At 38.0% G+C, this 72089-nt stretch overlaps 2 protein-coding genes and 1 non-coding gene across 3 annotated transcripts; all 3 read right to left on the bottom strand.

Moving 5' to 3' along the window:
- Positions 1-39295: 39295 nt before the first annotated feature.
- Positions 39296-41509, bottom strand: LOC104106105 (blue copper protein-like). Its single transcript, XM_009614583.4, has 2 exons — positions 41109-41509; positions 39296-40081 (listed from the first exon to the last, which is right to left on the bottom strand). Exons 1-2 carry the CDS (start codon positions 41296-41298, stop codon positions 39483-39485), a joined length of 789 nt encoding a protein of 262 aa, XP_009612878.1. The 5' UTR covers positions 41299-41509; the 3' UTR covers positions 39296-39482.
- Positions 41510-47419: 5910 nt separating this feature from the next.
- On the bottom strand, positions 47420-54543 carry LOC104106104 (glucan endo-1,3-beta-glucosidase 11). The gene is made up of 3 exons (XM_009614582.4): positions 54096-54543; positions 51806-52845; positions 47420-47691 (listed from the first exon to the last, which is right to left on the bottom strand). Exons 1-3 carry the CDS (start codon positions 54160-54162, stop codon positions 47614-47616), a joined length of 1185 nt encoding a protein of 394 aa, XP_009612877.1. The 5' UTR covers positions 54163-54543; the 3' UTR covers positions 47420-47613.
- Positions 54544-71084: 16541 nt separating this feature from the next.
- On the bottom strand, positions 71085-71191 carry LOC117281885 (small nucleolar RNA R71). The gene has a single exon (XR_004512523.1). It is a non-coding gene; the product is annotated as a small nucleolar RNA R71 (small nucleolar RNA).
- Positions 71192-72089: the final 898 nt, after the last annotated feature.

Below are 72089 nucleotides of genomic sequence, written 5' to 3' on the forward strand. Positions count from 1 at the left end.
TCTCAAAGTTATTTTACTGCCTCATTACGCAACACCTAGATATCATGGCTATAGGTTTTGTAACATTTTATAAGTTGCGAATTCGTTAATCTAAAGCCGCAGTATTCCAATTACAAAATACTTGGAATCAGAATCATATAGAAGCCATGCCTATAGGATTCAACGACTCTAATGCGTCTTGACTATCTACTGCCTAAATCTGCCCGCGTGTATTTGTTGCTTATGTGTGGAGGCAAACTTGAGACATTAGTTGTCTTTATGTGAAGTCCTACATATTTTGAATGCACGCCTAGTTTTATCATTTTGAGCATCCTAAGTAAAGTCTAGAACCATCCAATAATAGGTCCAAAGCCTCCTGGACCATAGGCATGGAACGGGTAGCGCACACATAGGAGACAGTCTAGAATTGAATTAGAGCACTTTAAGTAAATAACGTTAACATAGTAATCGGGTAACATGAGGTGATAGTCTGTACCCGCTGAATAATATAAGCAATCCTTACCTTAAGGGAGCTGCGAAGTATTATTTATGCTGCACGGGATAATCCTTTAGGCTAAAAAACTTATAACCCCCCTCCGCTTTATATGTTTGTTGTTCACAAATATAGACCGACGCAGTTGTATCCTTGTAACCTCTAAGACTTGTACTGATTATTTATATAGTTTAATTCTTGTATTGTTTTCTTTACACTTGTTTATGTTACAATATAACCTTTAAATTTCATGTCTTTCTCCACTTACGTGATCACCTAGCTTAATTATAATCATCCACATAGCGTAAACTTCGACCGGGACCCACAGTTGTGGACCTCGAAGAGTACCTAAAACCTTCTCTTTGAGATAATTTGAGCCCTTACCCGATCTTTGGTGATGTAGACTAATCAAATAGAGTTATTTTCGAATAGGTTCCCTAATGCACCTTAAAAATTATTAGGTGGCAACTCTTCTCTTTTAACACCCACTAAAAAGAGTTGTCACACGTCGAAATCCACTTACGGGAGAAAATAGGGTGCGCCACCGTCAATAGATCATTTTCCCGCTCAGAGCGGAGAGTCATGTTCTCCAGCTTAAGAATGTCGAGCTTTCTCCGAGCATCCAATCAGGAAGAATCCACCTGCTCGAGTATCTACTGTTTCTCAACGATCTCTCCCCTTAGAGTATCAATCTCGAGCTGACACCCGTTGAACTGGCCGCACAGTTCAACCAGCTGAGCATGTAGGTCACTACACTGGGCCTTCACGCCTTTGCTTAGCTCAAGCTTTTTCAAAGCCTCCTCGAGGACGCTGAATCTCCCCATGGCTGCTATTAACTCCTCATCCTTCTTCCTCAGCTCATCTCCACCCCACTCATGAAGCTCCTTACGAAGGTCCCGGTACTTTCCACGGTACTTTTGGTACTTGCCCTTCAATTTTACAATAATGTCTTTTCGCCTCTTCTTCTTTCGGGAGCTCTCAATCTCCAAAATGACCATCTGCAAATCAGAAAAAAGACAAGAGTCAAAACCCGGGAACAAGTTAAGGCAAAGAAGAAAGAACGAACAACTATTATACTTACCCTTAGAGAAAGGTCGGCGATATTCTTTGACAGAGTACTATCACTTATCTCCCTGAGGGTCACACCCTCAGCATCAGAATAGAGAGAACTGAGAGAGGGGACCACCTCCTCGGTGTTTCTCAGCAAGTCATGATCCATTAGGATCGTAATGGTCCTGGTGCATCCCTCAATCCTCACCTCGATCCGGGTGAGCCCCTCGTCGATCATCCTGAGGTCATCAGGGTCCATGTCGAAACCTGACTTATCGCCCTCATCTGCAACGTCCTTTCCCCGTCGGCTGATGTCGGCCTGGAAGACGAAGCCTCTCCTCGCCCTGCGGGCATGGAGCCATCATCGAATGCCACCATCTCCCCCCAAAATGCAAGGGCATACCCTCTTTGACTTGTACATGTTGCGGGGGATCAAGGCTCAACCCAATATCATCGCCAACATATTTTGTCACTGTCTCACGCAACGTGAATCCTTCTTCCACTGCGTCGATGGCCAAAGGAACTCCGCCACCCATATCCACAGATTTCCTTTGCAAGGTCAAACATCCCCGTCACTGGGAGAGAGTTTGTCGTCCTCATCAACGAGCGAAAATAAGGGAAGAGCAGAGGTTGCAACAGCTGGAATAGGGGCGGGGGCAGAGGTTGCAACGGTTGGAATTGGGACGGAGACAGAAGTTGTAACAGTTGGAACAAGGGCGAGATTGAAGGCGTAGCAGCCCTTCTCCTCCGGAACGAGGAGACGGGGGCCCTAGCCCTCCTCACGGTCCCTCTAACAGAACCTAGAGAAAAACAAGAAGGAAGAGATCAGTATAAATGACGAATATACACATAATAAAAACAATATCGATGAGAAGGAAGAGATTACCTATCGAGGGGAGAGCCGATTTGAAATTCTAGAAGAAGCTCGGCCAATTATGTATCCCCACCGTATGGGGGAGGATCCGCCTGATCCTATGGGCAATATGTGTCACCAATTGGAGAGGTCGATTAGTAGCTGCAGAAAAATAAGAGTTATCTGGTCATCCCACAAAAAAAGAATTTTAGAGAAGAGAAGAAACACAAACAACAAGAGTACTTACGGGTGGAATTCCAGGCCTCGGGGAAGCCCGCGATATCAGACACTACGACCTCAGTCCTGACGAAGAAATAGTCGAGTCAGAAATGCCGACTACCCTTGTCATCCATCCTTACGACCAAGCACTTTCCCTGTGGTGGCTAAGGTTCAGTAACATTCCTTGGTAGAAATGGGAGGCGAAAAGGTGCACCAAGTGACGCACTGTGACCTCGACGCAACGCGTCAAAGGTCGCGCGAGAATCGACGCAACGCATAGGGAATCACAGTCATCATGACACATGACATCATGATGTCACTTCTTCTCTCGGACCAAGTGGTTCAAGTAGGACACTCGGGAAATCCAATGGTTTAAAATATGCGTCCCACAGAGAGCCAAGTCGCCTGCTCGCCACAACAAAGACGACCAATGTTATCTGTTTAGCGAGCTCGACTATAAAGACGACTATGAACAACATTATCCGCTCATTGAACTCACCCGCGAAGACGATCTCAATAAGCGGAGGGACTAACTGTATAGACCAAAAATTATCCTAGTTATATTTAGACCATGTCAGCATTAAGAGGGCCTTCGAGGGCTGCCACGTATCATCAATATAATTTCAACAAAAGACTGATTCAAGGTCAAAGTGATCTGACAAGAGATGAAGGGCTAGATCGAGGAGTCAACGAAGATCGAGGTCGAGGACGAGCACTCTCCTTAAACAGAGCAATAACGGTTAGTTTTAGGATAAGACTATTGGAATATTCTCGGAATCTGTACTATTAGGGTTTTGTGGCACATATTCTCTTATAAATAGAAAGAGACATAGTTATAGACGGGATTGGACATGCATTTATAAAAGAATAACACTTTGACATTCTTTGAGATTCGTGCTCTATAACATACATACAAAAGACACCTTTTTTTTTTTATTGAGATCCCTGTCTAGTTTTTCTCCCACGATCCAAGGAGAACCCGAATATTCAAAGGCTTATCAATTATTTATCATTGTCAGAAGGATTATTACACGACTTCATCCTTTTTTCGGTCATCTCTATTACATATATTTACATAAATACCATTATACATCATTTATTGTTATTTAATGCTATTCACTTCATATTTGTGTCACTAAATGTTGTTTATTGTTACATGTCCATTACTGCTACCACATACTTCGTGACGTTTTGCCACGGACACTAGTTAAATAATTTAGTGAATATTATTATTGGTTAAGATTAACCCTATTTTATTTAAAAAAATCTAATTGTTTAAACCTAAATTTAAATTTTGGATCAAACACCCACAGATGGTATATAATAACGCATTACTAATTTCAGGCATCTAAGCTATAAAACCATCCACTTATAATTTTTGAATTAACAAAATCATCCAGTTAATTGAGAAATGATATATAAATGTAAAATTAATTACTTAATTGCTATCAAGGAAAATTGAAGTCAGGTCCTAGGGATTTTGAGACGGTTTTCATTTAGTCATGTGGACAACTGCATGATCTCTAATTTTTTCAAAGCGTAACACGTATTTCACCATAGTTTTAAATATTGCGCAAATATCATTTTTATAAATTTTGTATGACATAGCTATGTTAAATTATAAAATTAGCAATTTCACCTCCCTTATGTATACACTTTATTTGTTCCGTTTTTGAGTAATTAACAAACTAACAGATGTATTACTTATTTTTTTATTAGTATTTGATGCATGCATTTAATATTTCATCGTCATTCAACTCTTTAACTGAATGCCTTTCAATAAAAGATTAAAAAAAGTGAGAAAGCTACAAATATAGAAAAGAATTAAAACTTCTCGATTTGTTTTAAGCTTCTCTTCCCTTGTATATTTTATCATTGTTTATTAGTTAATTTAACTTTTTATTGTGCTTTAACTTTGTTGATGTGGAAAAATTATCTGAAAAGTTTATGTTAAGATTAAACTCATTTGCAAGTGAAATAAAGTGCAAGTCTAAGGGGTAAATCTGTTACCTGTAGGTTAACATATTGGTTTGTTACAATAAAAAATAGAAAGTTGATCGGTGCCGGCTCAAGGTCTAAGCGACTGAAGCAAGGGCTTTAGACCCCCTAAGTTTCTAAGGTCCCTTTTTTTCAAAATTAATAGTGACAATAGGTTAAAATAGGGGTTTTTTTTTGTGTGAAAAATATTTAATATTCATGGTAAAAAAGAAAAATATAAATTACTTAGCCAATGTAAATGATGGTGTCTAATGAAAAATTTATATTCTAATATTAATATTTTTCTCCTCATATTAAAACTTGTATTTTAAATTCTCCTTCTTCATCCTACTATATTTTCTATTTTCTATTTTCTAAAACACACGAATGAAAGGTATTGAATAAATTAAAATTGCAGTTCTCGTTCTTCGCTGGTACTCAAGCATTACAACAACAAATTAAAAATATCGAAATTTCATACTGATATCAAGTTATCAACATCTAGAATCATGTTCGATTATTCTAACTTGTTACTATATTTTCTTTAAATTTTGAATTCATTTTTGTATCTTTACCTATATTAGTATATTGCTTTAAATACGTCAACTACAAAGATGAATCAGGTTACTCAATATGATATTTCCTTTTTAGTTTAAGGCCTCTTAATATTGGTAAAATTAATATGAATCAGGTTGCTTTATGACTTGCGAGGATGGTTAGTTCGGGTTTGGAAGGATTCGGGTTGAAATCGGAACACTCAGTTCCTTAATATTGGCTTTAAATGGTTAAGTTTGACTTGGGTCAATAAATTCTAGTAAACGATCTCGGAATCGAAATTTGACGGTCCAAATAGGTTCATATAATTTTGGACTTGGGCGTGTATCCGGATCGGGTTTTGGATGACCCGGGAGTGTTTCGGTGCCTAAAGTTGAAAGTTGGCCTATTGAAGGTTTAAAAGTTCTTTAAATTTGGGTTGGAGTAGGTTTTAGTGTTATCAAGATACGTTTGGGATTTCGAACCTGAGAATAGCTCTGTAAGGTGATTTAAGACTTGCACACAAAATTTGGTGTCATTCCGAGTAGTTTAAGTATGATTCGGCGTGTTCGGTGCAAATTGGAAGAACTTGAAGTTCACAGGTTGATTCAATTTGGTGTGAAGTGTGATTCTTAGTTTTGGTATTGTTTTTCGTATTTCGTGAGGTCGAACAGGTCCGTTTTATGATTTCGAACTTGTTGGTATGTTTGGGCGGGGCCACGGGGGCCCCAGATGCCATTCGGACGAGGCACGAAACTCATTTAGACTTGGAAAGAATAGCTGGAGCATCAGAGTTTCTGGTGCAATCGCACCTGCAGAGGACCAGCCGTAGGTGCAAGTTTGCAGAAGCGAGCCAACGGCCGCAGAATTAGCCTAGTGTGGGTTGCTCGGTGATCGCAGAAGCGAGGAGAGGACCGTATCTGCGAAGGCACAGATGCGAGGAAGAGACTGTAGAAGCGGGCTGGTGCGCAGGTGCGGTGCTCGTGCCACAGAAGCGGGCTTGCAGATGCGATACTTTGCCCGCAGAAGCGGGAAGGATAGACCTGGGCATGGTCCGCATCTTCGAGTCTATGTCTGCAGAAGCGGAGCCGCAGATGCGGCCATTGCTCCCGAGAAGCGGAAGTCGCTAGGCACTGAGGTTCATTTATTGCGGGACTTAGGCCATTTTTGGTTCATTTATTTCACTTCTTGGGGCGATTTTGGAGCTTCCTAGAGAGATATTTCCACCTAGCTATTGAAGGTAAGTAATTCCTACCCAATGTATGTTAAATACATAGATTATGGATAGATTTTAACATGTAAAATTTTGAGAATTTTGGGTTGAGATGAAAAACCTTGATTTTGATAAAAATAGAATTTAACCACGAAAAAGATTATGGAATGGGATGAAAAATTATATATTTGAGTTCGTAAGGTTATGTGTAACAATTATCATCAAAAACTTCCGGAATTCGGGCACGTGGGCCCGAGGATGAATTTTAGGAATCTTTCAATTGGGACTGGGTAATCACTCTAATAGTTAGATTATGAACTTTTAAACATGTATTGATTAATGTATATAACATTTGACTAGTTTCGGGTTGTTTGGCACCGAGTCGAGGATTTAAAGCATAATTATGGATCGGAAACGAGCTTTGAGACAAGGTAAGTCCCTTGCCTAATCTTGTAAGTGGAAATTTACCCCATAGGTAATTTAAATTACTATTTGCTTCTAATTGTGGGGGCTACGTACGCAAGAGGTGACGAGATTCCATGCGTAGTTACTAATTACGCTTATGTCCGGGTAGTTTAGGACCCAAATCATGAAATACTTGTAATGTTTGTACCCTATTTGTTAATTAAAAGTGCCAGGAACTTGATAGAGGAATTGTAAATGACTGATTTCCACTTACTTGAGTTTTGGCGAGATACTTGACCGTTAATAAAAATTGTGCTTCTTTGCGTATTAGCCTTGTAATAGCTTTTAAATCGAATGTTTATAAAGTATCCTCTCTTCTTGTGGAGCGGGTCGAATGCCTCGGCAGTAGAATAGATACATCTATGGTTCGTGTCGCTCGACCTTCGACAGTATACATATTATTCTGGATTGGGACGTACGACCTCGGTATAATCGTACGTGATAATACTCGGAGCTTAATTATATTTGATGTTATTTTATGGCTTGAGAGGTTAAAATTATATATGACAAAAACTGACTTGGGATTTATCATTAGTGAAAAAATTATTCATTTCCTGCTTGTTATTGAGTTGTTATTATTATTTACATAACTCATGCTTATTTAGAATTTCTGTATTTTTATTGTTAGCCCATAGTAAGTGTCAATGTCAACCCTCGTCACTATTTTTTCAAGGTTAGACTAGATACTTAATGGGTACATATTGTTTATGTACTCACGCTACACTTCTGCACTAGCCATGCAGGATCTGAGGCAGGTGCATCTGATAGTCATACCAATGCGGCACCCCTGTTACCCTAAGGCCTAGTGGTTAGTTGCCTCCTGAGCCGTTCCGAAGCACCTAGAGTCTCTCTTTTGCACTTATTTTCTGTCTACTTTTATATCACACAATAGTTAGAGTTTTGTATATTCTACTAGTTGCTCATACACTTGTAACACCAGGTCTTGGCACATATACTAGTAGACTTTATGGTTTTGGAGTATTTATATCACTATGATTTCCACTCAGTTGCCTTCGTTTTATTTATTAAATTTTCTACTCCTTAATTTCGTAATCAATGGAATTTAATTACTTGGAACCTTATTAAAAAGAGAAATCTCATGGTTTGTTCACCGTTGGCTTGCCTAGCGGCGAAGTTGGGCGCCATCACGGCCTATATGAGAAATAGGGTCGTGAAAACATGGTATCAGAGCACTAATTTCACGTAGGTCTCACAAGTTATGAGCAGGCCTAATAGAGTCTTGCTGATCGGTGTGGAGACATATGTACCTATCTTCGAGATGCTATAGGGTGTTAGGAAACTACTCTTTCTTTATCTCCTATCGTACAATTGATCTTGTGCTAAGTATCTTTCTCTTATTCTCTCACATATGGTGAGAATGCGTGCGACAGATGTACCCGATCATGGAGGAGCTTCTCCCCTATTGCTAGAGGCAGAGGCCGAGGGAGGGCTCCAGCTCATAGTAGAGGACGAAGGTGACCTAGAGTTATTCCAGTCATGCCACCAGTGGATCTAGAAGAGGATCTTATTATTGGGGAACAGGGTGAGGTGCCTGCAGCAAAGCCAGCCCTGGTGGATTTCATGTCTGTACCGGGATTCCATGACTTAGGCTGGTTCATTTCCAGCAGATCCAGCCACATCTCAGGCGATAGGGAGAGCTCAGACCCCTACCGCTCAGGCTCCTGAGCATGCAGCTGTCGTATATCAGACCCCGGGCACACTACCCGTGGGTGGAGCCCAGCCAGTTGCAGCAGCTATACCTGAGCCCAGACCAACTGCGGTCGGCGAGTCGCAAAAGCTATTGGATAGATGGACCAGACTACACCCCCTATCTTCGGGGGTGAGTGACATGAGGACCACCAGGACTTTATTGATCGGTGCAGGGACAGATTGCACAATATGAGGATATTGAAGTCCCACGGGGTGGACTTTACCACCTTTTAGGTTGATGGCAGGGCCCGTAGATGGTGGCAGTCCTATCTTCTCGTCAGACCAGCAGGTTCTCATCCCATGACTTGGGATCAGTTCATACGCCTCTTCTTGGACAGAAATATTCCCACCTCTCAGAGGGAAGAGTTGCGGTTTCAGTTCGAGCAGCTCCAGTAGGGTCAGATGTCGGTGATCGACTATGAGGCGAGATTCTCTGAGTTGTCTTGCCATGCACTTATGATACTTTCTACTGATGCAGAGAGAGTGCGGAGGTCTGTTGCAGGTTTGCACTCTGGTATTCAGGCCATTATAGCCCAAGAGGTTGAGATGGGGACTTCTTACAAACTAGTAGTGGGGATATCTCGGATGATCAAGGGTGTACGTCAGCGTAGCCAAGATCAAGCGACAAGGCATAAGCGGTTTTTATATTCTAGAGAGTTCAGAGATGCCCCGCCTTGGGGCAGAGGTTAGTCTGGGAGGGGTCATTCTACCAGGACCACATATCCAACACCGCCACCTCTTCGGGGTGCTTCAATGCGACTTTATTTCAGTACCATGCCACAGAGTTCCTACCGCCCACTAGTTATTCAGGGTTCCTCCAGTGGGTATTCAGGCCATCAGGGTTTGTCTCCTGGTCAGAAGTCCACCATACCGAGAGGTTATTTCGAGTGTGGGGATCTTAGTCATGTACAGAGGTTCTACCCCAGGCTTCGGGGCAAGGCACTGCAGCAGGGTCAATAGCCTATGATTACAGCACCGGCTACCACACTAGCCGTCCGGCCGCCCAGAGGCGCAGGGCAGGTAGGTAGGGGTCGTCCTAGAGGTGGAGGCCAGTCAGGTGGAGACAGTCAGGTGGCGCTCCATCTAGGTTCTATGCTTTTCTGGCCAGACCAGATGCAGTAGCCTCAGATGCCGTGATTACAGGTATTATTTTTGTCTACGATAGGGATGCTCTAGTCCTTGGGTACTCCTATTTATGTGTCCACACCAGTAGGTGATTCTATTGTTGTGGATCGGGTCTACCGGTCCTGTATCGTGACTTTATATGGTTATGAGACTAGATCAGATCTTATGTTGCTTGATATGATCGACTTTGAGGTCATCGTGGGCACAAACTAGTTGTCTCCATATCATGCCATCCTTGATTGTCATGCCAAGACTGTTACCTTGGCGATGCCAAAGTTGCCTAGATTGGAGTGGAAGGATTCCTCTGTCAGTACATTTAGTCAAGTTATCTCTTTTCTAAAGGCTCGACACATGATCGAGAAGGGTTAATTAGCTTATCTAGCTTATATTCGTGATACTACTACAGAGACTCCGGCGATTGATTCAGTTCCCGTAGTCCGGGAGTTCTCCGATGTGTTTCCTTCTGATTTTCCAAGCATGCCACCACATCGTGATATTGATTTCTGCATTGATTTGGCCCCAAGTACCCAGCCTATCTCTATTCCACTGTACCGCATGGCTCCGAAAGAGTTGAAGGAATTGAAGGAACACCTTGAGGAGTTGCTAGCAAAGGGATTTGTTAGATCGAGCATGTCGCCTTGGGGTACACCGGTGTTATTTGTAAAGAAGAAAGATGGGACTATGCGGATGTTCATTGATTACCTCCAATTGAACAAAGTTACCATTAAGAACAAGTACATGTTGCCGCGTATTGATGATTTGTTTGACCAGTTGTAGGGTGCCAGGGTGTTCTCTAAGATCGACTTGAGATCGGGGTACCATGAGTTGAAGATTCGGGATTTGGATGTTTCGAAGGCGTCTTTCCGGACTAGATATGACCATTATAAGTTTCTAGTGATGTCCTTCGGTTTGACTAATGCCACGGTGGCATTTATGGATTTTATGAATCGGGTGTTTAGGCTATATATTGATTCATTTGTCATTGTCTTCATTGATGACATTTTTATCTACTCGCATACTATGGAGGAGCACGAAAAGCATTTGAGAGTGGTGCTTTAGACCTTGAGGGAACACAAGTTATATGCTAAGTTCTCCAAGTGTGAGTTCTAGTTGGATTCTGTGGCATTCTTAGGGCATGTTGTATCAGGCGAGGGTATTAAGTTAGATCCTAAGAAGATCGAGGCAGTTCAAAGTTGGCCTCGTCCTACCACGCCGAATGATATCAAGAGCTTCTTGGGGTTAGCAGGTTATTATCGCCGGTTTGTGCAGGGCTTCTCATCTATTGCAGCACCTTTGACTAGATATAAGGGTGCTTCGTTCCGATGGTCCGATGATTGTGAAGTGAGACTTAAGAAGCTCAAGACCGCATTGTCTTCAGCACTGGTGTTAGTGTTGCCTTCCGGTTCAGGGATGTATAATGTGTATTGCGATGCTTCACGCGTTGGCCTAGGTTGCGTATTGATACAGGAGGGGAGAGTTATTGCATATCCTTCATGACAACTGAAGCCCCACGAGAAGAATTACCCTGTGCACGATTTGGAGTTGGCCGCGATTGTTCATGCTCTTAAGATCTTTAGGCATTATCTTTATGGGGTGTCCTGTTAGGTTTACAATGATCATCGCAGCTTGCAGCATTTGTGCAAGTAGAGGGACCTCAATTTTAGGCAGCGCAGGTGGCTTGAGTTAATAAAAGATTATGATATTACCATCCTGTATTATCCGGGCAAGCCGAATATAGTTGCGGATGCCTTGAGCAGAAAGGCGGAGAGTATGGGTAGTTTGGTATTCATTTCAGTAGAGGAGAGGCCATTAGCTTTGGACATTCAGTCCTTGGCTAACAGACTTGTGAGGTTAGATATTTCAGAGCCTAGTTGAGTTCTTGCATGCATCGCCGCTCAGTCTTCATTATTAGAGCAGATTAAGGCTCGTAAGTTTGATGATCCACACATGTTGGTTCTTAAGGAGACGATACTATAGGGTGGTGCCAAGGAGGTCTTTATCGGTGAGGATGGTGTTCTACGACTCCAGGGTTGCCTATGAGTTCCTAATGTTGATGGCTTGAGGGAGAAGATCCTAGAGGAGGCACACAGTTCTCGGTATTCTATTCATCCAGGTGCTACGAAGATGTATCGTGACCTGAGGTAGCATTATTGGTGGCAACGGATAAAGAGGAGTATGTGGCAAGATGTATAAATTGCCACCAGGTTAAATATGAGCACTAAAGACCAGGTGGACTACTCCAACAGATGACTATACTTGAGTGAAAATGGGAGCGCATTACTATGGACTTCGTAGTTGGGTTTCCGTGGACCTTGCGGAAGTTTGATGCAGTTTGGGTCATTGTCTACAGGTTGACCAAGTCGGCACACTTCATTCCGGTTGTGACCACGTATTCTTTAGAGAGGTTGGCCCAGATTTACATTCAGGAGATTTTTCGGATGCATGGTGTGCCTGTTTCCATCATATCAGATAGAGGCCCTCAGTTTACTTCGCATTTCTGTAGGGCAGTACAGAGTGAGTTGGGGACCCGAGCAGAGCTCAGCACAGCCTTTCATCCGCAGATCGATGGTTAGTCGGAGCGGACAGTTCAGATCTTGGAGGATATGCTCAGAGCATGTGTGATTGACTTTGGAGGGCAGTGGGATCGATTCTTGCCTTTGGATGAGTTTGCTTATAACAACAGTTATCAGTCCAGCATCGAGATGGCTCCATTTGAGGCTTTATATGGTCGACGATGTAGTTCGCCCATCGGATGATTTGAACCAAGCGAGGCTAAGTTATATGGTACTGATTTAGTGAAGGATGCCTTGGAAAAGGTAAAGTTGATTCAAGAGCGACTCCGCACAGCACAATCCAGATAGAAGAGTTACGCGGATCAGAAGGCGTGTGACTTATCATTTATGGTGGGCAAGAAGGTTCTCTTGAAAGTTTCGCTGATGAAGGGAATCATGAGATTCAGGAAGAAGGGCAAGTAGAGCCCAAGGTTTATAGGTCCATTTGAGGTGTTGAGACGGGTTGGGGAGGTTGCTTCTGAGCTTGCTTTGCCTCCCAGTCTAACGGGAATTCATCCGGTCTTCCATGTGTCTATACTTCGGAGGTATCATGCCGATATGTTGCATCTGTTAGACTTCATCACGGTTCAGCTAGATGAGAGCCTGGGTTATGAGGAGGATCCAGTTTCCATTGTTGACAGGCTGGTTCGCCAGCTTAGGTCCAAGAAAATTTCTGCGGAAAATGTTTAGTGTAGGGGTTAACCAGTCGAGGAGGCAACTTTGGAGGCCGAGGAGGACATGCGGAGCAGATATCCACACTTATTTAGTACTCCAGGTATGATTCTAGACCCGTTCGAGGATGAACGTTTGTTTAAGAAGTGAATAATGTAATGACCCGACCGATCATTTTGCTTTCTACATCTATGTTCCCATAAATAAGACTCCCCATATGTGCTTTTACTATTTTATGACTTGCGGGGATGGTTAGTTCGGGTTTGGAAGGATTCAGGTTGAAATCGGAGCACTTAGTTCCTTAATATTATCTTTAAAGGGTTAAGTTTGACTTGGGTTAACAATTCTAGTAAACGATCTCAAAATCGGGATTTGACGGTTCCAATAGGTTCATATGATGATTTTGGACTTGGACATGTGTCCGGATCGAGTTTTAGAAGACCCGGAAGCGTTTCGGTGCCTAAAGTTGAAAGTTGGCTTATTGAAGGTTTAAAAGTTCTTTAAATTTGGTTTGGAGTAGGTTTTGGTGTTATCGAAGTCTGTTTGGGATTCTGATCCTGGGAGTAGATCCGTAAGGTAATTTAAGACTTGCACGCAAAATTTGATATCATTCCGAGTAGTTTAAGTATGATTCGGCGCATTAGGAGCAAATTGGAAGAACTTGAAGTTCATAGTTTGATTCGATTTGGTGTGGAGTGTGATTCTTAGTTTTGGTATTGTTTTTTGTGTTTCGTGAGGTCGAGCAGGTCCGTTGTATAATTTTGAACTTTTTGGTACGTTTGGGCAGGGCCACGTGGGCCTCGGATGCCATTCGGACGAGGCACGGAACTCATTTGGACTTGGAAAGAATAGCTGGAGCATTAGAGTTTTTGGTGCAATCGGACATGCGGAGGACCAGTTGTTGGTGCGAACTCGCAAAAGTGAGCCAGCGGCCGCAGAAGCGTCCTAGAATGGGCTACTCAGTGATCGCAGAAGCAAGGAGATGAGTCACATTTGCGAAGGCATAGATGCGAGGAAGAGATCGCTCAAGCGGGCTGGTGCTCAGGTGTGGCGCTGATGCCGCAGAAGCGGGCTGGTGCGCAGGTATGGCGCTGATGCCGCAGAAGCGGGCTTGTGCGCAGGTGTGGCACTCATGCCGAAGAAGCGGGCTCGCAGATGCGATACTTTGCCCGCATAAGCGAGAAGGGCAGACCCGGGCATGGTCCGCATCTACGAGGCTATGTCCGAAGAAGTGGAAGTCGCTGGGTAGTGAGGTCCATTTATTGCGGGACTTAGGCTATTTTGTTTCATTTATTTCACTTCTTGGGGTAATTTTGGAGCTTTTTAGAGAGAGATTTCCACCTAGCTATTGAAGGTAAGTAATTCCTACCCAATGTAAGTTAAATACATAGATTACGGATAGATTTTAACATGTAAAATGTGAAAATTTTGGGTTTAGATGAAAAACCTAGGTTTTGATAAAAATGGAATTTAACCACGAAAATAATTGTGGAATGGGATGAAAAATTATATATTTGAGTTCGTAAGGTTATGGGTAACAATTATCATCAAAAATTTCTGGAATTTGGGCACGTGAGTTCCGGGATGAATTTTAGGAATCTTCCAATTGGGACTGGGTAATCACTCTAATATTTAGATTATAAACTTTTGAACATTTATTGATTAATTTATATAATATTTGTCTAGTTTCGGGTTGTTTGGAACCGAGTTGAGGATTTAAAGCATAATTGTGGAACGGCAGCGAGCTTTGAGACAAGGTAAGTCTCTTGCCTAACTTTGTAAGAGGAAATTTACCCTATAGGTGATTTAAATTACTATTTACTTCTAATTGTGGGGGCTACGTACGCACGAGGTGACGAGAGTCCGTGCATAGTTACTAATTATGCTTATTTCCGGGTAGTTTAGGACCCAAATCATAAAATACTTATAATGTTTGCACCCTATTTATTAATTAAAAGTGCCAGGAACTTGATAGAGGAATGGTAAAAGACCGACTTTCACTTACTTGAGTTTTGGCGAGATACTTTACCGTTAATAGAAATTGTGCTTCTTTGCATATTAGCCTTGTAATAGTTTTTAAACCGAATATTTATAAAGTATCCTCTCTTCTTGTAGAGCGGGGCGAACGCCTCGGTCGTAGAATAGATGCATCTATGGTTCGTGTCGCTTGACCCTCGGTAGTGTACACATTATTCAGGATCGGGTCATACGACCTCGGCATAATCGTGTGTGATAATACTCGGAGCTTAATTATATTTGATATTATTTTATTGCTTGAGATGTTAAAATTATATATGACAAAAAGTAACTTGGGATTTACCATTAGTTAAAGAATTATTTAATCATTGTTGTTATTGTGTTAGTACTATTATTCACATACTCTATGTTCATTTAGCATTTCTGTATTTTATTGTTAGCCCATAGTAAGTGTCGATGTCGACCCCTCGTCACTACTTGTTCGAGGTTAGACTAGATACTTACTGGATACATGTTGTTTATGTACTCACGCTACACTTCTGTACTAACCGTGCAGGATCTGAGGCAGTGCATCTGACAGTCATACCGACGCGCACCCCCGTTACACTGAGGCCTAGTGGTGAGCTGCTTCCTGAGCCATTCCGCTACACCTAAAGTCTCTCTTTCGACACTTATTTTCTGTCTACTTTTATTTTAGACAGTAGTTAGAGTTTTGTATATTCTACTTGTTGCTCATACACTTGTGACACCAGGTCTTGGCACACATACTAGTAGACCTTATGGTTTTGGAGTATTTATATCACTATGATTGCCACTCAGTTGCCTTCTTTTTATTTATTTAATTTTTTACTCCTTAATTTCATAATCAATGAAATTTAATTACTTGGCTCTACTGACTCGATCTTTTTTCAACCGGTTTTGCCAATTACCAACTGATATCGTTCAGTCTTGATCGAATTTCTAATAGCATTTTTAATATAAATACAAAGTTTTAATCAAAACTATTGGATTTTGTCGAACCCGTAGCTATAAGGTTGACTCCTCCCTGATAATCAATGTTATTAAAGCTAATGTTGACACGTAAAACTTTTTATTAATAAACATTCTTAGTGCCGTTTATGACATTCATGGATGAAAAGATTTTGAAGTACGGCTGTTTTCATATAATAAAAGGTGGATATTGCATCAGTGCATACGCTTACACAAATGTGGCAGCTACACAATTAACAATCACCTTAGTTCTTTTTTAGTTTGGTAAATGCCTTTATTAAGTGAAAGACGACAAATTTTAGAATGGAAAGTTATCTTAATTATTAATTGGTTAAAATAATAGTCCATCCGGTCCTTTTTATTTGTCAATTTAGCAAAAGAAGAAAAAGATCTTGGTCCAAAATGTTTGTCACTATTGAAAACCAAGAAGAGATAAAGATAACTTAGTCAAATATTAATTAATGTTATTAAATGTTTTTAAGCACCAAAACCTTAAACGACAAATGGAAAGCCCTTTAGTTTAAAGTCGCACTTGCGGTGGTATTTATGTAGAAAATGTTGGTATGCTTATTTTAATCTAAACTAAGAAGGCAGTCGTAACCAGGGGCTTATCCAGTGTAGAGGCGATGTGTTACGCCCCACCCATAAAGTTAAAGATTGGCAAGTTTGACTTCTAACGCGGCCAATTGGCTGGCGACGCGTATGAGGACAGGAAGAGGCTACGCGTTTCATTAGACTTGTGCCAGCTGTTCCACCGAGTGCAGTGACCGGAGTGGGGCAACCCATTTTGCATGTGGAGGCGGCAAAACTTTCTAGACTTGGTATAATATAAAAAGACGGTGTACCTCTTTATCTTTCATTCTAGGAAGTGTCATCCACTTTAACTCATCCAAAATGCTCTCAAACTCTCTTTAGAAACCCTAAAACGGTCCACAACTAAAATCATAGGTGAGCCTTGTAGGATCTAGCGTAAGGAAGCTTGGAATCGTCACTATAATCCATCATCTTGTTATATTGATTCTAGAGATTCATTGGAGGCAGGGTTAACCACCATAGAAGCATAGTCAGTTCGTCAATAAGGTATGTAGGACAACCTTTTTTTTCTGGCATGTCTTGGTGTACGCGTCTTTCTCTTTGAAAGATTTCTATGTTGTATGATTGGTTTGTCCTACGTCCTTCCCGATAACGTTGCTTCTATTCGTATACACTCTCACGGGTAACATTTCTCTCAAGTTGAAGTGTTCCCAAATAGTATTTCGAAGTTAGAAAATATAATCCAGGTTGAGTTGGATCTTAGCATCTCTTGAAATTGACTTTGCAATGCACTTATATATATATATATATATATATATATATATATATATATATATATATATATATATATATATATATATATATATATATATATTACTTTACTGAGCCGCGTTATAGTCCACCGGGTACGACACCTATTGTGCAGCCACTGATCAGTTGGGTATTATGAGGCATAATATGAGATATTACCGAGACCTTATGTGGTCGAGTACGATGATGTTTGATGTGAAGTTATCGATCCCTCTTGAGCCTGACTACGCCGAATCCTAATGAGGTCGGGTACAGTCGAGACATTCGTTGGCCGGGTACGATTGAGTCCTCTATGAGGCCGGGTATGGAGTGATATGAAATAAGACTTTACCGATTCCTCTCAAGGCCGGTTATGCCGAATTCTGCTGATATCGGGTATAGACGAGACCTCCTGAGGTAGGGTACGACCGAGTCCTGTATAGGCCGGGTACGATATGAGATGATATACCCCAAATAGTGGATGAGTATACACACACACACACACACACACACACACGCACACACACGCGCACACATATATATATATATATATATATATATAATTAATTAATTAATGCATGGCCCCAGTGAGTGGATCGATTTACAAAAGCTTGCATACATTCATGATTCATGGTTGTAGTAGTATACGCCCCCAGTGGCTTGTCTACGGTAATCAGGTTAAAATTTGTGCATTTTTATCTATTATGATATGCCTCTGGTTTACCTACGTTATCCGTTTTACATACTCAGTATATCTTTTGTACATATGCCTTTTTTCTTTGGACGTTATGTTCATGCCCACAGGTACAGACAAACCCGGTGACGTTCTTCCCCAATAGGGTATTTATTCCAGCTGTTAGTCATTGCATTGTACGTTTTCGGAGTAGCTGTCCACAAGTCAATAGGTACTGAAGTACATGTTTCGGTTGTTTTGAGGTAATGTGGGGCCATGCCCCGACCAAGTTGTACATATATATATATATATATATATATATATATATATATATATATATATATATATATATATATATATATTGTTATTAGCACTCTTAGAGGCTTTCAGACTAGTGCTCAGATGTATGTGTATGACTCTGTTGTCAACAATGGCGTATTTATAAAAAGAGTTAATGTTTCATCCACAGCCAATTATGAGCATTTATTAATTTTGGCATTATATATATGGAGACTCATGAGTCCAAATTTTACATTAAAAGGTTTTACATAAGGATGTCAGTTCGCACGCGCCTTCGGGTGACATATGCCGGTTGCAACTCCCGAGGTTGGGGTGTAACAAACTTAATATCAGAGCAGGTTTGTCTAAGGAATTCTGCAAGTCGTATCTAGCAGAGACTTGTTTATGGACAATTCGTGCACCATACTTATAAACAGGAGGCTACAGAATATTTATGGGGGATACCTTTCTTTCTTATCTAGATCATATGATAGAGCTGAGTAGTAAGTATTCACTTCTAATTCTCATCTTGTTTATGATTATAGCGATGCCTACCACGAGGGGTCAGGCAATTATTCAGGGATAGAATGAAGAAGCAAGATAAGGTACTAGTCAGGTGCTACTAACCCCTATGGATCAAGCTGGGCCTCACAATGAGGCTGATACTCAGGTTTCGGTGACAGCACCACTACCCCCAGAACAACATAGATAAATTAGCGTACCTCATATTTGTTTCCTGGTGTCTTCTAAACATGATTTGAATATGAGAAGTGTAGTACAGTTGTTGACGCACTTAGTAGCCTCACAAGCCCAACGACAGGCCCTACCCCTTGAGATAGGGCGGTGAGCGTTAGAGTTCGGGATTTCATTAATTTGGACCCTCCGATATTCACCAGAACAGATCCAAATGAAGATCCCCAGAATTTTCTAGATCAGATGCAGCGGACTTTACGAGTTATGCATGCCACTAATACAGAGTCTGTTGAACATGCTTTATACATATTGCGGGATATTGTTGTGACCTTGTATGAAGCTTGAAAACAATCTAGGAGACCTCTTGCCCCACCAGCGGGATGGAGGGAGTTTTTTTAGGCATTTCTATAGCAGTATTTTCCTATTAAGATCTGCCAATCTAAACAAGACAGATTCTTACTTTTGGAAGAGGGTAAAATGAGTGTTTGTGAGTATAACATGCAATTTAAGTCCTTAACCAAGTATGGTCTTTCAGTTGTGGAAGAAATGAGTGATAAAGTACATCGATTTATGGGTGATTTAGGATCACACCTGATCAATGAATGTACCACTGCTTATCTGAATTCGAATATGGATATTGCTCATATTCAAGCTTATACATAGAACTTAGAGGATCGTATGAGGCAATAGCGAGCCGCTTTAGAGCATGACTGGGGCCAACATAAGAGAACCCGGTCTACATGAGATGCGGGGGAGTCACAAGGTCTTCAGACCTCAGTTTCCTCGGCATCCACCTTATCTGGTGGCCAATGTGACATCACAGACTCGGGGTCAGTGTCGTGATCGGATCACGCATTCCGGTCAAGGTTAGAATTTCTGGGGACAGATCTCATAATACAATGCATACCCTAGCAAGATGAAGCCCTCGGTGCCGCATTGTGGCAGATGTGGTAAGAATCTTCATGGGCATTTTTGTCAGGGTTCAGATTTGTGCTATTCTTGTAGGAAGCCCTATCACATTATGTGTTTTTGCTCAGCAAGAAATATGGGTAACATGATGCTGTCAATGGGATCTGTAGCAGCTTCCTCATTATCAGCACGACCTCATGATCAAGGTATGCAACTATCATAGGGAGAGGTAAAGATAGAGGTGGTATGTCTAATTCGGGTAGACAACAACAAAATCGTATCTATGCATTGTCAAGTCGGCAGAACCTAGAGTCATCACCAGATATGGTTATAGGTAAACTATATGTATTCTCTATTAATATGTATGCTTTGATATATCTAGGTTTGACCTTATCGTACATCTTCCCATTTGTTGTTAGTAAATGTGGTAAAGAACCTGAATTATTGCGTCAACCATTCTAAGTGTCTACGCCTGTGGTAGTCAGGCAAGTATATCGAGGTTGCGATTTGATGCTTTATGATCATCATACTTTAGCTGATTTGAATGAATTAGAAATTGTACAATTTGATGTTATTATGGACATGGATTGGCTTATGCTACGATGGATTGTTGGAAGAAAGTTGTTCGTTTTAACCTATTCGGGAGAGCTTGTTATCGAATGGAAGGGTGATGTTGCAGCACCAAAAAGGAATTTTATTTCTTACCTTAAGACTCAAAAGATGATCATGAAGGATGTTTCTATCATTTGGTGTGAGTGCTGGATGCGGAGAAAAGACCTCCAACCCTTCAATCGGTTCCGGTTGTTAATGAATTCCCCGATGTGTTCCCTCATGAGCTCCCGGTTATCCCACCTGAGAGGGCGATCGAGTTTGCCATTGATGTGCCACCTGATACGTAACTGATATCTATTCCTCCGTACAGGATGGACCCTGCCGAGTTGAAGAAACTGAAAGATCAGCTAAAGGACCTCATAGATAAGGGCTTTATTCGACCTAGCACTTCCCGCGGTGTGCCCCAATGTTATTTGTTCGAAAGAAAGATAGTTCACTGAGGGTGCGTATTGATTATAGACAAATGAATAAAGTAACCATTAAGAACAAGTATCCGCTTCCAAGGATCGATGATTTGTTTGATCAATTGCAAGGTGCTAAGTATTTTTCAAAGATCGATCTCAGATCCGGCTATCACCAGTTAAGGATCAAGGAAGAAAATATTTCGAAGACAGCCTTTCGGATCAGGTATGACCATTATGAGTTCCTTGTCACGTATTTTAGCCTAACCAATGCACCAACAATTTTTATGTATCTGATGAATCGGGTGTTCAAGCCATTCATGGATATCTTTGTGATCGTATTTATAGATGATTTTTTGGTGTATTCACGATTAGAAGCATAGCACGCTGAGCATTTGTGACTGGTCTTACGCATGCTCGGGGATCACCAGTTATGCGCTAAATTTTTCAAATGCGAGTTTTGGCTGAACTCAGTGGCTTTTCTTGGGCATACTGTATCGGGCGAAGGTATCAAGGTCGACAGTCAAAAGATAGAAGCATTCAAGAATTGTCCAAGGCCTACAACTCCTACGGAAGTACGCAGTTTCTTAGGATTAGCCAGTTACTACCAAAGGTTTGTGGATAATATCTCATCCATAGCTACTCCACTAACAAAGTTGACGCATAAAGCAGCTAAATTCTGGTGTATCGATACTTGTGAAAAAAACTTCTAAGAGTTAAAGGATAGGCTAAACTCAGCACCAGTTCTTACTCTTCTTGAAGGGCACGAGGGATATGTTATATATTGTAATGCCTTGAGAGTGGGTTTGGGCAGTGTTCTGATGCAACACGGAAGAGTTATTGTGTATGCTTTGAGGTAACTGAGGAAATATGAGCAGAATTACCCGACCCATGATCTGGAGTTAGCAGCTATCATCTTCGCTTTGAAAATGTTGCATCATTATTTTTATGGGGTTCATGTTGACATATTTACGGATCATAAGATCTTGTGATACATATTCAAGTAGAAAGAGTTAAATTTGAGGCAGCGAAAATGGCTCGAATTGTTGAAGAACTATGATGTGGATATGTTGTATCATCCCGGCAAGGCGAACGTTGTACCCGATGCATTAAGTCAAAAATCCATGGGTAGCCTACGACATGTGGAAGACTATGAGTTGGAAATGACAAAAGACTTCTACTGGTTGGCTAATCTAAGTGTACAATTTCTTGACACCGGCGACGGATGAGACATAGTTCAGAATGCCACCGAATCCTCGTCAATGGAGGAAGTAAAGGCACGACAATTTGATGATCCAGCCTTGGTGAAAATAAAGGAAAGCATCCCCTTTCAAAAGAAGCAAGTGTTCGAGTTATTTGATGATGGGGTCCTTAGATACAAGGACCAGTTGTGTGTGCCCGATATTGGGGGACTTTGATAACAGATCTTTGCAGGATTCACCTATCCTGGTATTCTGTTCATCCGAGGTTAACCAAGATGTATTATGATCTTCGACAAATATACCGGTAGAACGGCATGAAGAGGAACATTGTTGAATACGTTGCTCAGTGTCTAAATTGCCAAAAAGTTAAGGCTGAACACCAGAAACTAGGAGGATTGCTTCAGAATATGGAAATCCCAACTTGGAAATGGGAGATGATCAACATAGATTTTGTTACCGGATTACCGCGATCACGCTGAAGATTTGACTCTGTATGGGTCATTGTGGATCGACTCACCAACAGCGAATTTCATATTAGTTAAGACTACCTTCTTAGTTGAAGATTATGCTAAGTTAAATATTAAACAAATAGTTCAACTTCATGGGGTTCCGATCTCTATCATATCGGACAAGAGGTGTCCAGTTTACGACTAACTTCTGGAGATCATTCCACAAAGGATTGGGTACGAGGATCAACCTTAGCACAACTTTCCATCCATAAACAGGCGGTCATGCCGAATGCACTATTCAAATGCTCGAGGACATACTACAAGCCTGTGTTTTATACTTCAAAGGAAATTGGGAGGATCATCTACCACTCAACGAATTTTCTTACAAAAACAGCTATCATACTAGCATTCAGATGGCACTGTATGAAACCTTATACAGACGAACGTGCAGATCTCCTATCGGCTGATTCGAAGTTGGTGAAATAAAGTTATTGAGTCCTGAGTTAGTGCAACAGGCTGTAGAAAAGGTGAAAATGATTCGAGGTCATTTATTGATCGCTCAGAGCAGGCAAAAATCATATTCGTATAACCGATGATGAGATTTGGAGTTCGTTGTAGGAGACTGGTTATTCTTAAGGGTGTCACCTATGAAGGGTGCCCCTGTATATGGGACCATATCGAATTATTCGGAAAGTCGGTCAAGCGACTTATAAGCTTGAACTGCCCCTGGAATTGGAAGTAGTGCATCCGGTATTTCATGTGTCTGTGCTTTGAAAATTCTTGAGTGATCCATCACGTATTACCCTATTAAAGATATTCAAGTTACGGAGGACATATCTTACGAAGAAGTTCCGGGGGCTATCCTAGATTGTCAAGTACGCAAGTTGCGAACCAAAGAGGTAGCTTCAGTTAAAGTTCTTTGGAGGAACAATAATATAGAAGAAAAGACCTGGGAAGTTGAAGAAGACATGAGAGTGTGGTACCCCCATTTGTTCCATGCAATGGGAGTAAACAATGAGACTACCATAGCGGACACAACCCAATATGACTAAGGAAATTTGCAAGAAGTAACTACGATTCAACATTCGAGGATGAATATTTTGAAGGGGGGAATGATGTTTCGCCCCACACATAAAGTGAAAGATTGGAAAGTTTGGCTTCTAGCGTGGCCAATCGGCTGGCGACGCGTATAAGGAAAAGAGGTGGCTATACGTTTCATTAGACTTGTGCTATCTATCCTACCGGGTTCAACAACCAGAGCGGGGCGACCCGAGACTTGGTATAGTATAAAAAGGCGGTATAGCTATTTATCTTTCATTCTAGGAAGTGTCAGCCACTTTAACTCACCTAAAATGCTTTCAAACCCTCTTTGGAATCCCCAAAATGGCCCACAACTAAAATCAGAGGTGAACTCTGTAGGATCTAGCGTAAGGAATCTTGGAATCATCACTATAATATCCATTATCTTGTTATACTGATTCTAGATATTCATTGGAGGCAGGGTTAACCACCATAGAAGCGTAGTCAGTTCGTCAATAGGGTGTGTAGGACAACCTTCTTTTCTGGCATGACTTGGTGTAAGCGTCTTTCTCTCTGAAAGATTTCTATATTTCAAGATTGGTTTGTTCTAAACCCTTCTGATCCACGTCTAATCCTCACTCAACAGTGAGTCGAACAGTCATTGGAAGAATAGTACCCAACAAGAGTCGAGGTCGATTTTCACATGGAGTTTAATATGGGTGTTAGGGGTTTATACTTGACGAAAGTAAATGGAACAACTAGATTTCACTTACAAACAAAAGGTTTTGATTTCTACTTGTAATTTTACTCTAACAATTATAAGCTAAGAGAAGAAAATATAAAGAGAATAATTGTTTTTATTGTTTTTCCAATTGGTTAAAAAGCCTAGGGATGTGACCATAACCTAGGTGTTCGCCTAATGGATTAAATACGTTAACACTTGTTTTATTGATCGGGGTATATTATAGCTCTCAACTCTAAGTTACCCACTCAATACATGTCGGTCATAGAGTGATTTTGCCCAATTTGGCTTTCTCAAGCCCAAATGGGTATCAAGCTAAATAGTTGATATGAGCTCAAGTTGGGTTCTCATTATCTCTAGTTCAAACCCTTTAATTAGGCTAATCAAACCCTTAATTAGCCCAATTTCTTGTTAGCCAAGCTTTCCTAGCCTAGGTCTCTCTTTCTCAAGCAAAGACCAAGTCAAAAAGGCATGAATCAATATTTGCAACCATTAATTCTAAAATTAAAGCATAAACTAAGCTAAATAATCAATATCCAATCATAAACAAGCATTATATTAAATACCCATATGGTTTACACACTAGAGTTGGGTCACAACCCTAGTAAGAGTCTAGCTACTCATAGTAAAAAATGAAGAAAACAAAGAAGAAATAATAATTAAACTCATAATATAAGATTAAAATGATAAAATATGATGTTTAAGTCCCAAAATAGTCACAAACTTCTTAAAATAGAAAAATAAAATGGCTACAACAGCTCAAATTTCAAAACTTAACCCAAAAATGTAATTCTCGTCTATTTATAGTGGCACAAAATTTGCAGACAAAAATGCCCCTCGGGAGGTTCTGCGGCCGCACAATTCCATGTGCGGTCCGCAGATTGCTCCAGCTTGCAAGGACTTGGATTCTGCAGCCGCACAATTTGGTTTGCGGCTGCAATGCATCTTTTGCGGCCGAACAATTCTTATGCGGTCTACACTTCAGGCAAGGCTTCAAGTCTTGGTCATTTGCACACTCTCTGAACTTTGAATTCCTTATCAGTGCGGCCTTTGTTCTGCGGCCGCACAATTCATGTGCGATCCGCACATCTCCTTAAAGTTTGATGGGCTACTTAACTTGTTCTGCGGCCACAGAGCTAATTTTGCGGTCCGCACTTTCTTCTGCAGCCGCAAAAATACCTATGCGGACCGCACATCTTATGTTATACGCCCCTTCTTGCCTTGTGAGTCGGAACACTCCTTTTTTAGTCGGATTTCTTCATGGGAGCCCAAATTTCCAACATTCCTATAATTTGCACACTTTTATTAGTGTTTGGAACATAAATCAATACTTTTGGACTAAAACAAAAGTAAAAATGTGCTAATAAGTGGTCAAAATCCACACTTATCAACTCCCCAAACTTAAGTCTTTGCTTGTCCTCAAGCAAATAAATTAGTTCCCACCTCCTCAAAGTTAAAGGTCATTTCAGCGAGTCAATGGTGAGACATTCATACATCAATTGGGACCAACAATTACCCACACTACTCATGCATTATCAACAAGGTGATAAGTCAAATATTCATGCACATATAGTTCTAATGTGACATTTGAGCTTCAAGAATTGACTTTACTCATCAAAGACTCTTGTTCTATCATGTAGGTCATGGTGGACTCCAAACTCTCCCTCCTCTACTTTCCATTTGCCAAGCTCACTTAAACAATTAGCACTCAATCTTAATATTCCTGAAAGGTTCACTCTTCTCTCATAAGAGAATGTCATAAGTACGGCTTCAAGTACCATAGGCTTGCCCCTCATATAGATCACCACTAATGTAAGATCACTCTGTTCAAAATCAAGTAGGACTTATTTCAGGTTGTGAAGGCTTTTGGATTAGGGTAGGATACCATATGAGTAAGTGGTTACACCTTTCCTTAAGCACTCCAGTTTTTAATTTCTCGACTCACAATTACCAATTTTTAGAGGCATTTTCTTTTCATCGAGGTCTAGAGAGACTTGACATCACTCTTTCTTGTTCATTTCATTCTTTTTCTCCCTTTTTATGCTCTTGTTATGGATCATTACCTCTTTTTGAATCTATCAACCCTTCCACTTATTCTCTTTTTTTGCATTTTTCTTTTTGTTCTTATCTTTTCTTGCCTTCTCTTTTCATAAAGATCATTTCTTTTCTCTTTTTGTGTCTTGATACCTTTTTAAAATTCCTCATCACTCTCTTAAACTTATGCTTTAAGCCACTTATTTCAAAAAAGTGTTAAGGAAACTCCGGGTGCCAAGAGAGGGTCACGCCAAAATGGATAAAGGCTTATAGCATGGTTATCAAATGAGAAAGGCTAGAGGCTCAAAGGGGGCTGACTAGGGATAACGACATTGGTTGGCAAGAGAAAGCTCAAACGGGCCAAGGAAAGCCTACAATCACTTCTCAAACCAAGCAAAACTTAGGATTTCGCCTTGAAACACATTCCGGGTAATTCTAGACCATTCGCACGGATACTTAGACTAGCAACAATTCATCTCACCCTTCACGCAACTAGATTGTAAAAGAGGATAGAGTCGAGAGCCTACAACGACCCCATTCAAGTTTTAAGATCACTGTGGTCCAATAAACCACTTGATGATCACCAACGTCAACTCAAGAGTCACAAATCTACTAACTAGAGCTATTTCTTTCAAAAACCTTATCTCTAACCATAAGTACATAGTTAAGTGTATTGGTACCAAATTAAGTATGATTAACTCTTTTTCGAGAATGACTTGATTAGGCCTTTTTTATTCATTACTACTACTATTACTATCACCTAAACACAAAAAATGAACTCATTCCCTTAAGAAGATTGTCACACCATTCATCATTGGGACGAGTCATCCGGTTCACACAAACTATAGCGTTAAGAAAACCAAAGGCTTATTATCTACTAAAGCATAAAAAGAATCTACTTAACAAAACAAGAACGAAAGTGGAAAAATAAAGAAGCTAATGAAAAATAACTACTAAATATAGATAAATACAAATAAGAAAAGAAATAACATCATCAAACTATTATAGACCAAATGTATCCAAAGTGTACCAATGTATCAAATAAACTCCACCCCACCCTCACCCCCACCCTCACCCCCCTGAATAAAAGTTAACATTGTCCCCAATGCATAGCAAAATAAGAGTAAAAGAAGAGAGGGTGAAGAAAATTCCCTAAGGATCCTTGGACATCTCAGTGTCCCCAGCAATATCATCTCCCTCAGGATCAACCAATTGTATCTCATTATCATAAAATCTAGGCGTGGCTAGGTTGAACATCGCACGCACTGCCTCAGCAGTGTCGGCAGTAAGTTTTTGCTCCTCGGACTGATCAGCTGGTGCTACCGGTGTAGATGGTGCTGAAGGATCTGGAGCGGACTGATGCAGGTCAAGCAGCATATCAAAAGGAAGGTCTCCGGATGTGGCAAGTCTAGTCACCTCCTTTCGGAGCTTGTCCACTGATTTCTTACTTGCTTGGGACTTTCTCATCTTCTTCACTTCCTTTACAAGCTCCTCAATAACTGACTCGTATTGTACCAAGGTGTCCATGATCATATTCTAGTTCTCTATAATATTCTTCAGTGTATCATCAATGTCAAAAGGAGCATGTGGTTCCTGGGTAGTGGACTGTACTGCAACAGTACTAGACAAGTCAGACAGCTTAGAAGTAGCTATCTGCATCTAGTTGTTAGGACTCGCCATTGTCTGGGAGACTCACAGAGCAGATAGTGGAACTGTGGGCATGGGCACTGGCTTCAAAGTTGCTTTAGGGTCTGTGGTAGGAGTTGAGGATGATGGTAGAGGCATAGTAGTGGCACTGTTAGAAGGCTCAGCAGAGGTGGATGGAAGATCAGTTGTCTTAGAAGTTACCACTGTTGGCTCATCAGACTAGCCTATGGTGGTAAAAGGCCGGACTTGTTTCTTTGGGTTGCTCGCATCCATTAGTGAATACCAGTCGAATGTCTTCTTTGACTTCACCTTGGTGTCAAAATCTCTCGGCTCTACCTCTGCATTAGTGAGGTACTCTGTGATAGTGTTGGGATAAGGGTAGGCCGAGCTATCCTTCCGTGCAATCACTGAAATATTGGCCAACATCACAGCACCCACATTGCTTGGGTACCCAACCATGATGGAAGCCATAAGAACTGCCCGAGGAATAGGAAGGTGATTCTCGTTCTACATCATGGATCCAATCTGCTACAAACAAAGGTCTGCCACCCCTTTGCTTCAACACTCAAAGTGCTCAGCTGAATGGTAAACCCAAAGGTAATCCATGGTGGTGGTGGCCCTGGTGGTGCTAAGATCTCAACCAGCCAAGGTCAGACTTCTTCCTTCATTGCACATTTTTCTAGATACTTCTTTGGATCTACATCCTCGGAGCCCAAGTATGCGTTTAGCGTATGCTGATCAAACCTCACCTTGAGGTTGCGTACTTTGGTCACCTTCGTCCCTTTCTTTATATGAGCAATATTGGCATAGAATTCTCAGACATGGTATTCTTTGGCATCCTCCACTCTCTCGGTGAACCACATCCAACCCTTTCGTGCTCTGAATTGCCTTAATATTGTCGGGTTGTATGTCTCCAAATCCTTTAGTAATAACTATTGCTCAAGAGTCAATGACCTCACTAGCCACCACATATGAAAACTAGTGAAAGCGGCCAAGCTGACAAATCTATCCTCCCAGACCTCCTCCTTCTTTGATCTCTCCAGACCTGTAGTTTTTGTGCCTCTGGGACTAGTGTAGCTGATGGCTCAGAAGCTTGGCTAGCACTCTCTGACCCCTCAGAGGTGCTATGAGATGAAGAAGGCTCATCCCTAAGCTGGTATCTTTCATATGGCCTCGACTGTTTGGCCGTCTGCTCCTCCTGAACAAAGGATGAGTTGCCCTCTAATACCTCCCTAGACGGGACATAGGAGCTAGACTCGGAGAGGTCTGCACCTCTCCCTCTGTCGGGTGTGGTTTTCTTCTTGATTGTCTTAGGATGGCCAAGGGTCAAGGTACCTCTACCTCGACCCCGAGAGGATTCACCTCTCCCTTTGAAGTGTCACCTCGGCCTCTTGATCGAACCATTGTTCGTATCAAAACAAAGAAGATTGTTAGTTGCAATTTATTGTTCAACATATTCAGGACTATTATAGGTAAGGGAGATACAATTGTACACAGTAGGGATATGCATGCAATACATTCCTGCAGGTAAAGGGATCTGCGGTCCTCAGAATTCTATTGTGCGGCCGCAGAAGGGAAGTAAGGTCCGCACATTTTAACTTTCGGCCGCACTTCTGAGTCTCAAAAATGTTAACTCTCTCATGACAGAAAATAGGCTGATCTGCAACTGCGGTCCCCGCAGATTCCTTCTTTACTGAGTTGCCCAAATTCAACATCTGCGGACCACACAAATTCAAGTGCGGCCACAGATTTCAAAAAGTTATGAGCAGACTATTTTTTCTACTTAGGTTTTTCAATTTCTTACACAATTTCACAAATAGGCATGGAAACATGGTAAAAACATGAAATTAAACTAACCCAAAACCATTAGAGCATGTAATATGGTTACCCAGTCCAGATCTACCCCGCATGGACACATAATTAAACTCTAATAACATATGACCTAAAAAGAACTAAAAATTAAACTAACACAAAAAATTTTAACATGAGATTGAAGCATACCAAATAGAGTGAGTGTAATGACTGAATAATAAAGGTGGTTGTGTGTGAGTACAGTTAAAAATCTCCAAGAAAATTCAACAGAGCAACAGTGTTTTGTTTAGAGAGGGAAAAGTATTCAAAGAGCTCTATTGTTCTATTTATACCAACTATTTTGAGAAGGGAAAAGAGGCGAGTGCAGATGCACATATTCATGTGTGGTCCACACTCTTTCACTTGGGGGCCTCATCTCAGAACTCCATCTACGGATCGTACATTTTCAGGTGCAACCGCATATTACACGTGCAGTCGCAGATCGACCTCCGCACTGACAAGCTCAAACTTGAGAGAGTTGGTATTTTTGGCATTTCAAATGTGTGTGTCCGCAAGAGAATTGTGCGGCCGCAATGCTCTTCTGCTATGGCACATAGAAATGTACGGTCCGCACAAATAAAGTGCGGTCCGCACAATTTTAAACACTTAGCTATATTTTTGTCCACCTTTCTTGTAAGTCGAACTCATCCCTGTAGCACACTTCAAATCAAGTTAGAACACAAATAACACCTAACTATAAAAGAAAAAGGAAAAGAACATAGGTTGCCTCCCAAGAAGCACATGATTTAGCGTCGCGACACGATGCAAAATACCCTCAAGTAAAATGAATGACCGCCACCAAGTGGCTATCTCCAACCTTGCCCAAGTAATGCTTCACCCGGTGACCATTGACTCGGGATACTTCATTATTTTTGTTCTTCAAGTCTAATGCACCAAAAGGTGTCACACCAACAATTTCAAAAGGACCACTCCACTTGGATTTTAGCTTCCCGGGAAACATCCTCAACCTTGAGTTGAACAACAATACAAGATCGTCCACCTTGAACTCTTTGTTCCAAATGTATTTATCATGAAGATATTTCATCTTTTCTTTGTACAAGAACGAATTCGCAAAAGCATGGTACCGGAACTCATCCAATTCATTCAAATGTTCAACCCTCAAGTTAGCGGCTACATCCCAATCAGCATTCAACTTCTTTAAAGCCCATATAGCCTTGTGCTCTAGTTCCACCGGGAGATAACAAGCCTTTCCGAAGTAGTTGTCAACTTGAGCTTCAACAATTCAAAAGCTCTCATGCAATTATCATTGAAATTAAACTTGGCATCTTTCTCAAGAAGCTTGCACAACGGGTTCACCACCTTAGAGAAATCTTTGATGAAGCGCCGGTAAAAACCCGCATGGCCGAAGAAACTCTGCACACCCTTCACCGAAGTTGGGGGTGGAAGCTTAAAAATCACCTAAATCTTTGCTTTTTCAACTTCAATTCCATTCCTTGAGATTTTATGGCCAAGGAAAATATCTTCCTCGACCATGAAATGGCATTTTGTCTTAATTGAGCACCAAATTGATTTCTTCACATCTAGCCAACACTTTGTCTAAATTTGCAAGACAGTCATCAACAGAATCTCCAACCATCGAGAAGTCATCCATGAAAACTTCAAGTTAGTCCTCCACCATGTCCGTAAAAATAGCCATCATACACCTTTGAAAAGTCGTCGGTGCATTGCACAAACCAAATGGCATCCGCTTGAAAGCAAAAGTATCATAGAGACATGTAAAGTTTGTTTTCTCTTGATATTCTGGAGAAATGAGAATTTGGTTGTAGCCTGAGTACCCATCAAGAAAGCAATAGAAAGCATGGCCGGCCAATCTATCGAGCATTTGATCTAAGAAAGGAAGTGAAAAGTGATCCTTCCTTGTGACTTTAAGCTTGCGATAGTCCATACACACACTCCAACCGGTCAACGTTCTTGTAGGAATCAACTCATTCTTGTCATAGGTGACCACCGTCATGCCCCCCTTCTTTGGGACACATTGAACTAGAGAAGTCCATGAACTATCGGAGATGGGGTAGATAACCCTGGCATCCAACCACTTGATAATCTCTTTCTTGACAACTTCTTGCATAGCCTCATTGAGTCTCCTTTGATATTCAATACATGGTTTGGCGCCATCCTCCAACTTGATCTTATGCATGCAAAAGGCGGGGCTTATCCCCCGAATATCCGTCAATGTCCACCCAATAGCCTTCTTCCTCTTTTGTAGCACTGCCAATGTCGAATCTACATGCACATTAGTCAAACAAGAGGAAAGAATATCCGGTAAAGTAGAACAAGGGCCAAGGAATTCATACCGAAGATGTGGAGGGAATAGCTTCAGCTCCAAGGTAGGTGGCTATTCAATAGAAGGCTTTAGGGTGAATCTTCTTATTTTCAAGATCCAAAACAATTTTTGAGGTACATAGTTGTACGACCCTATTTCTTGCAAAGAGTTCACACATTCCATGAAGCCATTCATCTCGTCATCATCAAAGTTGAGCAAGACGGCCTTCAACATATCACCAACATTAATTGTAGCACTTGTTTCATCAACAATAACATCGGTCACCAAATCAACAAAAGAACACACATCATTGCTATTTGGTTGCTGCATGGATTTACACACATGGAATACTACTTTTTCATCACCAACCCGAAAAGTGAGTTCTCCGGATTCAGCATTACAAAGATCCTTACCCGTATCAAGGAAAGGTCTCCTAAGAATAATTGGCAATTCATAATCAACCTCACAATCTAGAATGACAAAATCCGACGAAAGAATAAATTTATCAACACGAACCAAAACATCTTCAATCACACCCAACGGCCTTTTTATTGTACGGTCGGCCATTTGCAATCTCATAGAGGTGGGTCTTGGTTGCCCAATTCCCAATGTCTTGAAAACCGAATAGGGCATCAAATTGATATTTGCCCCAAGATCTCAAAGAACTTTACCAAACTCGGCACTTCCAATTGTACAAGGAATCGTGAAGGAGCTGGGATCCTTCAACTTAGGAGCCATTGAATTCACATTTGCACTCACTTGATGAGTGACTTTGATTGTCTCAAAATTCATTGACCACTTTTTTGTCACAAGATTCTTCATAAACTTTGCATAACCGAGCATTTTTTCCAAAGCTTCGACCAATGGCACATTGATTGAAAGACTCTTCATCATTTGAATGAATTTCTTGAATTTATTCTCACCATTTTGCTTGGCAAGTCTTTGAGGGTATGGAGGTGGAGGCTTAGGCAATGGTGCCTTAGCCTTTTGCACTACCGGCTCCGGTATGTCAATAACGTGTTCCCTAGACGGGTTCACATTCTCTTGAGTCTCTTCCACACTATCATCAATATCAATCCGAACTTCCTCATTGGGTTGAACAACATTGTTCATGATCTCTTCTTTTGCATCACTTGATCATCATCAACAAGTCACCTTCCACTTAAGGTGGGTGCATTCTCGCCTCTTCCACTTCTTGTGATAACCACCATAGCATGCTCCGTATTGTTACCACCCTTTGGGTTTAAAACTGTGTCACTTGGTAGTGCCCCCTTAGGACGAGAATTTACAGCTTGAGAGATTTGCCGCATTTGAACTTCTAGGTTGCGGATTGATGTGTTGTGTGAGGCAAGTTGGTCATCCGAATTTGCTTTCTTTTCCATTATTTGCTTGAACATACTTTCAATACGTCCTATCTCATTGTTTGAAGAACTTGAACCATGGGAAGGATAAGGAGGTGGATTGCTCGATTGTTGGTACATCGGGGGCCTTTGAAAACTCGACCCCTGGTTGCCTTGATTGTTACTCCATTCACCTTGATTGTTGCTTCCCAATTTCCTTAGTTGTTTCCGCTCCAATTTCCTTGATTGTTGTTGCTATGCCAATTTCCTTAATTGTTAGAATTCCAATTGCCATGATTGTTTTATAGTAGCCATTGTTGTTGGTTTAGGCCTTGGGAGTTGTTTCTTTACCCTTGAAAATTGTTCACACATTGCACTTCCTCCTCTTGTTCATTATAAGAATCATCTTTCTCAAAACCACCATCATCTTGCACAGAGGTCTCCACTCGAGTTTGCACTTGTGGACCCTTGGTCCTCCTCTTGTTCACCATCATGTTCACTCCCTCCGTACCATTAACTTGTTTAGGAGCTTGCACTTGATTTATTTGGGCCTTTGCTAGTTGAGTCATGGTAGTGGTCAATTCAGCAATGGTTTGCCCATGGTCTTGCAACTCTTTGTAAAGGTGGATCATATTTGGATCACCCTGTGGAACATTGGCTCGAGATTTCCAAGCCGACGACGTTTTCGCCATCTCATCCAAGATTTCACATGCCTCTGCATAAGGCGTAGTCATAAAGTTCCCATCGGCTAGTTGATTCACTAAACATTGGTTGGTTATGTTAATCCCACGATAGAAGGTTTGTTGAATTATGTTTTCCGTCATATCGTTGTTGGGACATTCCTTAACTATTGTCCTATAGCACTCCCATATTTCGTGTAATGGTTCATTAGGCTCTTTCTTGAATGCCAATATCTCATCTCGAAGTGTAGCCATGTGTCCAGAAGAGAAAAACTTAGCAATGAACTTTTCTGCCAACTCATCCCAAGTGTGAATTGAATGGTTCGATATTCGTTCCAATCAATCTAAAGCTTTTCCCCGTAGAGAGAAGGGAAAAAGCCTTAGCCTGAATGCATCTTCAAAAATATTAGTTTGCTTGCTCCCCCAACATATATCCACAAAGCCCTTCAAATTTTTATAAGCATTTTGAGTTGGAGCACCGGTGAAGAAACTTTGTTGATCAAGCAAAGTGAGCATCACATTGGTGATTTGGAAGTTGTCCGTCCTAATATGGGGAGGGAATATTGCACTAGCATAACCTTCGTTTGGCAATATCTGGTGTGGAGCCGCTCATGGTGGAGGTGGGTGGAACGGGCACGTTGTCATAAGGTACTCAGCCTCTCCGGTTGGCTTGAGGCTCAAGAGGTACCTCTTCTACTTGCTCCTCCTCGCCGTCCAATTCCCCAAGGGCAAATTATCGAGATCATTATTCGCCATGTTTGTACCTATAATTCTCACACAAGTTAGGAACACGTAAGGGAAAGAAGATATTAATATATAGCTAACACCATTTTAACTCCCCGCAACGGCGCCAAAAATTGATCAACGTCAAATCCCCACTTAATAGTTAGTGAAAATGGTCGTTGGAAGAATAGTACCCAACAAGAGTCGGGGTCGATTTCCACAGGGAGTTTAATATAGGCGTTAGGGGTTTACACTTGACGAAAGTAAATGGAATAACTAGATTGCACTTCCAAACAAAGGGTTTTGATTTCTACTTCTAATTTTACTCTAACAATTATAAGCCAAGAGAAGAAATTAGAAAGCGAATGATTATTTTTGTTATTTTTCCAATTGGTTAAAAAGCCTAGGGATGTGACCTTAACCTAGGTGTTCGCCTAATGGGTTAAATACGTTAACACTTATTTTATTGATCGAGTTGTATTATATCTCTCAACTCTAAGTTACCAACTCAATACCTCTCGGTCATAGAGTTATTTTGCCCAATTTGGCTTTCTCAAGCCCAAATGGGGATCAAGTTAAATAGTTTGTATGAGCTCAAGTCGGGTTCTCACTATCTCTAGTTCAAACCCTTTAATTAGGCTAATCAAACCCTTAATTAGCTCAATTTTTTGTTAGCCAAGTTTTCCTAGACTAGGTCTCTCTTTCTCGAGCAAAGACCAAGTCAAAAAGGCATAAATCACTATTTGCAACCATCAATTCTAAAATAAAAGCATAAACTAGGCTAAATAATCAACACTCAATCATAAACAAACATTAAATTAAATACCCATAAGGTTTACGCACTAGGGTTAGGTCACAACCCTAGTAAGAGTCTAGCTACTCATAGTAAAAAATGAAGAAAACAAAAAATAAATACTAATTAAACTCATAATTTAAGATTAAAATGATAAAATATGATGTTTAAATCCCAAAATAGTCACAAACTTCCTAAAATAGCAAAATACAATGGCTACAGTAGCTTAAACTTCAAAACTTAACCTAAAAATGTGATTCTCGTCTATTTATAGTGGCCCAAAATTAGCTGATAAAAATGCCCCTTGAGGTTCTGCGACCGCACAATTTCATGTGTGGTCCGTAGATTGCTTTAGCTTGCAAGGACTTGGATTCTGCAACCACACAATTTGGTCTACGGCTGCAATGCATCTCCTGCGGCCGCACAATTCTTGTGTGGTTCGCACTTCAGGCAAGGCTTCAACTCTTGGTCATCTGCACACTCTCTGAACTTTAAATTCTTTATTAGTGCGGACCATGTTCTACGGCCGCACAATCCATGTGCGGTCTGCACATCTACTAAAAGTCTGATGGGCTTCTTAACTTGTTTTGCGGTCGCTGAGGAATTTTTGCGGTCCGCACTTTCTTCTGCGGCAGCAGAAATACCTCTGCAAACCGCACATCTTATGTTATGTGCCCCTTCTTGCCTTGTGAGTTGGAACACTCCTTTTTTAGTCGGATTTCTTTATGGGAGCCCAAATTTTTAACATTCCTGCAATTTGCACACTTTCATTAGTATTGAAAATATAAATCAATACTTTTGGACTAAAATAGAAGCAAAAAGGTGCTAATAAGTGATCAAAATTCACACTTATCACCTTCCCGATAACGTTGCTTCTGTTCTTATACATTCTCATCGGTAACATTTTTCTCAAGTTGTAGTTTTCCCAAGTATCCTAAAGTTGGAAAATATAACCGGGTCTCGGTTGGATCTTAGTACCTCTTGAAATTGACTTTGCATTGCACTTATATATATGTATCTATTTTACTTTACCGAACCACGCTATAGTCGGTCGGGTACGTCACATATTGTGCAACCACTGATCAGTTAGGTATGATGAGATATGATATGAGATATTACCGGGCCCTTGTGTGGCCGGGTACGATGATGTGTGATGTGAGGTTACTGAGCCCTCTTGAGGCTGACTACGCTGAATCCTATTGAGGCCGGGTAAAGTCAACATCATGAGGTCGCGTACGACTGAGTCCTCTATGAGGCCGGGTATGGAGATGACGTGAAATAATACTTTACCGAGTCCTCTCGAGGTCGGTTACGCCGAGTTCTGCTAAGACCGGGTAACGCCGAGACCTCCTAAGACCAGATACAACCGCGTCCTCTCTGAGGCCATGTACGATATGAGATGATATGCCCCAAAGAGTGGATGATATATATATATATATATATATATATATATATATATATATATATATATATATATATATATATTAATGCATGGCCCCAATGAGTAACTCGATTTACAAAGGGATAATACATAAGATGCAACCTGTACTTCGGCAGAAAAATCAGTTTCACGCTTAACCTTTACGGGCGTCGCATTACCTCCCTATACTTGTCCAAAGTGAATTTAATACCTCCCAAAAGCTGATGTGGCAGTGAAAATAATTCTTCATTCCTAAATGCACGTGGATCATAAAAAAAATATATCAAACGTGGATTAAACTATACACATATTTTTTTCTATTGGATGTTATGGAACTAATTATCATAATTAATTTTTGGTGGGCCTCCTGTCTTTTTACTTTTTCTTTTTATTATTTTTTATTTTCTTCTTTCCCGCCTTCTCACTACTCACCAAATGGCTCCATCATTACCTGACTTCCGCTAACTTTACCTGTTCTATGAAAATAAGGTCTTCATCCCATTTAAAAATTTTAGCGAGGCTTTGTTGGAAGAGAAAAGATATATGAGAGATGAGGTTACTGTGTTAAGAACCTTAAAATCCTCTCCGACCGGAAATATTTGCCAATGAAGTCCTCCATCTTCTTTTTAGTTTTAATGTTTAGGTTTTGGCAAGGGTTTTTTTAGGTAAAAAGATTGGACTAATTGACGAAGAAATTGGAGATAAGAAAAGGTTGCCGGAAAACTTTTTTTGGCCAAAAGCTTACCGGTGCTTCTTTGTTTGCAATCGAACTTTACAATTTTATCCAATTATTTATGTAGATCTGTATCTCTCTTTTTCAGAGAAAGACCTTTTCTTTTAGGAGAAGGTAAAGCATGTGGGTGAGTTTGTTTTGGGGGAGGGGTGTAAAGAAGATAAGTAAGGAACTTTTGTGAAAAAAAAATTAAAAATTTTATGACGTGGAAGGTATGTGACGCGAGTGTATTTCACTGCTCAATTCAGGAGAGATTTTGGGTCCGGCAAGGAGGTATTAAATTCACCTCGGACAAGTATAAGGAGGTAATGGGACACCCGTAAAGTTTAAGTGTGAAACTGATTTTTTCGCGCAAATACAAGGTACATCTTATGTACTATCTCATTTACAAAAGCTTGCATACATTCATGATTCATGGTTGTAGCAGTATACTACCCTAGTGGCTTGTCTATGATAATCAGTTTAAAACTTGTGCATTATTATCTCTTATGTTATGCCTTTGGTTTACCAATATTATCTGTTTTACATACTCAGTACATCTTTCGTACTGACGCCCTTTTTCTTGGGGCACGTTGTTCATGCCTACAGGTACAAATAGACCTGGTAACGTCCCTCCCCAGTAGGGTGTTTATTCCAACTATTGGTCACTGCACTCCACTTCTTCGAAGTAGCTGTCCAGAAGTCAATAGGTACTGGAGTACATATTTCGGTTGTTTTCGGGTACGGTGGGCCCTGTTCCGACCAAGTTATACATATATGTATATGTTATCGGCACTTTTAGAGGCTTGTAGACTAGTGTTAAGATGTATGTGTATGACTCTGTTGTCAACAGTGGCATGTATATAAAAAAAATGTTAATGTTTCATCCACAGCCAATTATGAGCATTTATTAATTCTGGCATTATATATATGGAGACTCAGTAGTCCAGATTTTACGTTTAAGGTTTTACGTGAGGATGTCGGTTCGCACGCACCTTCGGGTGGTGTGAGCCGGTCACACCTCCCGAGGTTGGGGTGTGACACTATAGGTTCATCTAAACCCATAGGTTTTGCTCATGCCCTATATATTTGCTCAAAAAATTATTAATTATATACAAATAATAAATTTTGAACCCATTAAATTAGATAGGATGTGGTAGAATTACGAACTGAACCTATAAAATTTAAATCCTGAAACCTCCCCCGGTCGTAAACATGGTAAATTGGTAACAGATATGAGAAATGTAGCTTTTGTAGATTTGATGGATCAGATAAATGGGTATAGGAGTAGAGAAAGTATGATAGTTAGTCTTCATTTAAGTGTGAATTTATTATAGGTATACATTTTCAAATTTTCTCTTAGAATATATAGTTCGAGCAGAAAACAATTGATTCAGTCGAACTCTGCAAAATCTGCCTCCGAGTCGGAATGCCAACTTTTGATCCTCAGCACAATGGTCACTCTTGGTGCAACTGAATTTGAACTTGAAGCCATTCTCTAGCTCTAGTTTCTGTGTTTTCACTTTTCAGTATGAAGATCTATTTTTTAGGATTTTGTTTGTCTAAAATAATTAGGGGGAAATGAAAAGTCAATATAGATACCTTATTGTACTATCAAACCACCATTTCTCTGTCTTAATTGCCAAAATTTGATATCAGAAGTTATGGAACTCTAAATTGGTACAGAAATTCGAGAATATTACTCACAACTGAAACGAGACTGTTCTATAAAAACTCACACAATCACTAGTTACTCAATAAATAAATATTACAAGTAAACAATGATCATTATGTCCTATAATGATATAAACTCATATGGAAAATAAATAACTCAAATCACTAGAAGCTCCTTCATGATAGAAAAGTCCGATTATATATACAAGAATCTACCACATTATACTAATGGCAATAGACATGAACATGATCAAGGCAGGAGCAAAGACGTTTCTCGGGGCAGAGCTAGGAGCCGGTGGAGGAATTAGTCCTTCGGGAGGTGTCTCGGGTGAAGGAGTAGTCCCCGGTGTGATCGGGCTAGTGGGAGGTGAGGACGATGGCGAAGCACCTGAACCGCCACTAGGACTAGGAGTTGGTGCAGATGGTCCCATTGATGGCGATGGACTTGGCGTTGGCGTTGGCATTGGCATTGGGGTCGGGGAAGGCGTAGGCGTAGGGGTAGGCGTAGAGGAAGGAGTCGGTGCAGTGGTAGGCGTAGGGGTCGGGACGGGTGATGGAACGGGGGTGGTTGTAGGGGAGGGTGCAGGACTAGGAGTAGGAGTGGAAGATGCTGTAACATTGATGGCTAGTTTTTGGCCAGCAGAACAATGTTGGCCAAAAGTGCAAATGAAATATTCTGTTCCTGTGGAATTCAGAGTAATATTGGCTGGTCCAACAGTTATAAGAGTAACAGGACCTGTGGAGCTGCAAGAATCATATGCACTCTTTGTGACTTTGGCTACATCATGTGCTCCAGTTGCAAAGTTGAACACTGCAGTAATGAAATTGAGAATTTGAAATATTGAGTTTCAGTCTAGGAATATTGCAAAATGTTACAATTCTGATACCAACAGCTACAACAACAAGTACGGCTCAGTCCCAAGCAAGTTGGGATCGATTATATGGATCTTCACTGTTTATATCGCTTCATTTAAGCTCAATCCTCACAGTCCAATATTATTTAAAAAATAAAAAACTAAAAAGCACCACAAGTTTTCTATATTTCTACTGGCATACAAATCTTTGACAGGACTAAAAGACTCCTAGTAGATAATTCAAACGTCGATGATGGAGTTATTGATCATATAGGTGGTGAATGCACATACAATTAGTTAGCCTTGATGGTTTGTCTCAGAGAAATTACAAGAGCATATATTAAAGATTGCTTTGGAAATCCTTTTTTATTTTTTTTGTCTATGTTGGTCTTTCTTTTTACAAAATTCAAGATTTGAGAAATTTTCATAGCACCTAAGCCTAACTGGGATGTATGATCTTGACCCCATAATAGAAATTTGGAGCAATTTTTATCTCTCAGACTTTGACATGTCAGTGGCTCTAGCATTCAAAAGTACTTTTAACTACTCCTCACCAACATAGATGAGTAAGCTCTTTTGACATGAACTCAATGAACTTGCACCTCCTCTTCAATAGTAAAGATTGAATCAAAAGCCAAATTAGTCATCTCTATACTATATCTTAACTTTGAACAAGAAAGGAAAATTATAGAGTGGCTGGAACTCCTTCAAATCAATCATATTGGAAGTCCTAACGAGTGACAATGATCAAAATTCGACTGCGGGTTCAAGCAACCTTTTAAACGAACGAGATTTTGTATCTACTCATCTCGGAATAAGGACATGTTACCCTTACAACTGCTAATTAGTAAGTGTAATATACCTACTAGCAACAACGTTTAACGAATTATTATTGATTCAAAAATTTTTATCATTATATTTTTTTTCAACTATCTCAAATAACGCACTAACAATAAGAGAAAGAGGTGTTGTAACAATACATACCTAAAGTATCACCAACTCCGAAGGTACGTTGTGAAGCCCAATTGGCATAAGTTGAAGGGCCACCTGAAGGAATTCCCCAACCACTACTATCGCCAACCACATGATCAACTGCTGTTATTTTCCCCGGCAACGACGCCAAAACAACAACTAATACTAGTGCAATTCTTGCAATATTCATCCTTGTAACCATATTTTTTTGTGTTTTCAGGTAGCCCCAATTGGATCTTTGTTGCTATAATATAATTAAGTATCCTCTTTTGTAGCTGATGTATATAACAAAAATAACTGCTAAGTTTCAGAGTTTCTGTTTGAACATTTGTTCAATACTAGGTTGTATTTATAGAGCTAATTAGTCTATGGAAGTATCTAGGATGTTTCAGTTGAATATGTTGATAAAGTTTGACTTAGGCAAAATATATATATATATATATATATATATATATATATATATATATATATATATATATATATATATATATATATCATGAGCTGAATGAAAGGACGTAGTGGAATTAGAAAGATTTTGGTCCAGACATGTGGCATTTTTGGGAGTTGAACTGCTCCTCATTGGATGTTGGAACAGTTTCAATAATTCTGCCAAATTCCTAACTTCCTAAAACGAATATAGTACTTCTCAGGATTAAGTCTATCTGCACCAATAAATCAAAATAAAAAAATAAATATCAGTGTTTATAATAACTACAATAAATATACAACACGTTTCTTTTTTTTTTAGGTATAATCATCTGTATGCAAAATTTAGTAGCCCAACTAATCCAAATTTTCATTGTTTAGGACCCATTTAACGAAAAACGCTTCTTATCTCTAAAGAAGTCTATATGCACGAATTAATCAAAATGGAATTGTCAAGAGACAAGACACTTGTTACGATGCAAGTTGGTTGACGCGTAACCAACGACTTTGAAATGTCCAAGTCCAAGTCCAAGTCGTCTTTGATCTTTTCTTTTTAATTAAATATTAAAGAATAAAAAGATATCCTTTCATCCTGTGTGAAACTTCGTTAAGAAATGGACAAAGTTAATTAGTAGAGAAAATAGAGACGTTTAACTTGAAATTTATAATTAATAAATTTAATACTTTTAATTCATGAAAATTGTATTGTATAGAGATGTCCGAAGTATTTGACGGTATCTCAAAAATATCAAATATCGTTGTCCAAAGTTATGATAAGCATCAATTATTTTAAATTTGTATCCTTTCTTTTATAATGGTAATATCTAGATCATTTTATGTACATCTAATGAAGACGAATACCAAATAATTATGTTTTCCAAAATCTAGGCGGATAAAAAGAAATCAATTAGTATTTTTCACCTTTTTCACTTTCACCAGTAGCCCACCCCTTAGTGTATTTTTAAGGGTTTTTTTTACTTTTAATTCACGCCAGAAATTATTTATATTTAATAGCCGAAAAATTGTATAAAATTTATATAATTTTTATATATAACATACATAATGTATAGATATACAAAAAATATATATTTTTCTGCTATTATTTTGATAGCGGCTATACAGTGTCATTTTACCTATTTTAATTTTCACATTCTTGCATGTCTTCCTCTCATATTAGAAAATTGAGATAAGGGGTTAGATAATTAAATAGATCTAATGCTTTAAGTATCACAATGACACAATATGTATCATTATATTGTGCCATCTAGCTAAATCTAAAATTACTACTTAACCAATCAAACATGGTCTGGTGGCCTTGTGTATATCACCAAAACTTGACCTATTTTCTGTTACACCTAAATCCTAATCATGACGAAATTCACTTACAAAAAAACGTTGTATTATTGGAAGAAGAATAATCAAAGAGACTGAATCAGAATGGGCATCTTATCTTCTCCTTGAAAAACAACTTTTGGTCCACAAAAGTGTACTATGCAAAGTTCCAATTCCTGACCTCGTTATCTTTTTTCTCATTGCTGTACTAACCGAGTCAATTTTAACACACCTCAACTTTTATTGAATATTTTTTACTTCTCGTCAGTACACAGGATAGTCTGGTGTATAAAACATGATGCATTCTTGTAAGGTTCGGAAGAGTCGCAACCCAAGGGGTATGATTTAGACACCCTACCCTTATACAAAGTGAAATCATATTGAGGGTCCCTTAAATTTATTTTATAAAATATTTACAATAACAACAAAATTTATTTTTAAAATAATAAATTAATCATGTAAGCCAAAAAAGCGAATTTAAAAAAAAAAAAGAGGAAGAAGAATGCAAAAAATAAAGTGGTGGACTACCGGATGTTGAGGTCCAGAACTCAAAGTGAAAATTTTGAATTGGCTATCATCACAAACAAGAAAAAGAAATAAACGTACGTAACGTAATAGCTTAAGTTTTGAGCATTGACGATGTCAAAAATATTTACTCCTTCAGATCAGTTTAAACGATAATTGTAGTTCATTCTATTAAGTAGCGCTTATTGGTAAATATCTAAAATAAATTATAAATAACCTAATATAATATATCGAATTACACCAAAAGAAAACTGGTACATGAATATTTTTGTGTTCATGCAGTTTCAGAGAACAATATAAAAGAAATTCATTATGTTGTCGATATATATAACTTAATTCCTATATAAAAAGGATAAAATTAAAATTAAAGAGCGAAACAAATATACTAATTAATGAGGGAAGAAAACTATCATAATTTATAAATTTATTGGTATAAAATAACCTCAATCAAGTAATAAAAAAATATATTGTAACACTTTTCTTTGTACTAATTATTTATATAAATTATATAGTATATAGTAACAATAATAATAATTTAAAATAAATTTGAGACCTTCAAATTTTGAGGCATAAGGCAATGGCCTCATTGCCCAAAGCCATAGAGCCGCACCTACCCCTTTAGAACATATACCAACCAATTCTGCTGACAAAAACTTAAGTAGATTGAGAAAAAATCACCGAATTTTTTTGTTTCTACTAAAATTGACTCTTGATTTTCACTCATTTTATTTGCGCTTACCTCATTCTGATTGGAAAATGCCCTTTTACACTATTCGAGAGGTGGCCACTTTCAGTGTATTGGTCCACAAATGTTTTTAATGGTGGAATTTATAGAAGGCAAAAATAAAAGAATCAAGGTATTCTCCATTTGTTACAACTGCAGCAGATTTGATTCTCTAGATAGTTTCTGAATCTAATATCATTTCCACTTTTCTTTAGAGGTTTGATCATATGATAATCCAATAATTTAGGCAAATCATCTGAGCTATAGAAAGAAAAGTTACCGTTACATACTATAGGATAAGTCTGATTATTAAGTCAAATATCAATTATTAGAACAATATTACTATCTTATAAGTTACTACAATTGCAATGACAAGAACAACAAACATCTGATCACAATTCTAAACTAGTTTAACAAATACAATATGAAAAAATTGTAATTTATTAGGTGTTATACCTGACTCGTAAAGAGCTTAATCTAAGGTAATATAACGTATAATGTTTGAAGATAAATTTTGTACTCAATTTATTTTTCAAACCCTTTTCGACGATATCACCTAATACTCCAAAATTTTCGGAATTCCTCGAGCTGATGTAATTCAAATCAAATCATTTGTTTTTTTAATGATAAAATTCCAAACCAATCGCTTTTGCGCAATGCATGTCTAGTCTTATTCTTGCGAAGTTTACTTTTCAAAGTTCTATAGATTTTGCAGTTCAAAGTTGACTATACAAAAGTTCTAGATCACAATTTATTATATTCTTGGTTTTAACAGGTTGTAGTCAATCTACTATTTTATCAAGTAATTGATTTATCATTTGAGACTTTGCAATCCTTCACACCTTCGTGGTCTTTCTGTATATCATTAAATTTTGATGGTAGTATAGCCGCCATCCCGCAAAGCTTCAACAACGGTACTATGCACAATTGTCTACTCATAATTGGGTTGGCTGGAAAAACAAACCTAACAATTAGACAATTTTTGTCTGATTAAGAAGAAAAATGGAGAGCTTGCCTCTAGCGCCTCTAGCGCTTTAGTTCAATGGTAAGATATGCGTACATCACAAGTTTTCTAGCGAAAAAATGATTTGTTACGCGTATGTCACAAGTTTCCTAGCGAAGAAATAATGTGTTACGCGTATGTCACAAGTTTCCTAGCGAAGAAATGATGTGTTACGCGTATGTCACAAGTTTCCTAGCAAAGAAAAACCTAATATTTAAGTGAAGGATAGCGAAACAAGCTTACTATCTGAATTTTGAAACATAAGCCAACTAGCTTTCGAAGATTTCTCGGATATCAAAAGAAAAAAAAGTTTGCTCCTTTATCTTTTTGCCTTACTATGATATCTTAATGGCATGTCCTGCATGCAGTGCTGCAACCAACAAGGATTATCTCTCCTTGAGCTTGCTAGAACTTCCATTTACTACCTAAAAATAATGTATCGGTGCACTAAGCTCCCATTATGCGTAGGGTCCGGGAAAGGGCCGAACCACAAGGGTCTATTGTACGCAGCCTTACGAGACTGTTTCCACGGCTCGTACCCGTGACCTCCTGATCACATGGCAGCAAACCCCTTCATATGGTAAAACTATATATAACAAGAATACTAAAGCCTTGATTATAGGGGTGGCAAGTAGGTCGGGCCGGGCCCTTAACGGGCCAAGTGGACCGATCTCGTGGGCCGCGGTCCAAGTCCTAAATTAAACGGGTTAAATGGTCCCGAACTAAACGGTCTTTTTGTAGGAACCAGTCCGGGACCGGGCCCACGAGTTGATGGTCCCGGGCTAAACGGGTCGGGCCCGCGGGCTAAGTGGGCCCAACGGCTAAGTAGTGATTTTTTAAAAAAACAAATAGAAATTAGAGACAAAAAGATGTTAAAAAATATCTAAGGCAATGCCCTATAAATTTATTATAGAATTATGATCTAATTTTTTTAATTCAAATTTAAAGACAAAAATATTGTAAAAAGATATTCAAAGCAATGCCTTGTAATTTTATTATAGCAATAAAAAATATGACAATATCTTTCTTAGTCTTCCTCCCCCCTATGGAATGAGCACAACAAAGTGCTAATATAATGCACAAACGCAGGGTCAGAAGAAAAACTATATGGTAAGCACATACCACAAGTTTTACACTTGGCCTTATTTTGTGAAACTAGTTGAGTAAAAAATGGCCAAACAGAAGATGTTTCCTGCCGTTTGGTAGGTGGTCTAGAAAAAGTAGGGGCAGTAACAGGAGTATCATATGGGTCATCATTTGGATTAGCAGTATTATCACTAGTTGGGTTAACATCAGGAGTAGGACTAGTGGTTATATCATCATCCGGTTGAGTTTCATCAAGATCAATTTCCTCATCATTATTTTCATCAATAGTATTATAATTATTAGAATAAAGAGCATTCATTAATTCATGGTCTAAATGTTCACCGGGTGCAATATTATGACAAAATTCAATCTCGGTAAATTGTAATAAACTATTATCGGTATCAAAAATAGCAGGTGTAGGATGTGTATAGGATTTGGTTCGGGGAACCGGGGGCAGGGGAGGAGGAACAGCAATACCACTAGATTCGCCAGTCTTGGATTTTCCCTTATTCTTATTTTTACCAAAAATATTTCTTAAGGAAGACATCTTAATTAATCAAGTAATAGCAAATAAATAAAACAAACAAAACTATAATAATAGACTTCAGAGTTGGAACGAGTTTACCGAATTGACGAACAACTTGTTGAAATTTGATTATCGTTGAAGACTTGAAAACTTCAATTCACCAACTTTACAAATTTTTCACAAATTGTAACAACCTCAATATTTTTTGACTATTTTTTGGAATAAAATAAGCAATAGTAACAAGTATAGAAGAAAATTAGAGAGAGATTGATATTGATTTTGTAAGAAAATAAAAAAAATGAGGGGGTATTTATAGTTGAAAATAGGGAAAAAGTGTAATTATAAAAAGTTTGGGATTAAAACTAAGTTTGGAGGGATTAAATGGCTAGTTTTTAGATAGCCAACGGCTATTTTTTAAAGCCCAATAGCTCTTTTTTTAAATAGCCAAACGGCTATTTTTAAAAAACAAATATTCGTTGGGCCCGTTTGGCTCGCCAAGGGACCGGTCCGGTCCCGGTCCCTTGGCGGGCCAAACGGACCCGGTCCTAACGGTTCCTAGGCAAGAACCGGCCCAAGCCCACCTCTAGCAGTCCTACCGGTCCCGGCCCACTTAGCCAGTGGGCCCGGACCGGCCCACTTGTCACCCTTAGCCTTGGAAGATGATATTTTGGTGAGATTTGGGCAACTACAAGATCAAGACATGATAAACCAAGAATAAATTTATTTCATATATACTGATGTACATGGCTGAAAAATTCAAAAACAATCAGCAACCTTCATGATAGCTATGAAGATATATGACTGCATTCCTAATGTTGTTGATGTAGCAGTTTCTACTAGGAAATATTCAAGATGCTAATCTGGTATTTAGTATAAGATGAGTTCAAAAATGTTGTCACAACCTCGATAGCAGCACTGACATAGAAGCTGTGATTGCTATCGCTGACAAATAATACCCTCGAGCTTTAATTCCCTGAAAACATTGTATGCATGTAAAATGGGTAAGTAAGTCCAGAATGATATGTGACATAAAATCTGTAGTAGACAGTAGAATAGAACACTGAGTGCACGCGTCTGCTATCATTGTTTCAGCATTACTTGTTAACTAGGCTAGTTGAGATAAGCTCAAGTATCCTTTATCAAGTCTTGAAAATCTGAAAAGGTGTCTTAAGAAGAATGAGATATCATCAAAACCAGGTCAAATCTAATTTACTATGAAATGAAATCCTCATATATGAACAGAAGGAACATGGAACATATCAACAAACAAAGCGTATTTTCCTTTGAGAGAGAGAAAACACATTTGATTGAAAAGACAAACAAAGACACTCTTTCATGAAACATGCTAGTTCTAGGAAAAGTAACTATTCACCTTGACAGTTTGATAGTCAGTGAGCTACAATAGCAGATTTAAGAGCCTGCTATAAAAGCAGCATTCACAACTGATATATGTTCCTAGAAGTTTATTCTAAGTGCTCCAACAAATTCTAGAGGTGCACACGAAAAAGAAACAGCAAGTACACAAATCAACAAACCTCCACAAAGTGAAAGCCCCAGATCAAGGAGCAAGAGCGAGAAATAAGAGGGAAGGAAGAAAAATAGATTCTTCCAAATGATTAGCACTTCAAAATAAAAAGGAGGTAAAGTTAAGTTATAATTGGTTGCATAGCTAATGCAAGAGCTTCCCTAATACATACCATGGGATTGAAGGCCCTTTCATCACCTAGATTTGTGAAAGAAACGGAACATCCGAACGCAAAATTAAGGCAAGGTTGAGTGGCCCCATTTGGATACACAACCGATGGGGGACAAGTGTATTTCTTTAAGACTCTAACAGGATTCGACAGAGGAGGAACAGGAAGATGAGATGTGACGAGTCAACAGAACTTATTTCAGTTGTTTGTTAGATTGACAAACACTTACTATGACTACTGAGGACATTTACTAACAAAATAAAGCAGCAGATCCATCATACCTCTACTTCCGCTGCAAATCTATTAACCCATCTCTTTAGGAAGTACATGGATGCAGGATGCATATTATTCAACAAGGTCACCCCAGCCTAAGTTCTTCATGTCAGCTTATCATCACTTCTACAATGCCTCCGAGGACAAAATAAAAGCTAGTAAATCTTTTTGGAAGTCCCAATTAAAAATCAGCATGCCTAATTTCCTTAGACTCGAGTGTTAAGGAAAGACAATGGAGTTCAATATGACTCCGTCATATTACGGTAACAGAGCCAGCGAGAGAGGCGCCGGAGGGAAGTTCAAAAAACCGGCGGCGAGGAAACCTCCGGCAACTCCTTACGACCGTCCACAATTGAACCGAACCGGTGGTCGGACCGGCTGGTTATCGAAACTAGTTGATCCGGCTTACCATATTATCTCCGGCAATGCCACCAGAATCATCCCGTCGTTCATCTCCAATGCCATTGCCTCCACTCCTCCTCCTCTTGAAGAAATTCACAGTACTTTTATTGAACATGTTATGTGCAATATTACTATATTAGGGTTTCTAAGAAATTTTTACTCACACTATTTTTTTGTTACACTATTTTTTTGTTTTGCATAGTATTGTGTTATTGCCCTTCCACTTATTTGCCGTCTCTTACGACGTTGTTATTATTTTTCTGGTTTCTTTTGTTGTTATGGATCTATTCTTTTCTTTCTTTTCTGATATTATTGTCTCTTCTATTGAGCCGAGGGTCTCCCGGAAACAGCCTCTCTACTCTTCCGGGGTAGGGGTAAGGTCTGCGTACACTCTACCCTCCCCAAAACCCACTAGTAGGATTTTACTAGGTGTGTTGTTGTAAAGTTCTTTTTTTGGTAATTGTGATGAATTATGTTGGACTTTTGGCGAACTAAAGTTGCAAGAATTAACCTTTTTGGTTATTCTAGTTTCACTTGATCTGTTGTGGAATGTAATTCTAGTAGCTATGTAGTTATATGCAATATTACAAAAAAATTGTCTTTGTTATGTTTTTCTTGCTATTTGTGATGGAATTTGTTGGTATTTTGGAGAATTAGGGTTGCAAGAATTAACCTTTTTGGTCATTTTAGTTACACTTGATCTGTTATGAAATGTAACTATAGTAGGTATGAGATTTGTACTTTTGTTGTGCATCGAACATGTTACGTGCAATATAGGGTTTCCAAGAATGTATCTTTGTTATGTTTTTGGTAATGGTGATGAAATATGTTGGTCTCTTGGTGAATTGGTGCTGCAAGAATTGACCTTTTTGGTTATTTTGCTGCAATTGGTGAACTAGGGAGCAAGTTTTACCTTTTTGGTTACTCTGCTACAATTTGAGTTCTTAATCTCCATTTGTTACAATCCGGCTTACTGAGGACATGACCCTGGATAGGAAGGTGTGGAGGTCAAGAATTACGGTAGTAGGCTAGGTAATCAAGCGGTGTCCTTGCTCGATCCAGTAGTTTTAATGCATCCCTCAGTGTTAATTTTGTATTTTCTTTTTATTATTAGATTTCTGTTATTGCTTACTGTTTCTCTTACTTTGGTTTTCTGTGTGGTTTGCTGGTGTTGTTGCTTGCTGTTACTCTTTTCTCTATATCTTTTTTGAGCCGAGGGTCTTCTGGAAACAGTCTTTCTACCTTCTTCGGGTAGGAGTAAGGTCTGCGTACATTCTACCCTCCCCAGACCCCACTAATGGGATTACACTAGGTTGTTGTTGTTGTTGTCGATTGTTATTCTCAAAACATATAAAAGTTCTTTGTTTTTAAGCTGTTGATCCACTCAATAAGTATTAACCAGTATTTCCAAATGTTCTCTAGCACCTTTTCTAATCTCTCCTTACCCTTTCTCCATTTTTCCAACTCAAGCACCAACAGTTTTCTTGAAGACGTCTAGAACAGTACGCCGTCCATGTAAAAAATTGGCATGATACATCACTGATCAGTACCAGATCTGAATAGAGAAACTTTAAACCAAAAGCTTCAGCGTGATGAATTTTACAAACTTATTTGTCTTCCACTCTGCTTTCCTTTTCTTTATTTCCTCTGTTCTTTCCTCTCTATAAACTTTCTAAGTAGTAGAACCGTAAGTTTTTAAAATACTTAGTTACAGAAACATAATCCTAGCCTTCTGCAAAAGCCAAAGGATCTACCCCCCCCCCCCCCCCCACACACACACCCTTTTCTCCAAACATGGTACATACTCTCAATCCCTTCCCCGTTGTTATTGACTACGAGAAAAAGGGGCTTAAAGCGGTAGGGAAAAAATATCTGATTCTATAAACATGTCCTAATGCATTGAAATAAAAGGACTCATTTTACCTTTTTTTTTAAGAAGGTGAAACATGTAACCCAAGAATGAATGGGGATTCCTCATGTTGTTTCGCTCCAAAAAATATGGGAGGTATCTCTCATGCTACTCTCATGATACTTTCACACTCCCCTTTTAGGTTCATCTTATATATTCATTATTAAAGATCACCGCTTAAGAAGCCAGGAATGAGAAAAAGATTGAAATATCTGCTAATATACAATTCTGAACGAATGTAACCCTTTTTTACAAAAGTCTGAACCAAGTGGACCTTCCTATAATATGCATTAGTAAATATTAATCTCTTTTTAATGAACCGGGTAGTCATAGGATTGATTGAATTACTTTCCCACAGAGGTATATATCAGTGCACTAAGACGAAACCCATGAAATCCTAAAAACACTGACTTTCTTAGTCTTCCTTTACCTTTTTGCAAAGGAGCAGTATGAAGTGTAAAAAATAAACTTCACCTACACTTCTGATTTTAGCAAGCATGTAACTCAATTCAATACATGAGGTTTCCAGCATATTTACGGCCTGCTACACATTGAACCCGTATATGTTTCTATGTAGGAATATGAGGTTGAATTTCTTGTATAAGGGACCAATCAACGTGTCTTCTTTTTTTTTCTTTTTAAAGTCATTTAAGATAACATTTTTTCCTAAGCTATGAGCGGCAGCGCTACGTAGATGATCCAGAACTATACAGAAACACTATGCTCACAACTATTCACTCTTTATCCAGAATATGAAGGATGACCAACACACAGAGCATTGATTCAAAAAGTGAAAAAGATCCTCATACCTTCAAAGAGAAAAGCGAAGATGCAGCTGATATATCTTGCAGCCCAGAGAAACCAATATCATAAGAAATACTACCATCAGCTTTGAAGAGTCCGAAGTTCTTCTCTGACGATTGACCCGGCTTTGAATTCTCATTGAACAGTGCAAAAATATATGCCTTCAACATTTTTTTTGGCCTCATTGGAGTTCCTTTCCTCTTGGCAAGCCTTTTTCGCAGATTATAATTATATGTACTAGCATTACCTGGCGTAGCAGCAGGTTCGTTCTCATCCCCATTAGACGCCCAGCCTGTTTCAGTAACTATGACTTCCATTTTTCTGAAACCAGCATTCTCTAGAGCTGCATATGCTGCATCAATCTGAGCATCGAGCAGGTTATCATAATGAAGAAGAGTTCTATTGTCAACAATTCCCCCATTCGGCTGAAAAAGAGCATAATTTATGTCTATTTTGTCTGAATTGTACGTGTAAGCCAAAAAGGGGTAGGCATTTAAACAGAACGGAGATCCAATTTCTGAGAATAACTGTAAAAGTGGCTTCATCAACTGAGCAACACCGTCTTTAAATATACAAGCGGAGGGAGGGAATGAATTAACAAAGACGGCCTGTGAGTGTGCAGTCGATATCTGAACAATGTCACTTATCCCGAGCTTTTGTGTTGCATTATATACATTCTTTACAGCATTCAGAAGAGCTATCTCTAGTTCGTTGTCACTGCCCCCCAAAACTTCATTTCCCACAGCGATGCCGACAATGCGGGTACCGGGAAGGAATGCCTTCACATTATCTTTTACCCAAGTCAGAGCATGATCTGCATTAGCACTCATTTCTTTTACAAATCCGTTCGGAAGTCCAACCACCAACTCAAGCCCTGTCCCTTTAAAGGCATTAAGGACACTGGGTTCTGCATCATATATTCTAACATTCTTAATTTTTGCCGCTCGAAGGAGTTTAACAACTTTATCAGGTGAAGGGATGTTATCTGCGATTCTCCCATAGTTAATTCCATAAGTTCCGGTGAATGCTCTTGCAGTCAGTTGAGCTGAAAACAGAAGGTGAAGAAAATGCAATAAGTACATTCCACATGTAACATTAGCGACTCAAAACGTGAAAGAATGCAGATATAAACCGACGGGCTGAAACTATCTCTGTTAACCAGCCTATCAAGCCACACGAATCAACTTAATGTTACAAATGGTCCATATAACTAAAATTAACATAGACTTGCAGGAAAATTCTTCAGTCAAATCTTAATTTTTTGGAAAATATATGGTAAAAGAACTGTAACATTTGCAAACAAAGCATCACAATAAATACATCAAACAACATTGTCCCTATTCATCAGTTATACAGCTTAATAACCTTATAGGAGTACTATAGAAATATAAAACTAAGGCTGTTATACCAATCAGTGGCAGAGCCACCCTTGTCCAAGGGTCGTCAATCGGCCGGAAAATTAAACTGTGCAGAACTGCAGATAACAACAACAACAACAAGTAATCCCACAGGTGGGGTAGGTGGGGTCTGGGAGACCTTACCCTACTTTGAGAAGATAGACTGTGTAGATAGATTAAACAAAATTTATGTATACATACTATATGTTGAATTTCCTTTTGACTTCTTTATATTTTTCACTCCTCTTAGTAAAAATCCTAGTTCCGCTTTTATCAAATCCATTCACATAAGCAAGAAAGGCTGCACCAAATTCCACTGCAGAAAGATGAAACAGCAAATAGCTGACTCCACACACACACACACCCCCACCCCCCCCCCCCCCAAATTACAAGATCTAATTTTTATTAGTTACTGTTTATTTTTAGTTATCAGTAAATTTTATGATTATACATGAACAAGTAACAATAAAGCAAGACAAGGTGGGTTGCTCTGATGGTAAGCACCCTCCACTTCCAGGTTGCGAGTTCGAGTCACCAAGGTGGGGAGTTCTTGGAGGGAAGGATGCCGAGGGTCATTTGTAAACATACTCTCTACCCAGGGTACCCAGATACCACTAGTGGGATTGTACTAGGTTGTTGTTGTTGTTGTAAGTAACAATAAAGCACATAAGCATATTGATCAAAAAGGAACATCAACAAAGAAAAAGAATCTAAGATTCAAAAGAGAAAAAAGAACACCCAAATAAACCAAACAAAAAAAAAGACTATGATCCATAATCCAATATTACCTCGATTACCCAAAAATTCAAAAAACTACAACAAACCCAATAAAATTACAGTCTCCTACACAACCAAACACAGAGCAATTTTTTTTATTAAAAAAGACACAAAATTGTACCATTAGGAGTGAAGATCACCAATAACATAAAAAGGAATCGCAGAAAATTCAAGCGTATCTTCATCATCACTGCACAGCCTAAAAACGACGCCGTCCCCTTTGCCTTCGCAAATTCAAGAAACAGAAAAGCTCAGTCTTTTAGCTTCTTCAACCATTACCCAACACACCCTTTTAACTGCTTATCACTTTTTACAAAACCCCACCAATCAAAAAATACGCTAACTTTCAATATTCTTGATTTTTCTATAAAAGTCAAAAAAAAAATGTAAGATCAGGTGGTGGCACACGGTGGTTTACGGTGGCGGAGGACGGAGGTTTATGGGTGGGGTTTTGGCGGTCGTTTTGTTTTGGGGGTGGGTAGTGAGTGGGGTTTTTGGTAGTGAAATTATTTTCAGACAAAGCACATATATAGTCTTGTTATATGATTTGATTACGAGGTGTTTTGAATTCCATGTTTGGGTTATTGATTTGATTTGAATTTTATTTAAACTTGGAAACAGTGTCAAAAAATATTCTCACTGACAAATGGGGACTTACTGTTGCTGCATCCAAGTTTTCTCCACGCGCCTTATGGCCTATGTACTGCACGAAAAGTGCGGTTTTTCTTCTTTTCTTTTTTGTATCGTATATTTTGTACTTTTTTTTTGTTTAATTATCGGAAAGCGAGACTTAATGCCTCTTTTTTTTTTTAAGATTAACACGTCTGAATCTGAATACATATCTGAATATAAAGATGTGTATTCAGACTAAGACGTCTGAATCTGCATATTGTTGGGATTTTAAGTTTGTGTAGCTTAAAGAGAGTGAATGAGAAATGGAGGAAAAATGAAATATTTGAGTTTCCCTTGGCAAAGGAACATTGTCCCATATCGGAGGAAGAAAAGGCTTTTGATGGTATATATATAATTGGTCTTCTTCTAGCTCTTAAAGAGTTAAGAAGAAGGCAAGCCTCGCGTCGTCGTCGTCGCTCGACTCGGCTTCGGCTTCGGATAACCCATGACTCGCGACCTGGTTCGGTCAGGCCCGTTTTCTTTCCCGGATTATTTTAAATATATTTTCCCGTAATATTTCAAACAATCTTGTTCCAACAGCCATGGCTGTTTCTGAAAGGTTGCAAACCTTTTCAGAAACAATGCCAGCAACTCTATAAATAGAGTTTGAATCCCAGAATCTTTCCTTACAAAATTTTTCTGAGCTGCTTCTTCTTCTTCTTCTGCACAAAAAATCTAGTATGTTTTACAGCCTTCGAGTGGCTCGCTGTTCACCGGCGTTTTGGTACCAACACTCCGGTGAGTTAAATCGTTCTATCCTGGGAGGATATATTCCAGCACCTCGGGTACTTGAGGGGAATAATTTTCTTAAGGACACACTGTGTATTCAGTGGGCTCGATTTATTCCTATACTATTTTTTTTCAGAATTTATTTCGTTAAACAAGTATTACTAACTTTCTGTTTTATTTTTTTAGAAAGTTTAATTGTTTATTACAGCAATACAGAATTATAACATTCTTAAGGAAATTAATTTATTATATTCTGTATTTTGTTTGTGAAGATTCAAACCTGTGTGGTTTTTTACTCCTTCTGAATTTTACTATCTGATTTGAAGATATAAAAAACTTCATTAGTGTATTGAAATTCATAAAACGATTTGAAGAACATAAAAACTTCATCGTTTTTCTGTGAAACAGTATATAAGAACTTCGGTTTTATTTATTATACATACTATTTTTGTTAATAACAGTATTGTTTACTGTTCTGATTTTGCGATTAATTGAACTCTTCTGTTGTTTACAGTGAGAAATGACAATTGATAACGGAAATTCTTTTGCGACTATTGCCGCAACGACGATAGCCTCGTCAAGCCGGACTACTGTTCCACTAGCAGAGAAACCGAGAAAATTTTTCGGAGCCAACTTCAAAGGATGGCAGCAAAGGGTGTTCTTCTGGCTTACCACACTTGGTATGCAGAAATTCACTAGTGAAGAACCTCCAGTGCCTGCTGCGGTCATACCGGACAACGAGAAATTCATGATTGTTGAGGCGTGGAAGCAGGCAGATTTTCTTTGCAAAGGCTATATCTTAAGCGCTTTAGAGGATAATTTGTACAATGTGTACAGTGCGATGAATACTTCGAAAGAATTATGGGACACACTTGAGAAGAAGTACAAGACTGAAGATGCATGCTTGAAGAAGTTCGTGGTTGCCAAATTTATAGACTATAAAATGATAGACAGTAAAACTGTTGGAACCCAAGTTCAGGAGCTTCAACTTATTTTTCATGACCTTATTGCTAAAGGTATGGTCGTGAATGAAGCATTTCAAGTGGCTGCAATGATTGAAAAATTTCCTCCTTCGTGGAAAGATTTCAAGAACTATCTTAAGCACAAGCGCAAAGAAATGAAGTTGGAAGATCTTGAGAGGAAGACAACAAAACAGCCGAGAAGAAGTCTCGTGGAAATTCAACGATCATGGGAGCTAATATCGTTGAGGAGACTACTCCAAAAAGTAAGAAGAGAAAGAGGTCTTCAGGACAGACTAAGGAGCAGAACAAAAAGAAATTCAAGGGCAGCTGCTATAATTGTGGAAAAATCGGTCACAAAGCCCCTGATTGTCGTCTCCCGAAAAAGTATAAGAAGAAGGGACAGGCCAACATAGTGGAGAAGAATGATGACATTGATGATCTGTGTGCAATGCTTTCGGAATACAACCTAGTTGGAAATCCGAAGGAGTGGTGGATTGACTCTGGAGCCACTCGACATGTTTGTGCTGTCAAGGAAGCATTTGTGACTTACTCTACTGCTGGTCCCGAAGAAGAGCTTTCCATGAGAAATACTGCAACAGCCAAGATTGAAGGTTATGGGAAGATATTCCTGAAGATGACTTCCGGCAAGGTGTTAACGCTCAACAACGTTCTTCATGTTCCTACTATTAGGAAGAATTTAGTTTCTACTTCTTTGCTTGTTAAGAATGGATTCAAATGTATATTTGTTTCTGATAAAGTTATTGTAAGCAAGAATAAAATGTATGTTGGAAAGGGCTACCTCACAGAGAGCCTCTTCAAACTAAATGTAATGGTTGTTGACAGTATGAATAAAATTGCAGCTTCTTCTTATTTATTGGAGTCAAATAATTTATGGCATATTCGTTTAGGACATATCAATTACAAAACTTTGCGAAAGTTAATTAATTTAGAAGTGTTGCCTAAATTCGAGTGTAATAAATCAAAATGTCAAATATGTGTTGAGTCTAAATTTATAAAACATCCTTATAAGTCTATTGAAAGGAATTCAAATCCTTTAGACTTAATTCATACTGACATTTGTGATATGAAGTCGACACCATCTCGAGGTGGAAAAAAGTATTTTATTACTTTTATTGATGACTGCACTCGATATTGTTATGTTTATTTGCTTAATAGTAAGGATGAAGCAATTGAAGCATTTAAGCAATACAAGAATGAAGTAGAGAATCAATTGAATAAAAAGATCAAAATGATTAGAAGTGATAGGGGTGGAGAATATGAATTTTCATTTGCAGAAATATGTTTGGAATATGGAATTATCCATCGAACTACTGTACCTTACACATCTCAATCCAATGGAATTGCGGAAAGGAAAAATTGGACATTAAAGAAAATGATGAATTCTTTATTAATAAGTTCCGGATTACCGCAGAGTTTGTGGGGCGAAGCTATCCTTACAGCTAACCGAATATTCAACAGAGTACCCCACAACAAAACACAATCTATTCCATATGAAAAATGAAAAGGAAGAAAACCCAACTTGAAATATTTCAAAGTGTGGGGGTATCTAGCAAAGGTACAAGTTCCTTTACCTAAAAGGGTTAAAATCGGACCAAAAACTGTTGATTGCGTTTTCATTGGATATGCTACAAACAGTAAAGCATGTCGGTTTTTGGTTCATAAATCCGATAATCCCGAAATTCACGTTAATACGGTAATGGAATCAGATAATGCTGAATTCTTTGAAAGCATCTATCCGTATAAAACTGAATGTGAGTCGTTAAGTGAAAGACCTAAACGATCTCGGGAAGAACCAAAGGAAAACACTCCAAGTATAAAAGATCCAAGGCGTAGCAAACGTCAAAGAACATCTACTTCCTTTGGACCAGATTTTGTGACATTTTTGCTTGAAAATGAGCCTCAAACTTTTAAAGTAGCTGTGTCATCTTCTGATTCAGCGTTTTGGAAAGAGGCAGTCAATAGTGAGATTCAATCAATTTTGGATAACCATACATGGGAATTGGTAGATCTTCCTCCGGGAAATAAGCCTTTAGGTTCGAAATGGATCTTTAAACGGAAAGTGAAAGCTGATGGCACTATTGACAAATATAAGGCAAGACTTGTTGTCAAAGGTTATAGACAAAAGGAAGGCCTTGATTACTTTGACACTTACTCGCCAGTAACGAGGATAATATCTATTAGGGTGTTAGTGGCACTAGCGGTCGTGTATGGTCTTGAAATCCATCAAATGGATGTTAAAATAGCTTTCTTAAATAGAGAATTAGAGGAAGAGATTTACATGGAATAACCTGAGGGTTTTGTGGTAACTGGTAAAGAAAAAAAAGTGTGCAAACTTGTTAAGTCGCTTTATGGACTTAAACAAGCACCCAAACAATGGCATGCCAAATTTGACCAAACAATGTTGGCAAGTGGGTTTAAAATCAACGAGTGCGACAAATGTGTTTACATTAAAAATACTCCAGGTCATGAAGTCATTGTTTGTTTATATGTTGATGACATGTTGATAATGAGCAAAAACATGACAGATATAAATGCTACTAAGCGCATGTTGGCTAGCAAATTCGATATGAAAGACTTAGGAGTTGCTGATGTGATCTTAGGAATCAGAATTCACAAGACTCCACAAGGTCTAGCATTATCATAGTCTTACTACATTGAAAAGGTACTTGACAAGTTCAAGTATTTGGATTTTAAAATTGCCAAGACTCCAATTGACGTGAGTTATGCACTTCAAAAGAATGAAGGTGAAAGTGACTCACAACTAGATTATGCAAGAGTATTGGGAAGTTTTATGTATATCATGAATTGTACACGACCAGATACAGCATGTGCTATTAGTAAACTGAGTCGGTTTATAAGTAATCCCAATCACATATATTGGATGGCAATGAAACGAGTTTTGGGGTATCTCAAACATACCCAAAATTATACTTTGCATTATAACAAATATCCCTCCGTGATCGAGGGATATAGTGATGCAAATTGGATCACTGGATCATCGGAAGTTAAATCCACGAGTGGATATGTTTTCACAATTGGGGGTGGAGCAGTGTCTTGGAAATCATCCAAACAAACGTGCATCGCTCGTTCTACAATGGAATCTGAATTCATAGCTTTAGATAAGGTCGGTGAAGAAGCTGAATGGCTCCGAAATTTCTTGGAAGATATTCCATTTTGGCCCAAACCTTTGGCACCTATTGTATACATTGTGATAGTCAAGCGGCAATAGGCAGGGCAGGGAGCGTTATGTATAACGAAAAATCTCATCATATACGACGGAGACACAATACCGTTAGACAACTACTCTCTAGTGGTGTTATCACAATTGACTACATAAAGTCAAGAGATAACGTGTCAGATCCACTTACAAAAGGCCTATCTAAAGAGGCAGTTGAAAGATCATCAAAGGGAATGGGGTTAAGGCCTAGGACAAATCATCATGACGGTAACTCTACCTAGCAGACTGGAGATCCCACGAGCTAGGTTCAAAGAGATCAAACAAAGTTATGAATGACGGTTCAACATTGTCAAATAACTCAACCCATTCTCGTGATGAAGACAATGTTCAGAAATCGAGGTAAAGCATTAAGGATTTTTGATGAGTCAACAAAGCTTCAAGGTTTTTTAATGATTTGCTAAGTCTGGCAGGATATGACCAGATAGTGTATCTATAGGATTACACGTTTAGAAATCACCTATGTGAGTGTGAAGTGTAAGCCGCTTCAAGGGGAATGAAAGTAAAGGCCCATTCTCTAAGCACTCATAAAACCAGGCGGTGTTCATGGCTGAAACGAACACAACCGTGAGAACCATAGATGGTTAAGGATTGATTGTGTGACTTATATTGTCTAGGTATACAACAAAGCTCGACGGTTTAAAGATATCAAATCTACCGATAGACCGAGTATATCCAATATAAGTTCACTACGAAAAGTTCAAAGGGAAACCTACTTATCCAGATGCAATTAATTCTTGCATGTAAAACACACACGCGTCCGTGCATTCCTTTATTTTATAGCCATTCCCCATTCATGTGGGGGATTGTTGAAATTTTAAGCTTGTGTAGCTTAAAGAGGGTGAATGAGAAATGGAGGAAAAATAAAATATTTGAGTTTTCCTTGGTAAAGGGACATTGTCCCATATCGGAGGAAGAAAAGGTTTTTGATGGGTATATATATAATTTCTCTTCTTCTAGCTCTTAAAGAGTTAAGAAGAAGGCAAGCCTCGCGTCGTCGTCGTCGTCGCTCGGCTCGGCTTCGGTTTCGGCTTCGGATTTGGATTTGGATTTGGATTTGAAACTTTCAATTATTTAATTAATTAATTAAATAATTAACGAAAAATTCAATTCGGAATAACCCATGACCCGCGACCCGGTTCGGTCAGGCCCGTTTTCTTTTTCGGATTATTTTAAATATATTTTCCCGCAATATTTCAAACAACCCTGTTCCAATAGCCATGGCTGTTTCTGAAAGGTTGCAAACCTTTTCAGAAACAATACCAGCAACTCTATAAATAGAGTTTGAATCCCAGAATCTTTCCTTACGATATTTTTCTGAGCTTCTTCTTCTTCTTCTTCTGCACAAAAAATCCAGTGTGTTTTACAGCCTTCGAGTGGCTCGCTGTTCACCGGCGTTTTGGTACCAACACTCCGGTGAGTTAAATCGTTCTATCCCGGGAGGATATATTCCAGAACCTCGGGTACTTGAGGGGAATAATTTCCTTAAGGACACACTGTGTATTCAGTGGGCTCGATTTATTTCTATACTATTTTTTTCCAGAATTTATTTCGTTAAATAAGTATTACTAACTTTCTGTTTTATTTTGTCAGAAAGTTTAATTATTTATTACAGCAATACAGAATTATAACACATATATATCTGAATATTAAGATGTGTATTAAGATCTGAACACTAAATGATTAAGACTGTTTATTTTTTAACATCTGAATATATAAAATTTATCTTTATTAAAAAAATTAATAAAACATAAAATTCAAATAAAATACTAATTAATCTAATTGTGGTGGTTCTATGTAGTAGCTAGTGATGATTGGTAGCAATAGCGATAGCGATTATAATTGAGGATGATGGTGGTGGATGGTGATAGTTAATAATGGTGAGATGTGGTGGTGATTTGTAGTTGTGATTGAGTAAAGTAATGGTGGGTGGTGGTATTTTATAATTATGGACAGTGCCGGCTATGGTTATTGATGGTGATTGGGTGGTTAGTTATGGTAGTTGAGGTGAGTGAGTGTGTGGCTATGATTCAGGATGATGATGGTGGGGATGGTGGGTGGTGGTAGTGGTGGCAGTTATGGTTGAGCATGGCGGTGGTGGTAGTTGATAATGGTAGGCGGTGACGACAGTTAGTAATAAATGTGGATGATAGCATCTTAATGAAATTAAGTCTTTATTATATATCTTAATCATACAGATCTATTCAGACCCATTAAGTGGTTGTGAAGTAAGAAAATAAGCACACTTAATGATTAAGATCTGAATGGTTAAGATTCAAACTTTAAAAATAAATGCACTTAATGTGTGAGATTTGAACGATTAAGATTCAGACCTCCATTAAGTGCAAACAAATGAGGCCTTAAATGGCTCAAATACCCCAGTAAGAAGATCTGAGCAGTTGGCTTTAGTGGGTACGAAGAAAGGTAGAGAGAAGCCAAAGAAGTATTGAAAAAAGGTGATCAAGCATGATATGGTGCAACTTCATCTAACCGAGGACATGGCCTTGATAGCATAGTGTGGAGGCCGAGAATTAGGGTAGAAGATTAGTAGGTAGTCGAGCGTATTTCTATTCCATACAGGGAGTATTAGGGTTAGTCTAGTAGTATTCTTGTTCTTAGATTGCTAGTATTACTGTTGTTTTCTTACTATCTTCTACTTCGGTTTCCAAGTATCTTGTTGTTGCTACTACTTGATGTTATTGCTTTTTTCCATATATTTTTCTAGCTCTTAGATTGTTGTTGTTATCTTTCTGGCTTTTATTGTTGATATTGCTTGTTCCTATTTTTTTTTTATCTTTCTTGAGTCGAAAGTTTATAAGAAATAATCTCTCTACCTTCCTAGGAAGAGGTAAGGTCTGCATACACATTATCCTTCCCAGCCCAGATCTCACTTGTAGGATTCCACTGAGTTTATTTTTGTTGGTGTTGCCGTTGTTTAATTATCTAGTATTTGAAATTCACTAATCAGATTAAGTTCAGATTCGTATCGCCTAACACCCATTAATAGGAAAACACATGGATTCTATTACTCTATCATGGACCTTTGATTAAGGATGGTGAGATCTAATTACATTCCTTAGTTGTTACTTTTTTCTTTTCACTTAGATGAAGGATTTATTTTATTTTATTTTAAAAAAAAGAATATGTTTTTATCTTTTTTCTAATTAGAATCATTTCCTTGCTAATCAAATCACCAAGTTGGGTTATATATACTTCCTAGATATAAAGGTTTCATTAAATTTGAGAGAATAGGGTAAATTTTATGCTATATAGTAGTATATGTTACCCTCATCTTAATAAACTTTTGATTTTAATTAGATTTGATATACTTTTCATAAATCGGGCTGAAATTCTAATATTTTATTTCATGTATAAGTACACGGCAAGACAAAATAATTTCTTACAATGAAAAAACAGTGATAAAATGGAGCTAAACATTTTTTTAAGTTGTTGTCCCATTATTCAAAACTTTGTGTCCAATTTACCAAGATTTATAACTTATAAGTCATAGCTTGTGCAAAGCTTTTGTTGAGTCGTCAAATATAAAAGGCTCATAAATTAAGAATTATTTGAGGTTATTATGATAGCAAAATCTCACTTAAAGTTACTAATTAAAACCTATTTCTAGGATATTTCCATAGGGTACTTTCAAACCAAACTTTACACAATAATAATGAAATTAAAAACAATGATTTAATTGAAGGTAGGGGAAGCGCGTGGGGCCATTTATGAGTTAGTGCAATGTTTTTGCGTTACCAATGGAATCTTTATTTCACGTCCTCATTGAGAAAGGAAAAACTTTGGCTTAACAATTTTGGGCCTCCTTTTATATATTTTTACTTTCTTCTTCCTAATGTACATTTTTTCTTGAGGGAATAATTTCTTTTCACCGGTTTAAATTTGAATTGAAAAATATAATTCCCATTTGTCTTCGTTCCTACGGCAAATTCTCAGATACGGTGAGAATGATTTTTTTTTTTTTAAAAGCACTAAAATGAGAATAATTGAAAGGACAGTACATTCGTTAAGAAATGTACAAGTTATGCTGAGATTAATTATTCTAATATTATTTTTTATTGGTTGTTTGGTATGTTGTATTCATCACGGGATAGTCAATTTTACTATTTTATCTTGGAATAACTTACCTTAGAATTACTATTCTATCATCTGGCAGGAATAAGTTATCCCGTACTATCTTAAATTTTAGGATAACTTATCCATAATTAGTAACAAAACAAGGAATAAGGCGTCACTAGATTTTTATCCCAAAATTATTTTTACATGTCCAACATATCAAACGACCCCTAATAGATGCGATGAGATGGTTGATTCGTGCACATTTAATTAGAGACCTTAAGTTCAAATTTTAACAAAGAAGAATGTTTTTGACAATAAAATAGCTTAATTTCTTTTAACAAGACTATTCAATCGAGATTAGTTGATAAAGTAAATCTCAAATATCTGTTGGTAAAAAAAAGAACAAATGGACGTCAGATTCAAATCAAAATGCGTGTGTTTTCTTCTAGTATTGATCTTCTGAAGTCCGTGTCATTTGAGCCTAATGAGGACTCGGATCTACATAGATTCACGTCATTTTACATATACTATTTTAATCCTTTTGACACTGATCTTTCTCGTTCTTTTCTCTTTTCACAGTTTTACTTTATCACGTACTACTTATGGCATGACCAATCACTACTGTAGTGGAACGGTAAGTAATTTTTTTTTCGGGTTCAAACTTTGAGTATGAAGTCTCTTTTGTTATGGATCACTTTATTTTCTAATGTGAGAATCTACGACGCGAATCCAAATTTAGTCGGCCACAATGCGAATAGCGAACACCTAGTTGAAACCCCATAAAAATTGAACCTAGCTTTTCTTTACCTCATTCAAAAGTTATAATTATATTTTCTCCGTTTCAATTTGGATGATGAATTTTAATTTGACACAAAGTTTAACAAAAAAAAAAAAAAAATTGAAACATGTGGTGCTGAAGGTTTAGGGGTAAGAGCTTAGTTGATCCATGATATTTGTGTGACTATAAAAACTATTCATTAAGAATAAATTGGGTAAATAAAAAGTTTAAAGTTAAATTATTTTTAAATATAAAATTATATCATTCTTTTTAGAACGGACTAAAAAAGAAAGAATGTCATCTAAATTAAAACAGAGCGAGTATTAATTTATGAGTTTATAATGCTTAGAGGTAAAAGGTCCAAGCATTAGTTCCAACTTTGTAAAGCTTCAAAGTTATAATTCAGGAAAGAAACTGATAACTTAGAATGAAGATAGAATAAGACAATTATATATGTAGAGTACATATATGAATGTTATTTTCTGGTGGCTGCTTTAATCAATATGCTTTTGTAAGCATTAATTAATAATAATATTTTCTTTTGGTATAGGGACCGGAGTTTGGAACAACTTTCATGCATTCCTTGCGGTTTGTTTGGATGGTTGTTAACCGTTGTATCATATTATATTGTTATCCCAAAATAATATTTGTTTTGATTGTTTCATTAAAATTAGTTATATTGTATTGTTAAATCCGTTGTTCCGTACAATGAAAAATTCCATTTTTTGAAATAACCAATTTGATGTGGTGAGATTGTTTCCTATTTTTCTTTTCAATTATGCCCTAACTTATTACTCCATAATTCTATTTAACCATTTACTTTTATTTTTTAACTCCAAATCTTCAACCTATAACCTACTTGTCTTAGTCCATTTTTTTCAAAACTTTTGCCGCTTCCAACTCCAACGTAAAAGGTATAGGTTTTGCCTTTTTTTTGTTTCGTTTTTTCTCCTTATGTGATTTTAACCCCAATTCTTTGTTCTTTTGTTCTGCCTATTCTCGTTTCTTTCTTTATCATAGTTCTTTATTTTTTTCTAATGATAGTTAAGGACATATTTGGTGATAAATTAGTAGAAAGCAGTTTTCTTAAATTATTTTCATGCATAATTTTTGTTAAATTTAATATTTAAATAATTGAGGATATTTTAATAAGCTTATCAGTTACAGTTCGATACAGTCAATCCAAACAACAAAATGTTATTTAACAATAACAAATAATATAATCTATCCAAACATTGTATTCATAAAACGATAAAATACAATACAATACTTTATAAAATGATGAGTAACAACCCTCCAAACAAGTTGTAAAGCTGACAACCTTATTTGTTTTTTTAAAATAATCTATTTCTGTACCTAGCACTTTTGTCTCCAGATGTTGCATTCTAAAGATTAACTTTTCAAATTAAAAAAAAAAACACAGAAATCTTATTATTATTATTTTTTAATAATCATGGAAACTTTTTAAAACATTACTTAGCTCAACAAACATCGAGAACAAGGCACTTCACTTTATCTAAAGTGATCATTAAAAAAAAGCATTTAAAACAAGAGGAAAAAAAAGGTTCAGCCTTAACAATCAAAAAGTGAGAGTTCTAATTGAATCTTTAACCTTTTCCTTTGCACTAAGTTTAATGATCCGATGTTGATATGCATCTAAAAGTTCAGCTGAATGTTTTGAAGAATATAAACATTTACTTGCAATCATCCAAAGCCTAACAATTGAGTAAGTGGCTCCTAAGGCGTATCCAATTTGATTAATATGGGTTCACATGAACTCATACTTCTCTCCGTAAATCATATATAATAATATTAAATTTTTTTAAAATTATTTATATATGTGCGTTAACCCATGCTTAAAGACTCCTATGGTGCAATTATTATTGGGTGCATATATATATATATATATATATATATATATATATATATATGTGTGTGTGTGTGTGTATGTTAAAATTATTAAAATTTCAAAAAGAATATAATTTTGAACCTATAATTTTAAAAGTGTAGTGAGTTCATGGTAAGAGACTAAAGTTAAACCCGTCAAATATAAATTTTAGATACACTTCTTCGCAATAGTGCACCATCCTCGTGAAATCCTGAATCTGCCTCTAGGCCTCCTTACCTTGCACTTAGTTAAATTTGCATTTTTTGCACTATCCACTTATAGCCCGTTTGGCCAAGCTGGAGAAATTAACTTATTTTGAGAAGTGTTTTTGAAAAAAAGTACTTTTGGAGAGAAGCAATTTGTGTTTGGCTAATCAATATGAAAAACACTTTTGAGCAATAGTTTGTGTTTGGCCAAGCTTTTCAGAAAGTTTTTTTAAGTGTCAAATTACGAATAAAGACATGAATAGATTTACTTAATAGTTAATATTATAAGTAAATAAATAATCTTAAAATTTTGTTATTACATGCAATAATTAAATCTTTTCATTTTATTTAAGTAAAATATGAAAATAAAATTTAAAAGTACTTAATTCTTTTAATATAAGTTAAATATATTAAAAATCATTCAACAAATATAAAAATATTCGCCCCTAAATTCACTATATATAAGAAAGCTATCCTAAGAATAATAAGAAATATTTATACATTGATATCCTAAGTATTAGGTTTAACGGTTATTTTGGTATATACTATAATTTGTTAAGGGTATTTTTGGTAAGAAGAAAAGTCAAAACTGCTTCTGCTTCTGCTTTTGGGAAGAAGCTACTTTTTTCTGCTTCTCAGAAACTGCTTCTGCTTCTTCCCCAAAGCACTTTTCCCCCCAAAAAAGCTTGGTCAAACACCTCAAGTTAGGAAAAAAAGTACTTTTGAGAAAAAAAGCACTTTTGGCCTCTTGAAAAGCTTGGCCAAACAGACTATTAGTTCACTTAAAACTTCCTCTTGAGCAGTGTTTTAAAAAGCGGGAGCGTGAGGTGAGGCATTTTATTTAACCTGAGGCGAGGCGTAAGCCCCGAGATATGTGGTGTAAGCCTCGAGACATGGGGTGTAAGCCACATGAATTTTTTAAATTTTTTAATTTATTAATTAATAAAATAGCATAATGAACAAAAAATATATATAAAACCAATTAAAAGTTTAAAAAATTAAATCATTTAAAATAACTCATAAAAAATAAAATATATAGCTTTTTTATAATTATAAAAAATACAATAGTGTTAAAGTTATTATGAGATAAAAATCAACTATAACATCTTATCTTTCGAACAATTAAAAATTATAATTTCTTTTAAAATATTATCAAATTACACACTTTACCTCTTTAAAAGTTAATAATCAATCTACTTTATCAGTACTGTAATTTAAAATATTATTCCTTATGAATATATATAAAATTACTTGCAAATAGCAAAATAATCAAAGTTTAATAATTTTAATAGACATAGAACTAAGATAGGAAGACTTATAGTAAGTGATGACGTAAATCTTGACTATCTATTTTCAGAAGAAATATTTAAATGATATTCGATATTCGCAATTACTAAATATGCAATTCTATGACTCATTTTTTTGAGTTACTCTCAATCTTCATATTTCTATAGATAAATATAATATTAATCATTCATTTGTTAAAGAATATTTAGTGGACAATGCTAATTAGGAATTTGACGCATAAATTAGGTTAGGAAGTACTGCTACGCGAGCCTCAAGCGTTGATCATTAGGCGTGTCCGGGGGCACAGTCGGGCCTTTTGGACGTAACTAAGCCCCGCACATTAGCCTTAGGGCAAGCCCCGAGACGAGTCCCAAGAAAGCCTTTTAAAACACTGCTCTTGAGTACTTATAGCCTAAGCTGGTGTTTGGTCATACATTTGGTTGATACTTACAAAAAGAGTTTTTAAAGTTATATTGAAAGATAATTTTTGAAAGTTGAAGTTGTGTTTGAACATGTATTTTATTAGAAAAAATATTGAAGGTTTGTGAGTGGAACTTGAATTTTTTTTTTTAAAAAACTGATTAAATTTTATAAACAAAAAATTATTTTTATTTTTTTTTAAAAATAACCAAAATTAATGTCCCAACGGGAGCTAAGTCTCCGTCACCCGTAGAAAAAGTGTGTCCAAATTCCCAAGATATTTTCTTGAGGGGGTTATGGAGAGAAAATCATTAAGGAATAGAAGGAGAAAAAGGAGTGATATGAAAAAGAGAATTGGAGGAACTTTTTTGGTTGTCCAAAAGGAAAAAGTTTGTCTGTGCTTCTTTGGGTACTAATGCGAGTATGATGATAACATTGGAATTGTTTCTTTTGAAAGTGATATCAACTCTCTACTTTGTGGGATTTAAGTCATCACCTTTTATTTAAAAGAATGAAAGAAAATATGGTGTGTTTTTTCCCACACTTTTGTGTTGGCTTGGCCTACTGTGGTGTTAAGGTAACAAATTTGATTATTTGACCAAAGTTTGCATAATTGGATTCCCCTAACTTTTCTCATTGCCAACAACTTCCATCCACGTAATGGTATCTACTTTTTACATGTATCCAACGATATTAAATACATTATATACATAATTTGTAAAAAATGAGTTTTTATTAGTTGATGGGACCATAGTCAAAAGAGTAAAAGTAGTTCGCCGTTTTGGCCCCTTATTCCTTGATAATCTACTGCTATTTCTTATTCTTAAGCCTTTCTTTTCCTTGTATTTTAAAGCAACGCATCCTTTTATTTTAGTTGTCCCGAAGGCTTCCGTTTCTTTTAGATGCAATTATGGATCATTTTCAAAGTATTAAAACTAAACTCATGATATATTTTTTTTATAATAAAATTAACTATTTTTTGTTCGTAAGTTGTTATGGCAGCAAAATTTTATATCATCAAACTAAATATAAAATCAATACTGCACCCATATTCTCGAAATCCTGGATCCGCCTTTGGGTTGCACACATGGATGCCGAAAATACAGGAAAAGAGCATGAAAAGGCAAAAATCGGACGAAGCCAAGAACCAGGTGACGCCTGGCTCCTAGCGACTAAAGGCTCGCGCCCAACCTTGTAAGGATAAAGGCCTGGCCCCTTACCCAGTCCGCGAATTAAATATTTTCTCCTCGGTTTTGGACATGGAGACTCTGACCCTAACCTATAAATACCTCCTAAACATGATTAGTGAGGGGTTGGTCATATTTTGAAGGAGGAAAAGGCTTAGAAACACGAATGGAGCATGAATTTCATTGATTCTTCCATCTCCCGTCTAACATTCATAGCTTTTATGTTTAAAAATAATATTTTGGTTGTTGATATGAACACGAGTGGCTAGAAATCCCTTTATTTTGGAGTTATGGGTTGTTATTGACTATTGTTGTTTGACGGTTAATGATATTACTTGAATTATCATATTAATTTGTTTATTCAATCTTGCACTTAATTATTTTACTGCACAGCTAACAGTAAAATACTATCTACGAATTTATAGTTGAACTCGAAAATGAGAACTATATATTGTATATAAGATTGAATAGAGTAAGTTCTTGAATTCGGGCATCAGAAAATAGATTTGCGATTATGATAGACATATTCTAGTTGCCTTACTTGGTTATATTTGTAGGAGATATTCATGCATTCTTGTTAATATTGATTCTATAGACGTATAGTTTTAGGTTGACGTGAATAAGTGAGCGAGGAGTCGAAAGAACTTCGCGAGCATAATAAATCCTGTTAACCAACAAATTAGATAGATCAAATAATTGGATCAAGCAGAAAAATGCAATAAGAGAGACGCTAATTCTATAAACCTGGAATATTTTCATCTCACTGAATTCTAAGTTTTTGTTTGCTCGATTTGCATCCTTGTTTTCTTGCTAGTTTCTTAGTTTCGTAGTAGTTTTTAGTAGTAAAAATCACAATCATTTTCTTCATAACTGCTTGAGCAATTAACTTATATGTAGTTTAGGTTGGACAATAGCTAATCATAAATCCTCATGCGATGATACTTTCTTATCACTTTATTACTAGTCAACCGCATATACTTGCGTGTGTGTTTGGTCTCAACAAATTTTTAGCGCCATTGCCGGGGATTTAGAAATTAGCTACTTGTCTGAAATAAACTTTTATTCGTTATTTGTTTGAGTTTTAATTTGTTTACTATTTATGATTCTACAAGTGTTCACATTGAATGCTAAGAAGACGTAACAGTCTGAACGATCTTCCTCCTCCCGAACCTAACCTCGAAAGACTTTTTCAAAATTTAAGGAGGGAGGCCGAAGCAAGAGTAAGAACTGCAGAGTTCGGCATCATAGTCCAACCGCATCCAATAGAGATGGCGAAAAATGATGAGAGACCGATGATAGAGGTTGCAAGGCCTAATCTTGCAAATATGACTCGGGCTATCGTGAAGCTTGACATAACTGGTCACTTAAGTTGAAACAGTATATAGTACAGCTAATCCAGTGCACATGAAAATTTGTGGGTCTATCTCATGAAGATCCACAAAGGCACATATAGAAGTTTTTGGAGATTACAGATACATACAACTATCCGAACATCTCCAAGGAATATGTCAGACTGACCTTGTTTCACTTTTCTCTATTGGGGGAAGCAAAGGAATGGTTGCAGAAAGAGCCAACAAATTCAATCCGCACGTGGGATATTCTAGCGCTAAAATTTCTGATCAAGTTTTTTCCCACGAAGAAAACAAAGTCACTTAGAAGCCAAATTCGGGGATTTCAACAAAAAGATGGCGAGACTCTTCGTCAAGCCTGGGAAAGATACAAGAAACTACTCAGATATTGTCGGCATCATTGTTAGACTGATGAAGTATTGGATCATACTTTTGTGGATGGGTTAGATGAGACCTCCAAATTGAATTTAGACTCAACTTGTGCAGGAAGTTGCATGCAAAAATAATATAGTGAAATTCATACTCTATTGAACAACTTCACTATGAATGATCATAACTAGCAAGGTGAGGGTGAACCAATGAGAATGATGAAATAGAGAGCAGTAGGTACACTCGAGCTAGATGAGCTTTCAAAAATATGAATAGAAATTTCTAAATTGACAAATCAGGTGACGAATATCACAATAAGATAGGCACATTAGATGCAACATATTCAATAGATGATTGCAGTTTACAAAATTTGTGGAGAAGGTCACACGAATGACCAATGTTCGATGAATCCAGAATCTATTTACTATATGGGCCATCAAGGTAGAAGCCCAATGAACCGGAATGGACAATATGGGAATACTTATAATCCTAATTGGAGGAATCACCCGAACTTCTTATAGGGTGTAATCAGACGAATCAAAATCTATACAGACCCTAAGAAAACCATAATCAACCCCAAAAACTGCCACAACAAGTAGAAGATAGCACCAATGATCTGTTAAAAAAGTTGTTATTTGATAATCAACAACTTAGGACTGATTTTTGAAATCTAGAAAGATAGGTTGGGAAGTTGGTGACATACCACAATACCCCACCCGAGGGTGCCCTTCCAAGCGATTCAGAAAAGAATCCTCAAGTGAATGTTGTAATTTTGAGGAATGATAGAGAATTGGAAGAAATACCAAAAAGCAAGAAATAAAAGTCACTCCTGAAGGTGAATTGATTCCTAAACCTGTAGTGGAAGTTGAGAAAGAAAATAATGAAGGTGAAAAGGCACCAGTTGCAAGGCCTCCATCCCCCTTCTCACAAAGATT

The sequence above is a fragment of the Nicotiana tomentosiformis genome, chromosome 11 (assembly GCF_000390325.3).
Source record: "Nicotiana tomentosiformis chromosome 11, ASM39032v3, whole genome shotgun sequence".
NCBI classification, from domain to species: Eukaryota; Viridiplantae; Streptophyta; class Magnoliopsida; order Solanales; family Solanaceae; genus Nicotiana; species Nicotiana tomentosiformis.

Bases quoted from the DNA above. Each gene is read 5' to 3' on its own strand.
- LOC104106105 (XM_009614583.4), bottom strand. From the start codon at position 41,298: ATGGTTACAAGGATGAATATTGCAAGAATTGCACTAGTATTAGTTGTT. The intron at 40,082-41,108 runs GTATGTATTGTT...TCATTACTGCAG, and splicing joins CGGAGTTGGTGATACTTTAG to TGTTCAACTTTGCAACTGGA.
- LOC104106104 (XM_009614582.4), bottom strand. From the start codon at position 54,162: ATGATGAAGATACGCTTGAATTTTCTGCGATTCCTTTTTATGTTATTG. The intron at 52,846-54,095 runs GTACAATTTTGT...TTCTGTTTTCAG, and splicing joins GGTGATCTTCACTCCTAATG to CTCAACTGACTGCAAGAGCA. The intron at 47,692-51,805 runs GTATGAGGATCT...CAATGTTTTCAG, and splicing joins CTTCGCTTTTCTCTTTGAAG to GGAATTAAAGCTCGAGGGTA.